The sequence below is a fragment of the Mytilus galloprovincialis genome, chromosome 9 (genome assembly GCF_965363235.1).
Source record: "Mytilus galloprovincialis chromosome 9, xbMytGall1.hap1.1, whole genome shotgun sequence".
Classification (NCBI taxonomy): domain Eukaryota; kingdom Metazoa; phylum Mollusca; class Bivalvia; order Mytilida; family Mytilidae; genus Mytilus; species Mytilus galloprovincialis.
In genome coordinates this window covers 34,660,812-34,732,384 of record NC_134846.1, presented here as the reverse complement: position 1 = coordinate 34,732,384, position 71,573 = coordinate 34,660,812, and the positions used below count along the sequence as shown (strand labels likewise).

The 71,573-nt window shown below is 32.7% G+C and overlaps 3 protein-coding genes across 4 annotated transcripts in view; 1 reads left to right on the top strand and 2 right to left on the bottom strand.

Annotated features, from left to right (window-relative positions):
• Positions 1 to 30,020: 30,020 nt before the first annotated feature.
• On the bottom strand, positions 30,021 to 36,040 carry LOC143044878 (NADH dehydrogenase [ubiquinone] 1 alpha subcomplex subunit 6-like). Its single transcript, XM_076217099.1, has 3 exons — positions 35,852 to 36,040; positions 31,233 to 31,348; positions 30,021 to 30,228 (listed from the first exon to the last, which is right to left on the bottom strand). The coding sequence occupies exons 1-3, from the start codon at positions 35,988 to 35,990 to the stop codon at positions 30,100 to 30,102; spliced, it is 384 nt and encodes a 127-aa protein (XP_076073214.1). The 5' UTR covers positions 35,991 to 36,040; the 3' UTR covers positions 30,021 to 30,099.
• Positions 36,041 to 45,721: 9,681 nt separating this feature from the next.
• Positions 45,722 to 58,423, bottom strand: LOC143044876 (putative RNA-binding protein Luc7-like 1). Of its 2 annotated transcripts, XM_076217098.1 has the most exons (11): positions 58,254 to 58,415; positions 57,228 to 57,299; positions 55,789 to 55,883; positions 54,969 to 55,067; positions 54,213 to 54,323; positions 51,275 to 51,418; positions 49,872 to 50,048; positions 48,594 to 48,772; positions 47,775 to 47,855; positions 46,703 to 46,909; positions 45,722 to 46,107 (listed from the first exon to the last, which is right to left on the bottom strand). In XM_076217098.1, the coding sequence occupies exons 4-11, from the start codon at positions 55,062 to 55,064 to the stop codon at positions 46,080 to 46,082; spliced, it is 1,023 nt and encodes a 340-aa protein (XP_076073213.1). In that variant the 5' UTR covers positions 55,065 to 55,067; positions 55,789 to 55,883; positions 57,228 to 57,299; positions 58,254 to 58,415; the 3' UTR covers positions 45,722 to 46,079. The 2 variants fall into 2 exon arrangements, with proteins under 2 accessions (XP_076073213.1, XP_076073212.1); XM_076217097.1 differs by lacking the exon at positions 57,228 to 57,299 and having other exon boundaries at positions 58,254 to 58,423.
• An 11,938-nt stretch (positions 58,424 to 70,361) lies between these two features.
• The window catches only part of LOC143044880 (fatty acid synthase-like), a 24,834-nt gene continuing 23,622 nt past the window's right edge, over positions 70,362 to 71,573 (top strand). Inside the window, exons 1-2 of the mRNA XM_076217102.1 lie at positions 70,362 to 70,604; positions 70,915 to 71,067. Coding sequence (XP_076073217.1) covers positions 70,379 to 70,604; positions 70,915 to 71,067 — 379 coding nt within the window. The 5' untranslated portion in view covers positions 70,362 to 70,378. The remainder of the gene's footprint in view (positions 70,605 to 70,914; positions 71,068 to 71,573) is intronic.

Below are 71,573 nucleotides of genomic sequence, written 5' to 3'. Positions count from 1 at the left end.
TATATGAATATTTGGACAATGTGTTGTAAATTTTAAAGTGGACCTTTGCAGTTCTTCTAATAGATAAAGAAGATAAAATTTTAATCATTTAATGAAAAATATTACGTCTATTTTAGACAGGACGATTTTTTTTATATTTTAGATAAACATTCATAATCACCAGAGACACTAACGAACAATGTGATAACTATTGACAATTAAATTTCTTTAGAATCATAACATATATACCATATAGATCAGTATAACACAAATGATTCGTCTAATTTGATTGTATTCAATCTGCTTATATCAAAAAGAAAAGGGGAAAAAAGAAGAAAAAAACTTCAGTGAAAAAAAAGCTAGAATGAATGGATCAAGACATATACCTTTAACTCTTAAATATAAAAGTACATGTATAAGAATGGCCACCTGTGCCAAATACAAAGAAAATTTGGCAAATAATGTTTGCAATTATGCAATTATTGATTGTTTTAAGGACAATAAGAAATCTACTGGATACCTAAACCACAGGGCATTATCATGCCAACTCTAGACGCAGTAGATATAAATATTAACCACAACCTAAAGCATTGAAGAAATGATTATGCCACCATTAGACTATACTGAAGCAATATGTATTAATCTATATTGCAATTTAAGAATAACATGACAATAAGTAGTTATCAAAGGTACCAGGATTATAATTTAGTACGCCAGACGCGCGTTTCGTCTACATAAGACTCATCAGTGACGCTCATATCAAAATATTTATAAAGCCAAACAATTACAAAGTTGAAGAGCAATAAGATGTCATCCAACGAGAAAACAAAGGGCATACAAGTGAATCTTTATATTTCTCTGTATTTATTGTAAAAGACACATAGAGGGGCGAATGATACCAAATGCACAGTCAAACTCATAGATCGAAAATAAACTGACAACTCCATTGCCAAAATAGACAAAAAAAATAAATAAAAAGACAAAAAAAAGACAAATGATAGTTCACAAGAAAGTTTTAAAGTTTAAGTAAACTAAAGACTTAACAACCAGAACCCCCCCCCCCCCCCCAAAAAAAAAACAAAAACAAAAAACTGGGGGTGATCTCAAGTGCCCCGGAAGGGTAAGCAGTTCCTGCTCTACATGTGGCACCCGTCGTGTTGCATATGTTTTTACAAATCTGGTACATAGTCTTATTCAGTAGGTCACATTCGTGAAACGTGAAAGGGATTGTAGTAACGACATAAGGAACATATCCCATAGCATCTGTTTAACGGTAATTCCATAACGGTCAATCAACTCGTGGTGGCGTCCGTAAAATTAACGAAGGGATGAATTCAACTTTACCATTTAGAATTCTTGGTTTAATAGCTTCCTTGTGAGCAGCAACCCTCAATCGAGGAAATATTAATAGGAAATACAAGCCCGGGAATATCGTATCAATTGGGAGATATATACTCCGTATGCAAGCGCTGCTGGAATGTTGCTACATGGAAATGGAAAATTTTTACAATTCTGAATCTTAAATCATCTCTTTTGTCGTAAAGTTTTGTTTTCAATCAACCCTCGTTGTAAATTTCTGGATGTAAGTCAAGATATGAGGCAGACTTAACTGTATCTGTAGTACCCTTCATCTCTAGTTCGATGGGATAAATTCGGTAAACATAGTCACAAAATGTTGAATTATTTAGTGTGAGAACATCATATATGTAGCGGAAAGAAAAGTTAAAGGATAATGATAACTTCTTATCTTTCTTCCTTTTATTCCCATTGGAATACCGACAGTCTGTTGAAAAACACGTCCTCCAAATGTAAAAAAATATTTTTCAATTAAGAAATCAAGTATCTTGATAATGCCAGTTTCAGAAATGTGTCAAACAAAAACATAAGTCGAATGAAAAGAGAATATCATGACCAAAAATAAGATTACAAATATTCAAACAAAAGTTTATAATTACGTCACATATACATAACACTCTACAAAATAAGCCAGATGAGGAAGAAATTTCTTGTCTAAAACCACTTATACATTGATCATAAATTATTGATAAATCTGTCAGCATCTAACTAAGTAGCCACACATTGCTTGGATTATATTTCATATTATGACCCAAATCTAGGTTTCCCCTCTATGTATTTTTATCTCCAGTAGTTAGATGATATATTTATAGTCACAAAACAAAAGATTTAGAGAGAATGGTTTCCTGAAAATGAACTTAATTAAGGTAAGAATTTATAATTTTATTCAATTAGAAGTACTTTAAACCTTCAGTTTTTACAAAAATATATATTAATGGGTCTTTATAATGTAAAGATATCTGCAAATACATATACAATGTACATACATTTTGTATGTAATATAAGACATATCTATAAAAAAAACTAGAATACATGTATAATTTCAACTAGAATAAATTCATATCTTTCTTAACTTATTAATACTGTCCCTAAAAGATAGATTTTTACATCTTAAACAATACTTTCACTTTTTAATAGACTAGGAACTTCACAAAAATGATTTTAAATTCATTTAATTCCTCTAACAAATTATTTAAGAATACTTTTTGGTTATGTTTTGTAGAAATATGTCCAAATTTAAAGATTTGTATACCTTTAAAGAAGAAGGAATTGCAGATAATCTACTATATATTGACCAGTTATATAGCTTCATAAAAGAAAGAGTAACCGAAGATGATAAATACAAAATAAATCGACCAAATTTTGTAAGGGAGTTTAAGGGACACAAAGAAGGCATTAAATCCCTGAGTCATGGTAATGCTATTACTATTTCTTCAGCGGTCAGATACATCTTCAACCACTTCGATGACTACCGGATTTGTCAAGAAATTGGACTGCAAATATCAAGTACAGCATTTAATAGCCAGTCAACGGAGCAAACTAAAACACTGTTTTCTTTGTATAAAGCCATATCTGAATTTGACACGAAGCAAATAACTTTAAAACTGAATGAGAGGTTGGAAATAGATGATACAAATTTCTGTATACCATCTATTGAAAATACTTACAGAACCGATTTTTCAGATTTTGAATGGAAAAAAATATGTATTTTCGAAAATTACTACAGTAAATATGTTGCATCTTCTGAAGACCATTATGAAACTGCATTAAAACAGAAATGGGAGACATTTGAATATTTAAAGAAAATTACTTCAATGTCAAGGAACTTTGAAAAACTAAATAAAAGTACCATTAAAGCAAGAACTTTAAGACAAAAGGTATACACACATTCCCAAAACATCTTGATATGGACAAGAAAGAAACATTTTCCTGCTGTCATTGAATCTCAACTGATGAAAAAGTTTGATATCATTAATCCAGACATAACATTTCCACCTGTATGTGTTGACACACCTCAATCTATTGACACAAACTCAGTTATGCTTATTTTTTCGTGTATAGAATCTGAAAAATATGAAGAATACACTAAGATTGCCACAAATTTTCTACAGAATAAGCATCACCTTAATGCTAGTCAAATCATCTTTGTATCACCAGAGACAATTGAAAATTACAGACGTCCAAACAACGGAATTGCAAGATTTCATTTAAGGGACGATTTGCTACAGGGGAAACTTGAAAATGACATCATTCAAGTAATTCAGCCGGCCAGACAGTCCTTTAATGAAAATGAGTCCAATGAATGTGATGCCTGCTTTAATCATTGTGATTTAGTTAAACCACTATCTTTACATAACTTTGAATTGTTGGAAGAATGGTTTCTAGATATACCACTTGATATACAGATTATCCTGGACAAGTTTATAAATAGAGACTCCTTTTACAGCAGTGGCAACAAAAAAGCATTCTTGCTTTCTAAAATGGAAATATTGTATGGAGCCTACGACATACTTCTCAACACTTTTAACAAGAACTATATTGGTATACTCCAACAGGCGAACACTGATGAATTAGCAATGCATTTTCAAAGTATAACAACAGTATTTTCTATCGCTAGTAATACAGGTATCTCTACGAGTTTGGTGACAGCAGAAAAAAAGATAAAGGAAAAGGCAACAGACGACCTGTGTTACTACAATACTTACTTAAAGAAATTTCCCTTTCATTATCAAACAACTACAGGTATAGCAGATCAATTAGTAAACCTAAGAGACTGCCACCTAATACTGATGATGGATAACATAGTTAGGATGACTTTCCGTTCTGATCCTAATCCTGGAGAAAACAGATCAGGACAACTATGCACACTGCCTTTAACATTGCAAGGTTTACCAAAAGACAGTTCAGTTACAGATTCATGGCATACTGCAGACTGTTTAAAAGATCAGAATTGTCAGTGCAAGAAAGACACCAAGCTGCGAAAGGAAGATTTTGATAATGCACTAGTATCCTTAACCAATGAGGAGACAGTTTGTTGGGAAAGATTTCAGAAGCTGTTGACATGGGGAAGTGTACCCTTATGGAAAAAACTAAGAACAAGTAAGTTTGTTAAATAAAAGTACACATATTTTGTAGTTAGTTTTCCAATAATTGACCAAAAAACACACTGAAGTGCACACTCTATTACAGAGCCGCCACAAGACATCCTAGTGGACAGAAATTAAAGAATAAGAATAAATGGTGTTATTTTCAATTACTTTTTAGAGATGCAATTAATACAAAAAAGAAGATGTGGTATGATTGCCAATGAGACAACTATCCACAAAATACCAAAATGACACAAACATTAACAACTATAGGTCACCGTACAGCCTTCAACAATGAGCAAAGCCGAAACCGCATAGTCAGCTATAAAAGGACCCGATAAGACAATGTAAAACAATTCAAACGAGAAAACTAACGGCCTTATTTATGTAAAAAAATGAACACTTATTTGCTTTCTAATTTAGGAAAATTGACTATTTTGAAATAGGTATTCCGTGAAGTTCACTCAAATACTGTTCTCTCACTAAATTCTTATCATCATTATAGCACTTTTTTTTTACATTTTTCAGCAAATCTTGTATCTCTTCAACAAAGTATAGATCATAATTGGACAGAAGAGGACAGTTTATCAGATTTGGTAAGTTTCTATTTAACACTTCTAATAATTATATTAACAAGGTGATAATGTAGGTAGTTATTAAGATATATTTGAAGATAGAAAGACCAATATACAAGAACATTTTTAATTGACAATTATGAAATAAAGTTTAATGGTAATGATGGCAATTACTATGATACATATAGTTTGCACTAAAATTGGTATCGTGCATTATTTCCCCTTTCAACAGGACAAGTTTCAAACATATCAGATTAAACCTAAAAAAAAAATAGTTATATTATATATGATATATCAAGTAAGTTACACCTTTTTAAGCATATTTCTTCTTTTTCAGTCTGACCTTCTATTGAATGTAGATGAATTTGAACAAGAATACACTAATGATGACCTTTCAGAAATAGAGGAAGTACATCAGTTTGAAAAGGAAGAGTATGAGGATAACCTGGATTCTTTGGTCCAAACAGCAAATCTTTTGTATCAAACTTCAGAATTACTGTCTAATGACATTAATATGTCTGGAATTTTTGAATTAGATTTGCAACAGAATGATTTGGAAGACTCATTCAGTCATCTGCATATTGAGTCAGATGACACAGAAACATCCATTCCTACATTGGACAGTACAAGTTGTATATCATCACCAAGTCATTCACAAGCTTCAACTGTTTTAAAAACCTTTGGATTTGAGAAGTACAATGTCCCGCCTCTTCTTTGCAGACATCCACCACCAGCAACTGGAAGAGATGATGACATTCTCAAGCTCAGAGAAATTTTGGATGATGTGTTAATAAAGACTGGACGTATTAACATGTCATATGAAGGAAAGGATAGGATTTTGTTTGGACCAGACAACAAAATTGGGGCAAACCTATTACAGCTTCTCTCTCAAGACAACAAATATCGTCACTTTTTACCTGAATTTCCCCTTCTTCATTTACGCAAGTCAAAAATAAATACACTTTTCAGTGCCTATAAAGATGCTGGTTTATTGCAGCTTCTCATGTACATGTGTGATGATGAAAAGAAGGAATGGACAAAACTTATATCAATGGAACATATTGATGTTGCTACCAGATTTGTTAGACGTTTGTCACTTTCCTTTCATGTAGCATTTTTGTGTCGCTTCCTTCAATGCATTGATGATAAAGATGCTGAGTCTGTCTTGGATATGCTGGAAAGTGGTCAAATATCATCAGAGACTTGGCACAAACAACTTAGTGAATTTATGGACGCTGGGAGTTCAAAAAATTCAACATTTAGATTGCACATGGAAATGATGCAGCATTGTGATGAAGTGGTTGCAGTTTATTTGGCAGAACGTTTAGGAGGATTTGATGGATACAATCTACTTTTAGGTGCCGTAAAGTCATCATTGTTATTTTCGTTTTTAAATGGTGCATCTTCATATGGTCCATTTTGTGTACGACTGCTACTTGAGCATTTTAGTGCAGGTCATTTTCACCAGTGTATGAAGAAAACACTTTATTCAACACCAATTGGAAATACTTCAACCAATTTTGCCAGTGATTCAAAGAGGGAAATGGATCATCAAGATGTTATACGCGGATTTAGATCTGGTTCTACACTTCCCGCTGTAACTAGTAGAATGTCTCTGATAGATTCATTAAATGAAACACACCAAAGAAGAACAATTGACAGAGAGAAAAGTTCTGATAATGGACCCAATGAAACCAATCAATCTGATGTTGAATGGAAATTAACAGAAGTTGATCTAAACCACATCATACCAACAGCCTCATTGATATTACGTAGAGGAGGATTAAACTTAGAAGAAAACACAATGCCTGAAAATGTCTACAATACTAAAAAGTTGTTTCTGCCCCCTGCAATTTTAGATGAAATCACATTTGATGTTGGAAAGTATCTTGTAAAAAGATTTCTCGTAAATAATCAGCTATTGGGGATGAAAACAGATGACATGCCTGACATAAGAAATTTCAAGGGGCCACCAACTCTTTTATCAAAAGCCAAAAGGAGCAAAGGCATTACCTTAAAAAGGACATCAGAAAAAACAACAACAATAACAAAATCTGAAAGAGAACTTAAAGAAGAGGAAAGAAGTAAGACTCTTAAGAAGGAAAACCAAATGGCTGACTTGCTGAGTTCAGAGATGAATATGTGTCAGTCACTAGTAAAACCTGACTGCTCAAAGCCAAAAGTGATGAAGTCTAAAGGTATTCAAGAGGCATTAATTTCAATGCTTGCTGATCTAAAGAGCGAAAAGAAAGATTTGATAACACTTGGTACTAATACAATACCAAATACCATATCAACTTCAATTCAAATGGCAACAGTAGAATTTGCAGGTGTAAAGTTTAAGGCTAAAGTGTCTACAGGAATCCAGTACATCAGATATGTCCAAAATGCTGTTTTAACGAATATAGTACAAAGCTTGCCAAATCTAGAAAGAGTTGTTTTATGCGAAGAAAAATATTCATTCACACCTGACCATTTTAAAGCCGCTACTCATCAACAAAGAAAAGCTAAGGAGAAACTAACAATATCACATCTTAGAGATCCAGATGCTGCCATAAATGCTGCAACTTTCAGGAAAGATGACATTATAACCACAAGAGAAGGGAAAAGTCTGATAAGTAAGTTTTTGGCGGCAAATGCTGTAGACCTGCGAATAGATGCTAATGTTATACTCGACATAGATAGCGAATTGAATCTACAGAGAATACAATGCCATCATGGGGAACATTGTACCTGTGAGTATTACACAACACCAATAAGGTGTATCTTTAAAAAATCACAGCAACAACCAACTGTTCAGGATTTAATCACTGTCTCCCAAAGAAAGGGAGAGGCAGAAATGGCCCAGATAGATTGGCTTCTTGGTGAACAATCGTTATTTACTCCCTCGTTTCACTCCTCCGAAAATAAATTTTGTCTTAACTATATATCGTAGAAGAAATACCAAACACAGTATAGGGTTGTGCGTTCGCTACAAGATCGCCTTTTAATTCAACATGTTCAACATAAATATATACAATAGTCATACATAAATGAATCAATATTTACCATACACAAGTCGAATAGAAACGATAAGGTAACATATAAAAAGGGTGGGAGGGTTGGGAATAGTATACCAAACTAACCTAGTCCTTACTATCTTGTACCGAGCGTCGCATTGGTCAAACACACCTCAAATCTTCCTTATATACCGACTGCCAAAATCGTCCGTGCAGAAAGGAATTAAATGGGTAATACCCCATCTCATTTAAATTTAGAAAGACCTTTATATATATAAAACATGTAGCCGTAAAGAAATGTATAAACTATCTCCCTCCATGTCAGCTTGTAGCATACTAACATCAGGTGATATTGATGCAATTCCGATACATCTTTATTCATTATCCAAGAAGTGGCCACAAGTAAATGGAAGATACAGTCACACTGTTTCTGTGATTTTACAAAAGCCACACAAAAAAATGGACATATATAATCTTACAGACATGATGGAAATCTTAGAAAGTAGTTTTAAAAATGAGGATGATATTGTGAAAAAAGTATCCATCGTCCTTTGTATGGGAGGCAATGATTTTATCCCAAAATTCCATAATATTTCACATAAGAAGATGCTAAGTTTATTTATGTCAAATGAACATTTTCGCCTGAACTTGTTTGAGAAATCTGAGAAAAATATTCACCAACTTAATACAACAGTGTACAAAGATTTTGTCAAAACTTTATTTTCTTCTATGTCTAATATTCAAGATTCTTTTGAAGAAGTAAGACACAACTCAATGTTTTGCAAACAGCGGAAAACCAAAAACCATATGGACACAAACTTACTTCGGAATGCAAAACTGTGGCTGCCCCCTGAATCTTGTTTAGATAGAATGGCAGAGCTGGTTAATTTGCAAATTGAATATTTGGAAACTACTGGAGATTCAATGGCAAAATTGCCAAACTTTTTAGAAAAGGACTGTTTGAAAATGACAGAAACAGGTGAAGTTGAGTACCATTTTGGACCTCTAGACCGGGAAAACATTGAACATTTGTTAGGAAACCATAAAAGACAAATGAAGGAAACACCACAGAAAGGAAAGAGAAAGAAAAAAATGCTTACATCAACGCCATCTAAGGCTAATACTTCATCTAAATAAATGCATATGATGATGACAATTGTTGACTCTATGAAACTGACATTATTAAAATACTATGCTTATTTTTAATGAAGAATTTTTTTTCCAATTTGAAGGACGTGCAAAAATCTAGTGTACATTTTGGACAAAATCATATTTCACAAAAGTAAATGCAACATTCTTGTGTATATTTTAGACGAAACCATTTTTTATCGAAGTTAATGTTTAATTCGTGTGCAAGTTTTATACAAAATATCAGCAGCAAATTCGAACAGATATTAGAAAATAAATAAATTATTTCATTTTCTTTATCATTTTTCTCTTTTTTTTTCTGTGTTTCAGTTTTCACTGAAGTTATTATGTATGTTTGTGTTTTTTATACCTGCACTTAAAGATTCATGTCTTTAGTGTAAAGATTTTCAGCAACTTTTTATCACACATAAATGGTATGTTTGTCAGTAAATATATTTTTGTAAAGCCTTGATGATATTTTCTTGAAAGATATATTTCTATATAATCTTTTTAAAAATGCATATATATAGTTTTCTGTTAAACTGTCTGAAATATACATATTTAATATAGGTTTATATTTCACATTCACTTTTTAGATCTGATTACAACAGTGTATTTAAAATTAGAGATCTTTTACCCCCCCCCTTTTTTTTCTTTTCTTTTCTACGTTAACCTTTGTATTGTAAAGAAAATATCTGATTCAGAGTTAAAATCTATTTTTATCTCTGATCATGTTTCATCGAATGAAGCTGTGTACCTAGCAGCATGGGTTAATATAAATGACATGTTAATTTGAAGTTATGCAGTTAACTGATAAAAATACTGATAAGGTGCCTAGTCAAAACGACAAGGTTTCACTGGCTTATTTTAGAGAGTGATAAGGATTTAGAAGTACGAACCCCATCACAAACCAGGAGTGAACTCAGGCGAAAATTTGAAGTGTTATAAGATCGTTCTCCAGTTAACTCTCCCATGGTTTAATTCCTCATTATTTAGATCCCCCACTTTCTAATTGGGCATATATAGTGATTAGACAGCCTTATCATATGCCTCTCTAGTTGCTTGTTTTTCCACTTTTGTAATCCACATCTAATTGACTATGCTGTTGTGTTCCCTGCCGGAGGAAGGTGGTATCCACTGGGTACTCCAGCTTCCTCCACCAATAAAAACTGACCGTAATAATATAGCCAACGGAGTTCAATGTGATGTTAAAATTAAACATTCAATCATGTAAGGTATAACTGTATCTGAATAAAATGGCATTACTGGTATTGAAAGAAGAATCAGTAAATTCACATGATGTAATTTTGCACCTCCTGTTTTATTTTTTAACCTGAGTGATTTGTGGGTTGTAGTTTAGGATTACGTGGATATGGTCAGATCTGCACACGATAGAACATAGTTTGTATCGGCTTCCATAAACTCTAATTGTGATTTGAGAATCTTTACCATATTATGCCATTATGCACCTTTCATTTTGTTTTTAGATCAACATTAATTTTGGGGTTTCCCTTTAAGCTGGGAAATCATAAGATTTGCAAGTGGCAGTTGAATCACTTTTATGAGACCTGCATGTAATACATGTATCTCTAGTTTGAGGTTCGATTTAGGCGAACTATATTGAAAATATGCAGTTAAAAGATCCAGATAAAACACTTCACAACACAATCATGTATAGAATAAATATACATTGTCACAAAACATAAAAAAAAGTCTTAATTTGTACAACTACTAGATAGAGATAAAATGCAAGACAAGCACTTATATCCTGTTTTAAGCCGATTAATAAAGTATGGCTGTTCTTGTTAAACTACAACTTTAACAACAGTTCTTAATGAACAATTTTGTGTAAAAGCAATTAACTTTAAATTTGAAGTTGATGACGCAAAGATTTTGTGGACCTGTATTTTTTATTGACGTCATTGATACAAATTCGACGTAAACACTGTATCATTGTCACAAAGAAGTCATTACACGGTAAATAAACGGAACAGTAGTATAGCGGTGTTCACAAGTTATGAATCGATTAAGAGAAAACAAATCCGGGTTACAAACTAAAACCGAGGGAAACACATTAAATATAAAGACAATGGAAGAACAAGAACACCGACGTGCAACAAACCAAACACCAAAAAAAAATTAAAATGGAAACGAATTATTTGATAACAACTGTCGTATTCCTAACTTGTACAGGACACCTTTATAAGAAAATATGGGGGGGGGGGGGGGGTGAAGCTGGTTTAATGGCTAGCCAAACATCCCACTTTATGACAAAAAAGTATATTGCTAAAATTACATCACTACTTGACAGCACTAACACATGCAAGAACATTCATCACAGAGAAACGCTTAAACAAATAATATAATAGTAGACATAATATGCAAACCGCAGAACAACAACGAACATATTCCATCAACGACAGACACCACAGAATATCACAAACACTGACGTAAGCGATTAAAAGAAATATACGGCCAATGTAATTGTGGCAGTATAATCTCAAACAAACAGATAAACGTATGACTATTTCTGCTTCTATTGGCACTTATGTAATTAAAATCCAAACTGAAATTGATCCCATTATAATTTTGGAAAAGGGAGCAGGCGTTCATGGCATATAAAAATTGTAAGTCATGTATATTTAAGTCCATATACGATGCATACAGCCAGGATCATACTGCGTCAGAATTATCTCCCCATTACGCCAGTTCATTTTCACAATCGTCGAAATGGAAGCCATTGTAGGGATGACGCGCTACCAATTTTGCTCATGGAAACCGATAAATTTATCCACATTGCACCATTACGATCCTTATATGTCAGTTGTATTTTAAAAGACAAATGTATCAACTAGCTAATGAGCATCATTTAATGATTTTGTCTGCATTGATTCAACTTAAAACTATTGTCTGATCGGTTGTCAGGTGGAATTTTCGAAAATTCATAAACATTTAAAAAAATTCTAATTAAAAATTTCGTAGAAGGGCAGACTACATTTTTTTAGTGTATAAAGACTATAAACCCTAGTTTGTACACACAAAAAATTATATTTTTTCAAAGATATGCATTTTCATCATCCAACTTGAAAGACTGTCGTCAAGTACTTTCAGTAAAAAAATAGCTATTCGAACACACCTTCTCTGTTTTTTGTGACTCATTAGATAGGTATTTCACTTGACCCATATATTTCATCTTTTAGTACTGTTATTTTTTTGTGTTATAAAGTAAATCTGTAGCTTTGATATATTAGAATAATAGAATCTGAAGCGAGACGATGTATTAAATAATTTTGCTTTGTACGATATCAAGACAAAATATTCAACTCAAACACGCCCTAAGATTTAAAGGTGCACTCGATTTTCTCTTTTCGATACAATTATTACCCATTTTGAGGATTTTTTTCTTGAGTTACATAATGGAAGGTCAGACACGAAAATTTTTGAACTAATAGATTGATATGTTATCCGTCCATGGTAATTTTTTCAAAAAAATCGGAGGTTATGCATTTTCTTCATCCAACTTGAAAGATACCCATGTCGTCGACTTGAAATCTAATTGTTCTGCTTAACTATGTACTAGATAAATTGAAAACTTATGCAAATGGCGTTTTTAAAATAAAACACCTCGTAATTGAGAAGAAAATTGTAATTTTCTTTGTTTCTATTAACTTTTAAAATTTTTGTCACTATAGTAAACAATACAGTACACATTTATCGCCTTCTCTAACAAAGAGCTTCGATTCTTTTGTTCTATTTCAACCGGGTTTCCGACTGTATAGTTGTTTTTCCTATGAGTTATTTCTATTGATAATATGCATAATATATATGAAGTGTTCATACAAAATATTAACAGTGTTAAGAGAGAGTCATATCTCTTGCACGTTTAAGACACCCTTGTAGATTTCGAAAAAAGGCAGGCTAATGCCGCTTTTAGTTTGACCGAAGACGACCAATAGCCGAAATGTCTTGCATAATGCTTATTGCTAGAACTAAACCATTTAAGACTGTAATATCGAAAACAATTACTGGATTTCCGAGAGAAAAAGCATGCCTCTGGGCGTGGGATTTTTCTCGCTGTGCTGTTGTTTTCTGCTCTTTGTTCGGGTTGTTGTCTTTTTGACACCTTCCCCATTTTCATTCTCAATTCATTCAAAACAAGCGAACCATTTCAGCATGGGAATTGAAAAAAAAAAAACACCTGTCTTTATGTATACAAGCATAATTTTGTTAGAATGGCTTGTTTTGTGTTTTGCATTGCTGTCTGATTGCGTTATATCAATCTACATAGAATCAGATTTTTTTTTATCTACGGTACTACAGGGTGTAGAAAATTATATTTGTGTGAATAATTTGAATTAAGCATACGTTAAAAATAACGCTTGACATATAATAGTTTGTTGAATACATTAGTCTAAGAGATAATATACAATTTTATATGCTGTAAATTGATCTACATACAATAAGTGTATTTCATCTATGATCATAAATTGTGTAATAAGTTGTAGAAGTTTAAAGCATTTAAATATTCAATGTCAATAAAACCTATTAAAATACAATGGTTATATGAACTACACTAGTATAATAGTTGGAGTAATAATACATTGCATTAAATAAAAACAACAGTAGTATACCGCTGTTCGAAATTCATTAATCGATTGAGAAAAAAAAAAACAAATCCGAGTACTAAATAAAACTGAGGGAAACGCACCAAATATAAGAGAAGAACTACGTCACAACAGAAAAACAACATTGAAATGTAACACACACAGAAACGAATTATAATATAACAATGGCCAGTTTCCTGGCTTGGTACAGGACATTTTAAGAAAAAAAACAATGGTGGGTTGAACCTGGTTTTGTGGCATGCCAAATCTCCCGCTTTTATGGCAATGTTAAATATAACTTTACATGACAGGACTACAATACAATATAGGACAGAAAAACACACGAATAATAGCTAACAAAAGGTACCAGATTTAAAATTTAATACGCCATACGTGCGTTTCGCCCACACAAGACTAACCAGTGATGCTCAGATGGAAAAAAATTTAAAAGAGTACAAAGTTAAAAAGCACAGACGACCAAAATTTCAAAACGTTGCGACCAATACGCCTAGGGTAAGAACATCTTTATTATTTAGAATAATTCATACTTTTGCAAACAGTAAATTTTATAAAATGACTATATAATAGACATACATGATAAAACCGAAGTGGTGACTAACTACAGTCACTACAGAATAAAAACGGATACATTACATGAAACAACCTAAACCAGCAAATGAAAATACACAGCCGAGTTAGTCAAAGCTATCAACGTAGTGACGTCACATTTGAATTTTAAAAAGATTTCCCAAAAATAAGATGGAATTAGGGTAGAATTCAAGATTAGATTTGTAAGACTGATATAATATTTATTAATAACAATGAAAATTATAATACTAATCAATATCAAACTGTGGTAGTAATTAGATAATAAATTGTATTATCTAGCTATGTCGGTTTAATTATCTTTACCAAGCAGACGAATACAACAGAAAAAATAAGATTTACAACTACAAACGTGAAGACATTTAACAAAATCCGATGAGAATAACAAATATAACATCAAAATTAAATACAAGAATGGAGTAATAAGGCATTGCATTAAATATATGAAATGTTAGTGCACACTGTATAATTTATACAACAACCAATGATCAGATTACTAAATAAATGCATATTGTTACCCAACAAAATATATGTCTGACTGTGGTATATGTTTGAAAAATATGTTCTTAGCACTTTTCCTTCAACGATGTACCAATGACTTATTGTACTAGGCATTTAAACTAGAAGATAGCAATGCATTATTTCTGCATACTTTTTTTTAAAGTGCTTGTAAATGTAAGCATATATACCGGTTGATATCGTAAGACAGATGTAACTATTAGATACATCCATAAAAGTGTTAGCTTTTGTTATGTAAAAGCATAAAAATGCAGGATTTACAAAAACATTTACCTACATATTTACAGTACATTGACAATTATAAGTTCCCATGGTATATCCTCTTTATTATGCATTACCTACATTAGTGTATCTATGATATTTTGCCTGCCCTCCTTTTGCGTCATTGGTGAGTATTTGCTTACGTCGTAACTACAATCCCCTTTCCTTTCATGAATGTGACCTACCTAATTAGACTATTTACCGGATTTGTTATCACATAAGCAACACGACGAGTGCCACATGTGGAGCAGGATCTGCTTACCCTTCCGGAGCACCTGAGATCACCCCTAGTGTTGTTTATTCTGTAGTTTTCTATGTTGTGTCATGTGTGCTGTTGTTTGTTTGTCTTTTTCATTTTTAGCAATGGCATTGTCAGTTTGTTTTAGGTTTATGAGTTTGACTGTCCCTTTGTTATCTTTCGTCCCTCTTTTGCAGACGAGACCCGTATCTGGCATACACAATTATAAGCCAGATATCCTTGATAAGTGTTTTAGTCAATGTTATGTTTAACTGTAAAAAATTCTGTTGTTTACAAAAAATATCTGGATTTCCAATAAAATGGTTAATGTACATGTAGCGACAATTTGTGAAGATGTTTAAGTACAGCATACCATTAATCAATCCTCTCTCTAACTGCCTTTATATAAACTTGAACTCAACAAATGGATTTGGAAACAATAGAACTTAAATAAAATTAGTATGAAATTGCAGTATATTGTTGAATACAGTATGTTTATCCTTTAGATTTGTTTTATTAATTGGCTCTGTGGCGCTGTCTTATTGCTTAAAATCAATTTACAATCTTACAATCAGTGTGTTTTATTCATGTTTATACGATGTGCAGAAAATTAAATTTTTGTTGTTTTTTACTTTAGTTAAAAATAACCCTTGAAATACAATAGTAGCATGGTTAAGGGACGACATCAAAAAATCAATGAAGGATAAAAAACTTAATTCAAATAGTTTGGGGATGGTGGTCAAAATAGCTGCAAGTTTTGGTTAAATAAAATCGATTTATATATATATCCTTATTGGTCAATCAATTTTTCACAAATTAAGTTAAGAGGAGGGCAGGGGGGGGGGGGGTTCATGAAAAAACTATATGAATTAAGTTTTTTATCCTACATTTTGATGTCGTCCCTAACTGCACAGGTCTAGATTTTACAAAATAAGAAGTAAAAATCGGCAGTCATGTTTGAAGTTTAACTTACCCAATATGGCCTGTGGAGGGGAACAAGTTCCAGTTACTTGTGGTCTTTGTGAGGGGAACTTTACGGTCAATTGGAAGTGCTTAAACTGTGACATGTTCATGTGTGACACTTGTAAAGAGAGAATGCATGTGAAATTCAAATTTACCAAGGATCACAAAGTTGTTTCTATGCAGGGCTTCATTCAGAAGAAATAAATTTTTCCAATATAAACTGTCATAATCATTTCAAACAAATTTGCTTTATGTTTTGTAAATCGTGTGACTGTTTAGTATGTCCTTCTTGTATCTCTGAAACTCATAATGGCCATGGTTTGGTGGCCATCAGAGAAGGATTTGACATTCAGATTGATAAATTGAAGAAAGGCCAAAAGAATATCAGAACTAATATAGACAATCTGAAGAAAAGAAAAATAAAGGTGGAGGATATTGAAAGAAGTGAACATTCCAAATTGGAAAATACAATGAAGAAATTCAAAACTCAGTATTTTCTACTCAAAAATGAACTTGAAAAGCACACGGATAAATTGAAATCTGAAATAATCGAAAGATGGGAAGATCTTCATGAATCAATAAAAAAAAGAAGAAAATGAAGTATCCATGCTCATTTTAAGTCAAGAATCCAAAAACTCGAAAATTGATGAAATCATTCAATCTAACAATGCTGAAAGAGTATTTGTGAATGGGTTAGGGCTGGTTCAATCTATAAAGGAAACAGTCGTGTCATCTTGCGCGAAGTTTGATTCTATTCCAACATTTCTTCCTGGACAAATTACTTCATGTAACATAGGGTCATTAGAAAATGTTCCTATAAGGGGCGAAATCAAAATTATCAAACAATTTGACACCGAAATATCTGTTTCTTAATGGCATCCTGTTCTGAAAACACATTGTGAATGTACTACAGAAAATTAAACTTAAAAAGGAGGAAAGAGTTTTAAGATAATTTATAAAAAAAGAAATTGAAATCTTAGATATTGCATATACGCCTTCTCATAATCTCCTATTCGTTACTCGAGGACATAGACTGAAGCGAATTTATGGTAAAACAGGTGAAATGACACGTCATAGGTATAAGGTTTAGTTCTATCAAATGTTCATGTAAACTCAGACGGAAAAGTCACTGTTGGTGCGTATAGTGGCGAAACCTGCTATCCAGTTGAAGGACTGTGAGTGGTGATTGTTATGGATAGAAGTGGGAAAAATGAAACTACGTACGAATATGATAAACAAGACAAGCCTATATTTACAAAATGTAAGTAATATTACAAAAACAAAAAATAGTAATATCTGTGTAGTGGACATATTATCAGAAGACGATGCAGCCAGGGCGGTAGTACTAAATGAGAATGGTGACGTTCTGAATACCGTCAGTGGCAATTAAAAAGCCATTTTTAAACCAATTCGTGTATTTTGTTCACAATCTGACTTTAGTGTTGGATCAAGCTTAAACAATGACCTGCTTTTTTTATAGACCATACTGGAAAATTTATTACATGGTGTGACGCAAATAAGGTTGGAATATTCAATTCTTATACTTTTTGTACTGCTGGATCTGGCTATATTTACATAGGATGTACATCCGTGGACAATAGTGGAAATGTAAAATATAGGAAGTGGATATTTTGTGAGTTGGAAACATTTCAGTTCATTTGAAGGTAGTTTAATTTTTTTAATACAAGTTCAGAGATAGTATTCGATTTTGTTGTTTTTGTGAATAAAAATGTTATAAATATTTGTTAATGTATGAATTGTTGAATGGTGGTTTAAATAATAAAGGGACAAAAACTTTACTAAATACAAATGGAATTTGGTCGTTCATCTAAAATGTAGATAAAATATTAACCAGGTAAAATGGTTTTTAAAGAATTTGAGTTAAAGCAAATCGCGGTTTGAAATAAACATTCAGAAACACCAAAAGTCCATAACAGACAATATGTAAAATACTATCATTTGTATGATGAAGCATGATATTTTTACCATATATAGATCATCATAAAGATGTAACCTCTACTTTGATTGGTTGAGAAAATATTTCATTGAAGAAAAAATTGTAAAAATTCAGACATAATACCTTTACATCTTAAATATGTTAGTATAAGAATGAGCACCTGCTCCAAATACAACAAAAAAGAATAATTGGGTGTAAAAATGACAAGATATATATTTGTATAAAGTTTAAACAGCAAAGTTTTAAGAATGAGAAGCCAATACGGTGCCTACCACAGAGAAAAAGAAAAATATGAGTCTACAATCACTATAATACAAGATTAAATAAGATTGGCATAAACGAACACTATAAAAAAAACCAAGGAAGAACTTAAAATAAACACACGAAGGAAAAGCAGATCCTACTCCACTATAATTGTAACAGCCACTATGTTCCGCCAGTTACTTTGTTCCGGCGGAACTTTTCAACTAGTTATTTCGTTCCGATGGAACTTTCCAACTAGTTGTTTTATTCCGAGTCAGTTTCAAATGAGTAATCAGGTGTTTGTGATATTTTATGCTGTTGCAAGCAATTGCTTGATGTTTCTACTATTAAAAGTTATTCATGGGTCGCACTAGATGTTATTATTATCGTAATGATTAAAATAATCTTACCTTGAATTGCATTTTTCATAAGTCTTATCCCTGCCAAGGTGTCCTGTGTGCATGAGCTTGATAACACTCTTTCTTCTTTCTCTGGTGATGACAGTTCTCACAGTCGCTTGTCCCTCCTGGTTGTTGATATACATCAAACTTTTGTTTTTATCAATTTGAAATATCTTTGATCGTTTCCGTATTCTTCTCTTCTCACTTTCAGTTGCAGCTTCTTCATATTTATTCTCCGCTAAGTACAGAACGAGCTTCTTGTACTCTGAAACTTCCATTTCTGTGATTTAACCGACTATAACACTCAGCTTCTATATGCATTTGTTGGTCCAGAAATGTACTCACGTGTGCTGAACCATGAAACCTGTATTCCATTGAAATGGCAGTTTAAATACCAATCATGCATTTTGAACCGTAATCATGTTTATATATACATGATATATAACTAACAGTATTTAGTATCTAAATTTTTTATTGTAATAATATGAAAAAAAATCATATAAAAACAGATATTTATTCACTTTGATTTTTAATGTTCTAACATTGTTCAATCATTTTTAGTTTTGTTATTGCTTGGAACAACAACTATATAAACGGAACTATGTGACTAGTTGATAAGTTCCGTTTGAACTTTTAAGATATTTTGCTATTTCCAATTTGGGCTAATTCGCCGACGAAGGAGGAACTTTGGAGCTATTTGATAAGTTCCGTTAGGCATTTGTGACTAGGTTCTTTTAGTCCGAGTTTGCGTTTCGTTTTTTAAAAGTTCATGGCTGATATGTTCTTCCCTTTTTTTGCAAATTCTATGAATGTAGCTGTCTGACTATTTAATAAGTTATGTTGGTAATTTTGACTTGTTTGTTAGTTCCTTTATAGACTTATTTGACAAAGAGGAACTTTGTGACTAGTTGATAAGTTCCATTTTGTGACTTTGTGACTGTGACGCTTTTACTTTGCATCAATTCTCCAAATAGAACTTTGTGACTGGTTGATAAGTTCCGTTTGAACTTTTGGGCTAGTTTATTAGTTCCGGTTTTGACGAATTTGGCAAAAAGGTACTTTCTAACTAGTTAATATGTTCCGTTGGAACTTTTCAACTAGTCACTGTGTTCTGGTGGAACTTTTAAACCAGAGGAAGAACAAAGTAACTAGTAATTCTCTGAATGTAGCTGTCTGACTATTTAATAAGTTCTGTTTGTAATTTTGTCTTGTTTGTTAGTTCCTTTATAGACTTATTTGACAAAGAGGAACTTTGTGACTAGTTGATAAGTTCCGTTTGAATTTTGTGGCTAGTATCTGTTTTCCACTTTGAAAACTTTCAAAGATAATATGTGACGCTTTTACTTTGCATCAATTCTCCAAATGGAACTTTATGACTGGTTGATAAGTTCCGTTGGAACTTTTGGGCTAGTTTGTTAGTTCCGGTTTTGACGAATTTGGCAAAAAGGTACTTTCTAACTAGTTAATATGTTCCTTTGGAACTTTTCAACTAGTCACTTTGTTCCGATGGAACTTTTAAACCAGAGGAAGAACAAAGTAGCTAGTTGAGAAGTTACTCCGGAACTTTTCGGCTAGTTAGTTCTTTCCGCCCGGAACTTTCCAACGTCGGAACAAAAGAGCATTTACATAATCACATAGTGTTTGGTTCGTGGTAATATTTTCCTCATCATCTTATACCTTGTTGGTGTTATTTTTAAAACAAATAAGAGTTCATTTTTCACTGACCATTTAAATATGAGAGTCTAACCATGATGCTCAATGGACACATATACTTGTCATCAAAGGTAAATTAGAAGACATTACTCGGTCCTCTTCATTATCTGCCATCCTTTGTTGTCTACCAGTTCAATAAATATTCAAATATTTAATATTCGAAAATAACCACATTTAACCAAATGTGGCCTAAAGTGTATTGGTACATGTAATAATATAAAGAAAAGTAACAGTAGTATACCGTTGTTAAAAAGTCATATATATATATAATTATCGATATAAAGAAAATAAATCGGAGTTGCAAACTAAAACCAAGGGAAACACATCAATTATAAAAGGAAAACAAAGGAACAACAGGATCACTAAGTGCAACAAAAACAAACGCAAAAATACATTTCGTTTTTATGTTGTACTGTTACAACACTGCATGCATGTCCCAGGTTAGGAGGAGGGTTGGGATCCCGTTTACATGTTAACTCCACCACATTTTGTATGTATGTGCCTATCCCTAGTCAGGAGCCTGTAATTCATTGGTTGTCGTTTATTGATATATATTTTATTTTCGTTGACATTTCAGTTTTTAACATAAACTAGGCTAGGCTAGTATTTTCGTATGAATTGTTTTACATTTGTAATTTCGAGGTCTTTTATAGCTGAATATGCGGTATGGGCTTTGCTCATTGTCGAAGGCCGTACGATGACCTATTATTTTTAATTTCTGTGTCATTTGGTCTCTTGTTGAATGTTGTCTCATTAGCAATTATATCACATCTTCTTTTTTATAAAGTAACGAATTATTGACAGTTCTTGTCCATTCGTTTTTTATGTGTTTTGTCATTAGATTTTGCCATGTGATTATGGACTTTCCAATTGGATTTTCCTCTGAGCTCAGTATTTTTGTGATTTTACTTTTTTTTTTAACCTGGTTTAATGGATAACCGAACCTACCGCTTTATAACAATGATTTAAAATATCGCTAAAATGACAAAACTACGTCACAGAAATACAGCACAAACACACACATGAACACTCTTCACAGGAAAACGCACATACAAATAATATAATACTCGACACAACATGCAAACCACAAAACAACAACGAACATATTCCATCGACGACATACATCACCACAGGATATCACAAATCAGTGACGCGTTTATGTAACTACCATGCAATCTGTGGACTACAAACGATAGGACATAACAGATTATTCAACCAAAACCCGAAACATAAAAATAAATACATGAATGTTTGTATTACAGTCATATTCGGGAATTTAGTCCACTGAGTGTTGAATTGACCATTTAAGTTTATGATAATCCGCGAAAATTGGTATCCAACGAATATTAATGAATCAACAGCTGATTTGTTTTTCATACTGGAACCTCGTAGCGTTGGCTGGTTCTGATTGGCAAATATCGATTTAATTTTTATTCGATTTCACTTATAAACAAAACTCATGGTTTTGTCCAATACCAATTTCTTGATTTCTTAAAAGAATAAACCACGGAACCACGGATTTGAAGCAGAACTTCATCAGGAACAACCAAAGCCGAATATTTGAGTGTCCAGTTTATCTGGTAAGAACTTAAACATCGGAAGAGTTATATGACCCAAAAAAGCACCAAAAACCCCACCTAAGATCAACTTTGCATTTTGGAGATGAAAACCTTAGTTCCTTCATAATATTGACTTCATTGTTAATTAATTGTTTAAGGGCCAACACTGTCTTGACTTCAGAATGAATCAATAATCGGGGAGACATTATTTTTAAAGGAAGATAGTTACAATGTACCTACCTATGATACCTGATTCATATCATATAAAATGCATTGTCTTATATCTTGAAGAAGAAGAAAAATCTTGTTTCATTGTATTTTATTAAATTTTGAAATTTTGTTCTGCTGATCACTGTTATCGCGTTTTGCGGTAACTTTTCTTTTTTAGATAAAAGCCAAAACCTGCAATTTACCCCATCTTCTATTTTTAGACATGTTTGTTGATATTTAATGAATGGCTATTATCTATTTTGAATTTATTGAACCATAAAACTAATTTTTGACTCTTCACATTGAATAATCCGCGAAGCGGATTATGTAAAATGTGAAGAGTCAAAAATTAGTTTTATAGTTCAATAAAATCAAAATAAATTATTGCCATTCATTATAAATAAATTTCTATCAAAAATAAGGCTCAAAGAACTTTTTATATTAACAAAAACAACGTACACACATGTTGGCGTATGAATACTCAACGTCAGAGTGGGCGTGTCGCCATCAAAATTGACAACATTGAAAATAAAACTAATAATTTTAACCAATCAGAAGACAGTAAATACACCAAATTTATTTATACCTTTTTACATTATCAATGATCCATGTAAATGAGGTCTATGTCAGATAATTCTTACCAGACAGACATGTTCACCTTAAAAATCAATCCATATCCAGTACATAAGAAACACACATTACCATGATTGCTTAATAATTGACCAATAAACCACGAAAATGAGGTCATGGTCAGTTGAAACCTGACAGTTGAACACTCGTTCCACACACCAGATATTTTGACATATTGCATATAGTATCTGAAATACAAACTTAACCCTAGTGATCAGTGATCCATGAAATGAGGTTGAGGTCAGGTGAACTCTGTCTCCAAATGCCAAACATAGTTATACTATAACTTTTTACAAGTAGTCCTTGGACCAGGAAAATGAGTCCAAGGACAACAGACTATGATAGACTAACTTTGTGACACAAGGCATCTGCATTTAAGATACATTCTACCTTTTTAAATATACAGCTTTGTACAAAAAGGGTTATGTCTTGCATTATGCCATTTTCGTTACAGGCAAGAAAAAGTAGTAGTACCAATTTCTTCCTTTGTTTAATTCATAAGAATGGTTGTTTTTAAGACATATTTATATGACCAAACGAATTAGACTATTTACCAGGTTTGTAATAACATGCGCAACATGATGGGTGCCACATGAGAAGCAGAATCTGCTTACCCTTCCTGAGCACCTGAGTACACCCCAGTTTTGGTGGGGTTCGTGTTGCTAAGTCTTTAGTTGTTTTCTATGTTGTGTCTTGTGTACAATTATTAGTCTGTTTGTCTTTTTATTTTTTATCCATGTCGTTTTCAATATATAAAAAAAAGATGTGGTATGTTTGCCAATGTGACAACTCTCAAACTCTCCACAAAGGACCAAAATGACACAGAAAATAACAACTATAGGTCACCGAACGGCTTTCAACAATGAGCAAAGCCCGTACCGCATGGTCAGCTATACAAGGCCCCGAAATGACAATGTAAAACAATTTAAACGAGAAAACTAACAGCCTAATTGTGCAATATACTTTGCTGTTGCACATTGACCCCCCTCCCCCACACACAATTACTTTTTTACCCTCCAATTTTTTTTCTAACCCCACCTACTTTTTAAAAAAAATAAATCTTTGCCTCAAGATATGTAATCTCATTTCAAATTCTAATGAAGTTTTCAACCATAATTACCCATTTTGATACATCATAAAAGTCTTAAAATAGGAAATGACATGCAGTCATGGCTAAAATTAATATATCTTAATCAGCATTTTTAAAATAATAACTTCTAAAAATAAATTGACAACTAATACAAGACAATACAACATTTCTTTAAACATGATTTATATATATAAGCAGTATAAGGGAGTTAGTTCAAACACAACATTGTACTTAAAAGTTATTGTCCATTAAACAGTAAGCCCTTGTTCTCCCACTTATTCCTAAAGGGATTGAGTCATAACCCCCCAAAGCCAATCCTAACCATCCCTTTGTGGTATAGAAACTTGTGGTATAATGTCAGAGAGATATATAAACAGTTCCACAAGGTATTGCCTGGAAACTAGAAATATGCTTATTTGGGCCCCTTTTTGGCCCCTTGTTCCTAAACTGTTGAGACCATAACCTCAAAAATCAATCCCAACCTTTCTTTTGTCATTATAAACTTTGTCATTGAATTTCATTGATTTCTATTTACTTATACTAAAATTATTGTCCAGAAACCAGATATCTTCAGACGATGCTGACAATGATGTGATACCAATATATGACCGCAAATTTTTTAATCATAAAAATTGATTAAACATGTAAAATTTGCAATAAATAATCATCTTAAACAGCAATGTGTACCCACCTTCACATTTTATGTTTAAATTAAGGCAGCAGTAGTATACCTGTGTTCAAAAGTCATAAATTGATTGACAGAAAACAAATCTGGGTTACAAACCAAAACCCAGCGAACACATCAATTAAAGGAGGAAAACAAAGGAACAACAGGAACACTGTAGTGCAAGAAAAACAAATGCCACCAAACAGTGAAACAAACTGTTTGATAACAACTGCCATATTCCTCACTTGGTACAGGAATTTGTAATTTGATGGAAAAACTCTGGTATATTTTTTTAACTCTTCCATGTTCAAATTCTGCTATGTTTTAGCTATATTACCAAATAGACCCCGTCTACCTGGGGAATAAGAGGGGAAGTGGTCATACCTCTTTTGGTGATGGAACATAATTACATTGTATTTTAAGGTCTTTCCAATTGTTCACGCTATCCAAGTGGCTGCATTTGTTGCATGCAAGACACAATTGGTATTAAGAGAAGAATTAGGATTATGATTATATTTTTGCAGCAACTTAAGGGCAGAATTTTGAAGATAATCTATTACTTTGCAAAAAAGGTTACAATGTACCTATCAAAAATATTCATATTTATAGTTGCAAACTACTCGAAGCCAAAAAAAAAAAAAGTTATTGCCAAAAATATTGTATTTTTTTGAATTTTATAAATAATAGCCGCAAAATATTTACACATTGCCCTATGATTTCTGGAAGCATAAAGCGATAAATTGAGCCAACTTGAAACCATAAAGTATACAGAATATTTGTACAATGAACTACACAGTAAGTATAAATAGCGAACCAACATGAAGTTTCCGACATTAGACTATGTGAAGAATGTAACAAAACTTTAACTGTAACACTACAGGGAAATAACTCAGTAAAAATCAGATGAACATTTTAATCACATTCTATTATTCAGGATATATTAAGCTTCTCGATGAACAACGTTAGTGTTTGGCAAATTGCTATTTATCCAATGAAATTCTCGACTAAGTATGTAGTTCAAGTTTCTGAAATTTTTATATTTTTTCCAAAGATCCAGTAAATATGTTGTCAAAATTTTATGAAAATTAAATGAGCCACAGGATATCACAAATCAGTGACGAGTTTTTGTAACTAGCATGCAATCTGTGGACTACAAACGATAGGACATAACAGATTATTCAACCAAAACCCTAACCGAAACATAAAAAAAATAGATGAATGTTGGATGTACAAAATACCCGTCGTATAGCAATGCAAGTTCACACTTTGTATTACAGTCATATTCAGGCAGTGTTGAATTGACCATTTAAGTTTCTGATAATCATCCTGTAAATAGATGTGGATTCATTAATAGTCGTGGGTACCTGTTTTCGAAGTTTGAGGAAAACTTGTATATTCGTGAATAGTTATTTTCGCAGTTTTGGCAAATTCTAAATATAATCCTTTAGAAAATTGGCAAATAGTTGGATATTTAAATTCATGTTTTTCCTGTACCCACGAAATCCACGAAAATTGGTATCCAACGAATAGTAATGAATCAACAGCTGGTTTGTTTTTCATACTTGGAACCTCGTAGCCTTGGCTGGTTCTGATTGGCAAAGATCGATGTAATTTTGATTCGATTTCACTTATAAAAAAAAAAAAAAAAGAATAAATAACGGATTTGAAGCAGAACTTCATCAGGAACAACCAAAGCCGAATATTTGAGAGTCCAGTTTATCTGGTAAGAACTTAAACATCGGAAGAGTTATATGACCAAAAAAGTACCAAAACCCCCACCTAAAATCAACTTTGCATGTTGGAGATGAAAACCTTAGTTCCTTCATAATATTAACTTCATTGTTAATCAATTGTTTAAGGGCCAACACTGTCTAGACTTCAGAATGAATCAATTATCGGGGAGATATTATTTTTAAAGGAAGATAGTTACAATGTACCTACCTATGAAACCTGATTCAGCAGATGTGAACACTGAGAAATGATCAAAGCCATTGGTTGTGTTACATCTTAAAAATCATAATACATAAGAAAATTTGAAGGTACAAACTTGCTCAGAATGTCATAATCTATTTACAAATTTACACCAGATTATCGGATTACACCTGAAGGAGTTATTGCCTTAAAATGATGATCTTTTTGTTTTTTTCGTGTGTGTTTCCCAATTACCTAAAAGACGAAACGCACATCTACCACCCAAAATTGTAAGCCTGTTCACACGTATCTCGACATTCAGGTCCTGCGTTTTTCCTCTAATATGCGTTGAGGTATTGACTTTATACACCTATTAATAAGCTAATTTTGAATAATGAAACATTTAGACATGTTTGTTGATATACCTTTTTACATTATCAATGATCCATGTTAATGAGGTCTTTGTCAGATAATTCTTACCAGACAGACATGTTCACCTTAAAAATCAATCCATATCCAGTATATAAGAAACACACATTACCATGGAAGCTTAATAATTGACCAATAAACCACGAAAATGAGGTCATGATCAGTTGAAACCTGACAGTTGAACACTCGTTCCACACACCAGATATTTTGACATATTGCTTATAGTATCTGAAATACAAACTTAACCCTAGTGATCAGTGATCCATGAAATGAGGTTGAGGTCAGGTGAACTCTGTTTCCATATGCCAAACACAGTTATACTATAACTTTTTGCAAGTAGTCCCTGGACCAGGAAAATGAGTTCCAGGACAACAGACCATGATAGACTAACTTTGTGACACAAGGCATCTGCATTCAAGATACCTTCTACCTTTTTAAATATACAGCTTTGTACAGAAAGCGTTATGTCTTGCATTATACCATTTTCGTTACAGGCAAGAAAAAACTGTAGTACCAATTTCTTCCTTTGTCTAATTCACAAGAATGGTTGTTTTTAAGACATATTTATATGACCAAACGAATTGGACTATTTTCCAGGTTTGTAATAACATGAGCAACACGATGGGTGCCACATGTGGAGCAAGATCTGCTTACCCTTCCTGAGCACCTGAGTACACCCCCAGTTTTGGTGTGGTTCGTGTTGCTAAGTCTTTAAAAATGTCCTGTACCAAGTCAGGAAAATGACCATTGTTATATCATATTTCGTTTGTGTGTGTGTAACATGTGTACGTTGTGTTTCCGTTGTGTCGTTTGTTTTCTCCTATATTTGAGTGTGAATTCACATTAGTGCAAGACGTGTCATGGTACTTTTCCATCCCAAATTTATGTATTTGGTTTTGATGTTATATTGGTCATTCTCATCGGATTTTGTCTAATGCTTAGTCTGTTGCTGTGTGTGTTACATTTTAATGTTGTGTCATTGTTCTCCTCTGATATCTAATGTGTTTCCCTCAGTTTTAGTTTGTTGCCCCGATTTTGTTTTTTGTCCATAGATTTATGAGTTTTGAACAGCGGTATACTACTGTTGCCTTTATTTAGCTGTTTTCTATGGTGTGTCTTGTGTACAATTATTTGTTTGTTTGTCTTTTTATTTTTTATCCATGTCGTTTTCAATATAAAAAAGATGTGGTATGATTGCCAATGTGACAACTCTCCACAAAGGACCAAAAATGACACAGAAACTAACAACTATGGGTCAACGAACGACTTTCAACAATGAGCAAAGCACATACCGCATGGTCAGTTATACAATCCCCCGAAATGACAATGTAAAACAATTTAAACGAGAAAACTAACAGCCTAATTGTGCTATATACTTTGCTGTTGCAAACTGATCCCCCACTCCACCCACAATTGCTTTTTTACCCTCCCCCAATTTTTTTCCAAACCCACCCCCTTTTTAAAAAAATAAATCTTTCTCTCAAGATATGTCATCTCACATAATATACCTTAATCATCTTTAAAATAATAACTTCTAAAAATACATTGACAGCTAATACAAGACAATACAACATTTCTTTAAACATGATTTATATATATATATAAGCAGTATAAGGGAGGTAGTTCAAATACAACATAGTACTTAAAAGTTATTGTCCATTAAACAGTAAGCCCTTGTTCTCCCACTTATTCCTAAAGGGGTTGAGTCATAAACCCCCCCCCCCCCCCCCCCAAAGCCAATCCTAACCATCCCTTTGTGGTTACGGAAACTTGTGGTATAATGTCAGAGAGATATATGCACAGTTCCACAAGGTATTGTCTGGACTCTTGAAACTAGAAATATGCTTATTAAGGCCCTTTTTGGACCCTTATTCCTAAACTGTTGGGACCATAACCCCAAAAATCAATACCAACCTTTCTGTTGGGATTATAAACGTTGTGATTGAATTTCATAGATTTCTATAAAAATTTATTAAACATGTAAAATTTGCAACAAATAATCATCTTCAACAGCAATGTGTACCCTTCTTCACATTTTATGTTTAAATAAAGGCAACAGTAGTATACCTGTGTTCAAAAGTCATAAATTGATTGACAGAAAACAAATCAATTCTTGACTTGGTACAGGAATTTGTACAGGAATTTGTAATTTGATGGAATGTTCAAATTCTGCTAGGTTTTAGCTATATTACCAAATACCCTGTGTAACTGAGGAATAAAAGGGGAAGTGGTTATACCTCTTTTTGTGGTGGAACATTGTATTTATAAGGTCTTTGCAATTGTTCACACTATTACACATTGCCCTATGATTTCTGGAAACACAAAGCGATAAATTGAGCTAACTTGAAACCATAAAGTATACAGAATATTTGTACAATGAACTACAGAGTTAGTATAATTAGCGAACCAACATGAAGTTTCCGACATTAGACTATGTTAAGAATGTAACAAAACTTTAACTGTAACACTACAGGGAAATAACTCAGGAAAAATCAGATGAATTTTTTAATCACATTCTATTATTCAGGAAATATTAAGCTTGTCGATGAACAAAATTAGTGTTTGGCAAATTGCTATTTATCCAATGAAATTCTCGATTAAGTATGTAGTTCTAGTTTCTGAAATTTTTATATTTTTTCAAAGATCCAGTAATTATATTGTCAAAATTTTATGAAAATTAAATGAGCCAAACTAATTTTAGTCTAGGTTTTTGATACCACCTTAAAAGCTTTATTTATTGTCTAGAATTGCTAAACCTTCTTAACAATCCACACACTTTGCAGAAACTACCAATCAATACATTATAAGTTATGATCCTGAATTTTAAGGTTGTTTTAACTGGAGCAACCAATAACAATCTTTGGCAAAGCAAGTTAAAAATAGAAACAAGTCAAAGTAAGCAAACATCTGTATTTTTCTTAACTATATTCATAAAATAATAATATGTATATTTATAAATCCTATTGGAAATCTCATCACTGATGTCCTTCATAAAACTTTGACAAAAAGTCACTAGGTTTAGCATTCCAGGTGTCTTTAAAATACATCATCACATGATTTCTTTGTTTCCATATGTTACTGATCTCTCTCAATTCCATTTGACCCTAAAAAATAATAAAATCCATAATAATATTCAGCCATCTTGGATTGTAATGTAGCCAAAAAAAATCGATCTAGATTTGTTATGATAAGTGCAAATTTTGACGGAGGATTGTTAATCATTTGTAAGAATTTTCATCTAAATGAAGAAGATGTGGTGTTTTATCGTATTTTTATTACTGTTTTTAATAATTTCTAGAAAATATCTTTTGTTTGGTTCAAAATTTTCAACATTGACATGCAAGAGGAGATAACTCAGAATGTAACTTTTATAAAGGAATGTGTTATGAATTTACTGATTTTGTTTTGTAGCAAGAAAACAAGCTACGTTACCCCAATTTACCTAGGAAATCTACACTTCCTTTTGAATTTCTTTTGGTTTATGGAATCTTCCAATTTTTCTTGGTCATTTTAATAAATAAATTAATTTGTGTTAACTATGTATTAGGTTTGTTTGTTCATTTCTTTACCTAATAGCTTGTTCTATCAATAGCACAATTCTAAAAACATACGTTTTTTTAATTTTAAACACAATCATACTTTTTAAAAGATCTATTCCTTGTTCAACAAATTGATCTATTCCTTGTTCAACAAATTGATCTATTCCTTGTTCAACAAATTCTGGTTCATTTGTTCAAGAATAACAGTTAAACTTCAGTAGACATAAGAAGATGTAGTATGCGTGCCAATGAGACAACTATCCATCCAAGTCACAGTTTGTACAAAGACATGGATAAAGAAAATTGTACGAGTTTCAGTCTGTTAATATAAATTTTATATTTGATTCGATGAATGATGAAATGTGTGTATAAATTTTAATCTAAAGATTTAGCAGTTTCTTATAAACTAGGCAAGCAAACTTAACAAACCTTCATTGTGCATGACATTGTTAAATAGCTGTAAAGACTAAAATCATCTGCAAATTCCTGCAAATTTTATGCATTTGTTGAACACATTAAGAGCAAGTAAACATGCTTACTTTTTAGCTCTGAATGTTCCCATGCCTTACCTTAATAACTAGTAAGTCAATTGCTCGTATATCAGAGACATTCTTATTTTTCAAGAACTCCTCCTTGAGTTTATCTCTGCAGTCTTTTTCTGTAAGCAGTAGATCATATTCTTGCACTGAAAAGAAAAACAACTGATTTCATAAAACAATTACATAGATAGTTTTTGCTTCTTATATACCCTGATTGATGTGTACATACAACTAGAGGCTCTCAAGAGCCTGTATCGCTCACCTGATTCTACTTGGGTTTTTGAAATCATATAACAAAATATAAAATTTGGCTAAAAGTGACAACACAACCTCATTTATAAGGAAAGGAACATGTTTAATTTCATTCAAAAGTCCCCCACTGGTGGCCATCTTGGATGACGGATCGGCTACAAAGTAACAACACTTGGTCAGCACCTCATAAGGAACATTCATGCCATGTTTGGTTTTATTCCATTCAGTGGTTCTCTAAAAGAAGTCATTTGTATGCATTTCCCATAGGGTCCTATGTTAAACTAAGTCCCCTACTGGCGGCCAACTTGGATGATAGATCGGCTACAAAGTAACAACACTTGGTCAGCACCTCATAAGGAACATTCATGCAATGTTTGGTTTTATTCCATTCAGTGGTTCTCTAAAAGAAGTCATTTGTATGCATTTCCCATAGGGTCCTATGTTAAACTAAGTCCCCCGCTGGCGGCAATCTTGGATAATGGATCGGCTACAAAGTAACAACACTTGGTCAGCATCCCATAAGGAACATTCATGCTATGTTTGGTTTTATTCCATTCAGTGGTTCTCTAAAAGAAGTCATTTGTATGCATTTCCCATAGGGTCCTATGTTAAACTAAGTCCCCAGCTGGCGGCCATCTTGGATGATGGATCAGCAACAAAGTAACAACACTTGGTCAGCACCTCATAAGGAACATTCATGCCATGTTTGGTTTCATTCCATTCAGTGGTTCTCTAAAAGAAGTCATTTGTATGCATTTCCCATAGGGTCCTATGTTAAACTAAGTCCCCCGCTGGTGGCCATCTTGGATGATGGATCGGCTACAAAGTAACAACACTTGGTCAGCACCCCATAAGGAACATTCATGCCATGTTTGGTTCCATTCCATTCAGTGGTTCTCTAAAAGAAGTCATTTGTATGCATTTCCCATAGGGTCCTATGTTAAACTAAGTCCCCTGCTGGCGGCCATCTTTGATGATGGATCGGCTACAAAGTAACAACACTTGGTCAGCACCACATAAGGAACATTCATGCCATGTTTGGTTTCATTCCATTCAGTGGTTCACTAGAAGAAGTCATTTGTATGCATTTCCAATAGGGTCCTATGTTAAACTAAGTCCCCGCTGGTGGCCATCTTGGATAATGGATCGGCTACAAAGTAACAACACTTGGTCAGCACTCCATAAGGAACATTCATGCTATGTTTGGTTTCATTCCATTTAGTGGTTCTCTAGAAGAAGTCATTTGTATGCATTTCCCATAGGGTCCTATGTTAAACTAAGTCCCCCGCTGGCGGCCATCTTGGATGATGGATCGGCTACAAAGTAACAACACTTGGTCAGCACCCCATAAGGATAATTCATGCTATGTTTGGTTTTATTCCATTCAGTGGTTCTCTAAAAGAAGTCATTTGTATGCATTTCCCATAGGGTCCTATGTTAAACTAAGTCCCCGGCTGGCGGCCATCTTGGATGATGGATCGGCAACAAAGTAACAACACTTGGTCAGCACCTCATAAGGAACATTCATGCCATGTTTGGTTTCATTCCATTCAATGGTTCTCTAAAAGAAGTCATTTGTATGCATTTCCCATAGCGTCCTATGTTAAACTAAGTCCCCCGCTGGCGGCCATCTTGGATGATGGATCGGCTACAAAGTAACAACACTTGGTCAGCACCTCATAAGGAACATTCATGCCATGTTTGGTTCCATTCCATTCAGTGGTTCTCTAGAAGAAGTTCAAAATGTAAATTGTTAACGACGACGACGACGGACGACGGACGCCAAGTGGTGAGAAAAGCTCACTTGGCCCTTCGGGCCAGGTGAGCTAAAAAGGTAGTTTTGCAAGGTTAATTGGTTTCATATTTAAGATTAAAAGAATACTATCTCCCAATAATAACAATTTTTAGTATCTGAATCTGTATCTATTTATAAAGAAATCTGATAACATTCATCTTCGCTAGCCAAAGGTAACGATCAACTCACCTCCTCTCCGCCCTTGGCAGATAAAGCCAACATTTGTGATAACAATGTTGCCCCATTGATTGATTCAAGTCACACCCATTCTGAAAACAAATTATTCTTGAACAATGGTAGCACTTGAACTCTCTTCAGTGCAAGGAGAAAACATGGTAGCGTCTAGAGTCTACAAACTTGGTAAAGCATGAAACAAAAATATCTGTTGCCATTTCAGATATTGCCATTTCATCATTTTTGCAAGAAACTTACACAGGAACCTACCCGGTATATTGGTTGATTAAGAACATTTAAATTGTCACTAAATATCATTTTATGTTTTTGGAGGTAAAAACTTGTTGCACAATCAGCACATGGCAATTGTTTATCTACATTTTCTACATTTACACATGATCATGTTATAGACGCTTTTTGATTGGATGCAGCAAGTTGCGACTGCAACCAATGAAAATCATAACCTCATGAATCTGAATTTCTCTCTTAATCCGCCAAAGGTGGAGAGGAGGGGAGTGGATCGTATCCCTTGGCTAGCAAAGATGGATAACATTGAATAACCTCATCATTTTTATGTCTGTCAATGTAATGCTGTAAGCAGTTTTGATGATAGGAGTGTTTAACAACTACCTTGACTACATAAAGAGGCCTTTTAGGGTCATTGGTTGGAAACAACCTGGCTAACATTTAATTACATGTATATTTTATCCAATGAAATAAAAAGCTTACAAATAATTTTGTCTAAAAATGCAAGAACTAAATTAATTATATTCATATGATATACTGTAGTACTTTTTTCGCCGGTACTTATTTTCTCGCTAATTGTGTATTTCAATCAAGTTTGCCGGTAATTATTTTCGCGATTTTTTCTCGAAAAATAAAAAAAATAAATTTATAGTTATAATTATTGCCTCGACTCATGTGTAAATCTGAACTGTATTTAAAGTAGAATCGTAAATAGCCGTCGGGTAAACTGTATTACATGATGGGTGGTTAGTGCATGTATTTCAGAATGTAAAAGACGACAGTTTGAAAAGAGGTTGGGTTAAGACCGGTATTGCAGGAGTAGCACTCGGTAAATGACAAACTAGTAACTTTAGTTATTTGTAAATAATCTTCATGTGTACATATGTATTTGTTTGTGCTTGTTTTATTTTCATAAAATCTAATTATAATTTCAATTTTGTTTGTTTTCAAGTGATTACAGTAAAGCTTTCAAAAACATTGTCTTGTCACGGAATATAAGTTCCTTCATAATGTAAGTTCCAAAAGGAAAAAATATTCTGGAATATTATTTCCACAGGAAAAAATATTACAGCATACATTGTATGTTCCTAACGGAATAAATAGTATAGAATATTTGTTCCAACAGGAATAGGTATTCTGACATTGTTTATAACAAAGGTTCCAGTGGAACTTCTGTTAGGCGGAACAAATATAGTTGACAGTCTGCTTCTATACACACATGTTTGTAAATCAATCGATAACAACAACAATAGAAAGTCATATAGTTCAAGGTCATCTGGAGTCGTTATTGTTTCTTTGATCTTTCATTTGTTTTTACTTGTCACCTGTTGATATTAATCTGGTTTGTTTATTAATCAAATTAACAGGGTTGTAAACATGTCATGTCATCGATGTAAGGTCAAGTTTACATGCATAGATGAACAGTAAGTTTTCAGTTAAAAAGTTGGATTTGCATGTATTTATTTTTCGCGATAATAAACAAACCGTGAAATTCCTGAAAATAAATACACCGCAAAAATAAGTACAATTACAGTCATTGACAGTATATGAATACATCTTATCGATATTCCCTCTTGACCTGAGAATCTGTCCAGCATGAACTTTTGATGTCATACAACAATCACTTTTCCATTGTGGCGTCATACATGTATAAAATTTTACTGGAACTTTTGTGATGTCCAGTTATGGTGGACAAATAGCGATAAGGTGTAGAGCTCAAGCGGGACAGATCCTCAGGTCAGCTGGGAATAGCGATAAGGTGGGTCTCATTGGGGTCTAAGCATGACCCGGGATTGTCGATTTTTTGTAAGCGTGACACGTGAAAGTCAAATTATTGTGTCGTGAAAACGGGAAATGAGGCATTGCAGGACCTGGGAAATGACAAAAAAATGAGAATTGCTTATGCTTATGTACATAGTGTAAGTGGGATATGGGAATCTGACAAAACAGTAAGCGGGATCCGGGATCGGAACCCCCCAATGAGACCCCCACTAAGGTGTATAGGGGTTGTGGCGGAGTTATTTTGAAGGCGACCCTTCCCTTCACCTGGGACAGTAGACAGAAGTTATTGGTTAATATACATATATATGAATATATAATAGTAATAATTTGTAGATATCTTCTATGGAACTATCCTAGTTTGTAGTACCAGTTCTTATTTACCAAAGCGACCAAAGCGTACCTGAATACGGGATTTGCCTGTACCATTGTTTGTAGAGATTAAGTACACGGCGTTTTGCGTCTGCTTTGTCAACCGATAATATTGGTTTGGCTCTTTTCAGCCCCTGGCTTATTGTTTGAGTGGCAACCTTAGATGCCATGACCTCCGCAGGGTTGACTTTTCTCGGAAGAGTTATCTGCCAGTGGACACTCTATTAGTCAAACCTGCAACGGACAACAACATATTTCCGAGTAACTAAGCTACGAACTTAGTCTGTGGATTATTTTTTCATGAGCATTTTATTCTTCTTTACTTGGTATTAAAAGTTCTTATTTTTATTCAGTCTTACTTATTTATTTCTTGCCAGGTACATGTTTATATGAATACACGAAAATCTACTGTAATAATGACCTGTAAATTGCAGATAAAATAAGTAATTACCTCCCCTTGTAAGACACACTAATAGGTTCATCATTGGTAAAATAGTTAATTATATTTAAAGATACACATAAAATCGTATACACATTAATTATCTTACTTTATTTTATAATTTTTAACACAAACTAAACCTTAAAAAGTATAATTTTTGAAGTACTTTGTTTGTTTAGATACTGATTTCTTTGCATTCTAAATTTAAAGCTAGTCTGTCAATCAAACCGTTCTTCTTCAGCAATACGAACTCTCACAAAAACCGAGAGTATTATTTAGATTTTATTCCTTCGAAGTAGAAGGGATTTCATACTAATCATAATAAGAGAAGAGTCTCCCGTTTAAGTACCTTATACTCAGAATACATTATACCCAAAAGGCAAATTTACAGCACGTGAATGATACTGATTTTAACACCTGATTAATGTATCTGTTCCAGACCATATGAGTATTTGGACCGTACGCGTACGGTCCGGACCGTATACGTATACTCGTACGGTCCGACCATACGCGTACGGTCGGACCGTATGAGTATACGCGTACGGTCCAGCTGATCATACGTTTTGGGATCATATGGGTTAAATTTAAACAAACATTTATCAAAATCTTTATTTTTAGTTATACAAATTGTTATTATTACAAAATAGATGGCCGATGATAAAGTGAATAAGCGAACAATTGAAATTAAATATTTGCTTAATTGTATATCCGTGAATTCTATTTTGTTACTCTGGCCGAAGGTGAGACTTGCTTCTAATAAGAACGTCGTATTTTTTACATTTACATGTTTTGTTAATGCATGTTCCTTTGCGTATGCATTTCTTTTGTAAAGTTCATAAATATTCTAAAACAATTGTCCTCCCACATTATGTTTACTTCCGATAACTTCAATTTCAATGAGCATACTGAGCTGCAATCAATGAATTACCGGCCTGCAAAATACCGGAGATTAACAGATTAAATAAGCGTGATCTTTTTAAATAGTTAAAATATTAAGTTTTTATGTCAAATGCTGTTGAACTTTTTATATTAATTGGAGATATAAGTCATGTTGATCTGTTATATACATTTGTATCTAATAAGCTTGACCAACTTTATAATGTCAGTCAGACCGTACGCGTACGGTCCGACCGTATGCGTATTTTGTAAAAGTACGCATACGGTCCAGACCGTACGCGTACGGTCCAAATACTCATACGGTCTGGAACATATCCACACATCACTTCAACTTGATTTCTTGTAGCCTTTACATTATACTGTGTGACTGTCAACCATTATTTTTACCTCATTTACGATGTACTTTCAAGATTTATAATATATTTCCAAAAAAGGCAATTATAAAAAATCTTATAATATTGTTGTCCGACTATTGATGAGCGACTATGATGGGATAAAACCCACCCACACAGCAGTTCTATTTTTATCATTTGGGATGTCAGGATAAAAATAGAACTGCTGTGTGGGTGGGTTTTATCCCATCATGTCGCTCATCAATAGTCAGGCAACAATAAGATTTTTTATAATTGCCTTTTTTGGAAATATATTATAAATCTTGAAGTGTACAGTTGCCGCAAAAACGGCGAAGGTTGGTTTTTGCCAAAGCGTTAAAGTCGTTTGTTGAGATGAATGTAGATGAATAAAAGCAGAGACATGTGTATATATGTCTCTGATAAAAGTTACATATATTCTACACAGGATGTCTCATTCGCACTATCCCTTTCTATGTCCAGTGGACCGTGAATATGCACAGTAAAATAACATATTCTCTATGTTTCCAGTGCCGGCAACAAATCGCGGTTGGTCCACTTCCTAAATACAAGATCACCTTTTAAAGATTGAACATATGTGAATAGGTCGGGAAAACTATTAGAAATATATATTAGGTCAATAAAGTTCCCATAACTTGGTCTGTCATCTTTCTTCGTGTTCCCTGTTGTGTTTTATCACAATCTAATTAAAAACCGATCTCTCATCGCTCCTGTTTCTGATATGTCGCGTGGGACATATCAGAAACAGGAGCGATGAGAGATCGGTTTTAATTAGATTGGTTTTATCAGAGACATATATTATATGTCTCTGGTTTTATCAACCAATTTTCTCTCTTTTGTCACTTTGGTATTCCACTTTTATATTACACACCAAACGAAACCCAAATAATTAGGGAAAATGTAACATTTTTACCTACGCAATATATGAAAAGACATGTATTTTTGAAATCTAAGTTATATAAAAAGGGTGGGGTAACAGAATCAATTAAGTATTGAAGTGGCCGCACGATCAACAAATTCACTTTTTTGCTGGTGCCAGCAAAATAGCCATGACAAGGCCGTAGCGCATGTTCATTTAAAGTGAGGCAATTCGCCGAGCGGAGCGAGGCGAAAATTTTTTGAGCCTTTTTTTAGGGGGGTTCGGGTGCCTGAAACGGGAGAAGCTAGCTCATTTCAACATTACTATTTATAATAAAAAAAAAAATATATATATATATATAACAGAAATGCGTTATTTTTATTAGCTAGCTAGCCTAGTATAAGTAAATATTAAAATTAATCTCTGTTGGTCAACCAAAACTTTCCGATTGTCCTGTGACCTGTACTATCGAAAAGCTTCAACACTAGTTCTTATGTACAAACATGTATATATTTATGTCCAGCAGCAAGTTATAAGCTTCTAGAAGACGAGAACATGTTGTAAGCATTCTCTGTAAACATTCCGCTGGAAGACATGTCAACCTACCTGGACACATTGTTCTACCAATTTTTAAGTCATTGGTTTGACCTACCAGGGTTCGAACCCACGACCTACCGCACTAGAATCAACGGCACACGCTAGCATACAACCAGACAATGCTGACCATAATCAGAAAAAGAAACACAAAACAAATATTTCCAAACAATACCAAAAATATATTTCATACTTTTATTAAAGATAAATAAAAATCATGAATTGCCTTATACATCAAAGACTTCCATAGAAAAGGCGCTTCATGATTTTGTTTAAATTTTAAATTATGAATAATTATTATTTTTGGTCAATGAATTATTTTATCGATTAGCATTTGTTGTTCAGTGAGTTGATAGTGTAAACATTGGTAGCAATAGCGTTATCGATTCAAAAATAAACCAAGCGGAAAGTAATAAGCCAACATACTTATAGGGGGTGTTTTAAAATACTCATGAGTTACCTTTTTCATCTTTTTTTCTCTTTAAAGAAACTGTCTTCAACCAGTTTTGTAACGACATTAAGATTTGTTTCAATTTTTTTATTTTTATTTGTATTTGGAACACTTACTTTTTTACCGTCACCACTATGGTAAAAGCTGCAATCGCTGCTGCAGACTGGACACTGTATGTAGTGTGCCGGTAGATAATTTGAAACTGGAAACTCGCATATTGATAATGTAAAATACATAATTAAAAAAAAAGACACTTCGAAAGTTTGGTCGTCGTTTCAAAAGTGAGGCATTTGCCTCATTTGCCTCCATTACGCTACGGCCCTGCATGATTTCTATAGAATCAAGGCAGCAACCATTTGATTTACCTGGGGGGGGGGGGGGGGGGGGGGGGGGGGGGGGGCTATGGTTTTTTTTTCTTGACAAATTTTTTTTTTTCGCCTGCGGTGAAAAACAATCTATTTTTTTCGCGACAAGTCGAAAACAATTTTTTTCTTTCAATTTTAGCCTTACATATAGTGGCAGCTGAGGGTGAAACAAACAATTTTTTTTTCTCAGAATCAAAAACAAATTATTTTTTTCTCCAAAAACTGGAAACAAACTTTTTTTTCCAAAAAAAACCATAACCCCCCCAGAAAATCAAATGGTTGCTGCCCAAGATATTTTAAGCAGAGCCGGCAAAATAGTCACTGCCATGTATGCCTAACTTAATATTTTACGGTCGTGGAGGATGACACCCTTATTAGATGTAGAACATAAGGAACCCCCTCCTCACTATGGTTTAAACAAATCGTGGATGTGGGATACAGTGGGGAAGGGCGGGAGTAAGAAATGGGAATGCAAGATAAACAAGCGAGATTCACGAAAAAAAAAGAGAAGAGGATAGGTGTGGAGGAGCAGCATTTGTAAAATGAGCATCATCATAGACACTAGGGTGGTTTTCCAAGATGCAGGAAAATATTATAACTGGGTGAACAATGAAGTCTTGCTTTTATGAACCAAGGAACATGATGATGGAAAAAAGGAGCACAGTAGGTTCCTGTAGAAATTTCAAGTGTAATTTTCATGATAGAAAGTTGGACTTGCTAGTTTTAAGGATGTTTGCTACTTTTTGTCAAATATTCAGACTTCTCTATTTTTATCAATGTAGTACCAATATATTACTAATACTATTTTATATATTGATCTAATCATGCAATATAAGGTTTATCAACAAACTGTGGCTAAAGGACCGCTAACTTGTTTAACCCAGCCACATTCTGTATGTGCTCCTCCGAGGTGAGCCTGTAAAACTATGGTTGGCATTTGTTGTGTTAGATCATGTTTTTCATTTAGAGCATACAATCTGGTCGTTTATAGTTTGCTCATTTAAATTGTTTCACATTGGATATTAGGGGCCATTTCATAGTTCCTATGCAGTATAGTATTTGATCATTGTTAAAGGCGGTATGCCAACTTTTATGTTATTTGGTCTCTGGTGGAAGAGTCTCAGTGATTTCCTACCACATCTTATTATTTTCATTATTAAATCTAGCTGCTTAATATGATGTCTTGCCCCAACCGTTCAGGGTTCAACCTCTGCGGTCGTATAAAGCTGCACCCTGCTGAGCATCTGGTTTCCATCGTCATTTGAGGTGTACTGATTTGATACTTTAGCTAGGGAGGATATGCTGTGGTCACTTATTTTCGTGGGTACCAATTTTCGTGGATTGATTAAAACTTGTATATTGTGGATATTTAATTTCGTTGTTTTGGCAAAATCTGCATTCATTCCTTTTAAAAATTGTATATTTGTGGATATTTAATTTCGTTGTTTTTGCAAAATCTGCGTACATTCCTTTTGAAAATTTGTATATTCGTGGATATTTAATTTCGTTGATTTGGCAAAATCTGCATACATTCCTTTCGAAAATTTGTATATTCGTGGATATTTAATTTTGTTGTTTTGGCAAAATCTGCATACATTCCTTTTGAAAATTTGTATATTCGTGGATATTTAATTTCGTTGTTTTGGCAAAATCTGGATACATTCCTTTTGAAAATTTGTATATTCGTGGATATTTAATTTCGTTGTTTTGGCAAAATCTGCATACATTCCTTTTGAAAATTTGTATATTCGTGGATATTTAATTTCGTTGTTTTGGCAAAATCTGGATACATTCCTTTTGAAAATTTGTATATTCGTGGATTAAAATTTCGTTGTTTTGGCAAAATCTGCATACATTCCTTTTGAAAATTTGTATATTCGTGGATATTTAATTTCGTTGGTTTGGCAAAATCTGCATACATTCCTTTTGAAAATTTGTATATTCGTGGATATTTAATTTCGTTGTTTTGGCAAAATCTGCATACATTCCTTTTGAAAATTTGTATATTCGTGGATATTTAATTTCGTTGTTTTGGCAAAATCTGCATACATTCCTTTTGAAAATTTGTATATTCGTGGATATTTAATTTCGTTGTTTTGGCAAAATCTGCATACATTCCTTTTGAAAAATTTTTGTATATTCGTGGATTAAAATTTCGTTGTTTTGGCAAAATCTGGATACATTCCTTTTGAAAATTTTTATATTCGTGGATTAAAATTTCATTGTTTTGGCAAAATCTGCATACATTCCTTTTGAAAATTTGTATTTCGTGGAACATTTAAATTCGTGGTTTTTCTGTACCCATGAAATCCACGAAAATTGGTATCAAACGAATATTAATGAATCCATATTCATATATCACTATCTATAAGTTAAAATTTCAGCTTCCATCGAATAACTTGAGTTTCTTTTGATCAATACATTGGTTTCTATTTAAAAGTTCTGGTTTGTGATAAGTACCAATCTGATGAATCAACCCATTTATCACCTTTGTTTACAGATATTGTTGTAATGTTTAACCCTGCGATATTCTTTCTAAGGTTGCGCCCACCTTGAACCACGAACCAGTCATCCAGTGTTTGTTTGTTGCTTTTTGCCATGTTGGTTTTTCCATCATTGCAATATTATACTATAATTCATGTCGTTAGTTTTCTTTATTTTAATGTTTCACTATAGATTTTGTTCATGGTTGAAGGAAGTTTTTTTCCAAATTTATTTCCGTGAATATTGGAATATTGTGCATTAAATACAGTTAGAAACCACAAGGCTACATCACTTATTTTGCTGAAAATATAGTGCAACACAAATTCTCTTGATTTCATTTTACCTGCCTCCCTGAAGGCTGTCGCATGTCTATTAACTCTGTTCAAAGGAAAATTTCAAAGATTTCTTGGCATCTTTGAAAGGGAAATGATTTGCAACTTTATACTGTTAATTTTAAGTATTTTTTACATCATTCATGTACAAACTTTCTGTTTGAAAAAGAGTTCAATAAAATTTATTTCACTCAACGTACAAGGAAAATTTTGAGATATGTACATTCACATAGTATGTCCTTTATCTAAAAAGGTTTCATGAAATTCTGTTGTGTGGTTTGAGAGGAGTTGCGTAACAAGAAACAGGACTGACAAACTGACTGAAGGGCGGACAGACAGACGGGTCAAAAACATTATACCCTCCGCAACTTCATTGCGTGGGTTGTAATTATAACCCTGGTACCTTTGATAACTATATCCAAACACTGAAGTGACATCTTTTGTAGAAATGCACATCTGGTGCAGACAAAGTTGGTTCTGTTAATGTTATTGATATATCAAACAAGAAACAATTTAAAATGGTTTATTCATATCATGTATACCAAATCTTGCAAGTTAAAAGTATGCAGTAACATTCAGATCATTTGAACAACAGTCACTTCAGTAAATAAAAACTTCAAAATGTTTTTTAAGGGATTCAAGTTTTGGAAATAACATTATTAATCACCATAAAAAAAACCACATTAATTACTACATACAAATATAAAATCAATTTCTATAATCAAATATGAACATGAAAAATATAACTGAAACAAATTTCTGTCTAATTTTCTAAAGTTAGGTGTCCATTTCTGAAGGTCAACCTGTAATGCAAGTTATTCACATTTCAAGACTATTCATAATAAAATGGAATTCATTTAACTGCAGATGAGCTTCATATATAAAAAAAAATTATGAAGAGAAATGAGCATAATTATTGAATAACAAATAAAAAACCAGATGCTCCACAGGGCGCAGCTTTATACAACCGCAGAGTTCGAACCCTGAACAGTTGGTGCAAGTATGGACACAACATTCAAGCGTGATACAGCTCTGAATTTGGATTGTGATTAAATATTAAATATTTGACACAACATAGGTTTCTGACACAGAATGAATGTGGTCTAAGAACTTAAACTTAAAAATTTTAAATTGGACATTTACCAAGTATGGTCCAATATCCAAAAGTTCAATTTTGGACCCTTTAAACCTCAATGTGGACCAATTTGATAACCGGGCCCAAATATCAAATATCTAAATACATGGTTAGATTCAGCATATATCAAAGAATCCCATATATTCCATTTTTGTTCAAATCAAACAAAGTTTAATTTTGGACCCCGATTTGGACCAACTTGAAAACTGGGCTCATAATCAAAAATCTAAGTGTTTAGATTCAGCATATCAAAGAACCCCAAGAAGTCAATTTTTGTTAAAATCAAACTAAGTTTAATTTTGGACCCTTTGGACCTTAGTGTAGACCAATTTGAAATTGGGATCAAAAATTAAGAATCTACATACACAGTTAGATTCTGGATATCAAAGAACCCCAATTATTCAATTTTTGATGAAATCAAACAAAGTTTAATTTTAGACCCTTTGGCCCTAATTCCTAATTGTTTGGACAAAAACTCCCAAAATCAATCCCAACCTTCCTTTTGTGTTCATAAACCTTGTATTTAAATTTCATAGATTTCTAATTACTTAAACTAAAGTTATAGTGCGGAAACCAATGTGTCTTCGGACGACGACGACGCCAACATCATACCAATATACGACCGCAAAATTTAATTTCTTTAACGACATGTCAGAAGTTTTCTTAAAAGTCCTTTTAAGGTTCAGGGGTTCAAATTAACATTTGGTACTGGAAGGTCCAGGACCTTTGACACTCAAAACTGAAAGGTCCACAACCTAAATTGCAGGTCCTACTTTTACTTGAAATATTTTATAACACAGTAAGATACAAAATTATTGTGCCTTTGGTGTTAGGTTATCTTGTTACATTGTCAGTGTCACTGTTGTATAATATGTTCAATAAACTAATAAATATAATTGTCTTGTATATTATGAATTCATATTATCTTTATTTTTTTTTATTTGGTAGGGTGTCACTGTTGGTAGGTGTGTTGTAACCAAGATTAGTAATTAATTACTAATTATATCATTACCTCAGGGCTCACACTACTTCAACTCGATTTTAAAAGTCCACTAGAGCTTGTTACTTTGTTACATTGTATCATATCTAGTTGCACTATTTTTGATAATAAGGTACGAAACTTCCAGCTATTTACAGGCCCCTAAAAATTGAGGAGAAATTACCCCTTGGAATTGCAGTAATTTGTTTACACTTTAAAAACATCTGCATGTCATATCCACATGTATTAATGATAAAAGAAAAATGCTGTCACATTGTATTGGATGTTGACATGGAAATTTGTCAACTAAAAAACTTATTAAGTAATTTTGAGTTTTAACCTAAAATATTTTCTGGTCTTTCTTTCTTTTCCATATATCTTTTGGTTTTCAATTCTAGTGATTATATTTCATAATCTTAGATGTATTTTGTCACAACTTCAAGCCCGACATTATTTTTTTTATTGTATTTGATCGGCAAACCCGGAATTACCCTTATCCGTCCCGGAAACTGATCCGGTATTGTAATTATCTTCATTTCCGGTTTATATATGGCATCCATTGTTTTTCTATGTTGATGTTGTCAGTCAGATACGATTTCACTCGGATTTACAAATTACTTTTTAACGATTTTCGGTATAAAATTAGCGGTTGGATAAAATGAATATTGCTGTCATGAATAATAAAGATGAGAATTTATTTTGAGATCGTTTATTTGGAAATTTTGATAAAAAGGTCTGCAAAGTTATTTTTTATTTTCTTTCAAATCGAAGGTCCGTCGGGCGTAGCTAGTAACCAAAACGAAGGTCCGCTTGCAAAAGTGGAAGGTCGCGGACCTCGGACCACCGCTAATTTGAACCCCTGAGGTTATTCATAAAAGATTGAAAAATCAATTTCAATTTTCTATTTCGCATATCGTTTGACCATACCAAATACTGGCAACTCAGATTGATTCTGACAGTTCACAATAACATCAGTTCTGTTTATAAAAACAATGTTTACAAACAATTTTTAAGGATCTGAAATACATTTGGCATTGTATTTAGTAACACATGTTTGTAAACCTTTGTTTCATCTATATAAAGTTCCTAAATGCAGTAAGTTGCTGCACTTTTACAGTATTTTCGAATAATTTGTGAGATCTGTCATAATTTTCTCACTCATAATATGCAACTCAAGGTCAACAACATTACAAACTAAGGACAAATTCATTAAATTATCTCTAATGGTATTAAAGATACATTAAAACAAGAGTTAAGAATGATATGAGTTTTTTTTTCCAAATCAACAATCACATGATAATGTCAACATAGCACATGATCAGGTTAAAAATGTCAATGAAGTGTCTAATGTTTCTATTCACCACTTGACTTTTCTTCCACTCTGAAAAAGATAGAAAGAAATGTTATTAATAACTGTTTAACTTTCAGTCACAAAATTTCTTCCACTCAGAAATAGATAGAAAGAAATGTTTTCAATGACTGTTTTTTATATTATACCAAAGTCAGTCATTGCCTTAGCTGAAAAGTTTATATTCATACGTCCAAAATGTAAAAACTTGAACAAGTCTATGTACATCTTTAACAATGGAAAACATTGTAGGCTAAAATAAGTTATTTTTTTTTTTTCATCTTGTATAACTGATCATTTTTCTGGTTTACAATTTCTATCTTCTATAGTTGTAGCCACAATAATAATGAATTTCCAGTATATATATACTTTCTTGGAGGAGGTTTTATTGTTTTGGTTTTTGTGTGTGCATATTTAGGAATAGGGTATTGGTCTCACTAATACGTCTTTTTGATGAGTTAATTCAAAACAAGTCTAGAATCAAGGCGATTCAAAAATTTAATCATATACTGTGAAACCTTTTTATTTGCAAACCACCATTAGTTCACAGTTAAAAGCTTAATGAAAATAATTCAATTCACAGTATAACTATGAATCTAGTGAATGTCTTTTTTATTTCTACACCTACCCTTCAACAGGCAGGGGTGGCGCTGCTGCTGCTGGCGGTACTGGAGAGTGTGAACCATTCCTAGCTTCCTCTTTAACACTTTTATTTCTAGACCCTGATCTACTTCTTGATCTCTTAGATCTTTTGCGTTTGTGAGATCTTGACCGTGACCTTCTAGATCTACTTCTTGACCTACTACGAGATCTGCGAGACCTTGACCTGGATCGCCTGTAGAAGAAAAAACACATACATATTTAACTTTTGTTCCCTGCATCAATTTATTGTAATGCAAATATAAAAAGAAGATGTGGTACCATTGCCAATAAGACAAACTCTTCACAAGAGACAAAATGACACAGAAAGTAACCATAACATGATCATCAGATCATCATAAAATAAACCAACTTCAAATTAGTTGCACAAAAATTAAATTGGATTGAAAACGTTGATTTATCTGAAATATATTTGCAGCTATTTTCTCCATGTGTTTTCATAATTAAAAGTTGTTATCTGCAATTTTTAGGCAAAAAGGCGAAAATGCACTGTTCAAATGTAACTATATTTTCTATTATGAAATCGTTTCATTTTATTTACATTGATGCATAGATTTTTCCATAATGACATTTTGTAAACTGTTTATTCAGGAAAACATTATGTAACAATATGTAAATGTCTATCAAAACAATAAATATTCATGTAACTCTTATGACACAGTTATGCTGCATGGATAATTTGTTATATGTGATTTTTTTTCTGTTTCCTTTAATTTGATTTTGAGTTGGGTCTTTTTTATTCACCTTTAGAGCTAGCCCTGTGACCACAACTATCAATTTCCATACATCAATAAAACTATTATTCTATGCTTATACACCTTACAAATACTTCTAAGTTTTGAGCAAAACTATCTTATATTTCGGGGCCTTTTATAGCTGACTATGCAGTATGGGCTTTGCTCATTGTTGAAGGCCGTATGGTGACCTATAGTTGTTAATTTCTGTGCCATTTTGGTCTCTTGTGGAGAGTTGTCTCATTGGCAATCATACCACATCTTCTTTTTTTATAATTAAAGCTCAAATCAATATTGAAGACAAACCTATGCTTCTTCCTGCGTCTTTCCCTTGACCTAGATCTGGATGAATGTCTTGACTTCTTCTTCCTTGACCGTGATCTAGACCTATAACAAATTTTCAATATATAAATCTAAAATATATTTTATAAACCAAAAAGTTTGTCAAGTTTAAATTAATAGATCAAAATTAAATTTTTCTTTTTGAAAGGCAGACGTCTAATTTACATGTTAGTTTTAGTTTTGATTTTTCTGTGTTTGAATTATCAGATATTTCGGTACTTGTTACTTGTACATGTAAACTATAGACACATGCAAATTTTTTTTTTGAAAACTTCTAATTAGTCTACCTACATATCATTATGTCAAATAACTCACCCCAAAACAATTATTACCTATGTAAAACTCTTGTAACAAAAAAGATACCAAAACAAAACTTCCTGTTTAAATTTTTATACACACAGCTCACTCTGGATAAATTTTGAATCTTATTAAATGTTATAAAGGTTTTTTTTGATATCTAAAATCCTGAATGTTATAAAATTTGCTATATACTGTGGATTCATTTATTTTCATGGGTATCAATTTGTGGATTGAGGAAAACTTGCATTTTTGTGGTTTTGCCGATTTCTGTCTACAAAGCCGATAGAAAATTTGTAATTTGATTAACATTTGAATTTGTGGTTTACCTGTACCCACGAAATCTATGGAAAATGGTATCCAACGAATAATAATGAATCTTCAGTACATGTTTTCATAAATTTTTCATTATAACTGATATTGTAAATACAATTTAAATTTTTGAAAACATTTCCTTAGACATACTAAAATAGCAATAACGCTCACCTTCTATCTCTACTTCTTGATCTCCTGCGTCTGTCTCGACTATCACCACGAGAACGACTTCTACTCCGACTTGGATTTTTTTCCCGTTTTTCATCTTCCTCTTTTTCTCTCTCTTCACGTTTTAATTTCTGTTCTTCTCTTTCCTTTTCTCTCTGTGCTCTTCTGTCTGCCACACTTTTCTATAAATATAAATGATAGTTAAAAACTTTTCTTTTGAAACAATATTCATAAAAGAATTTCTATATTTTAAAGATGACACATTTTTGTTTTCAGTCCTCTTGCGATTTTTTCCCCAATTTTGAGTGAAAGAATATAATATTAGATTTTTGGTAGAAATGTCACTGTCCATGTTTTAGCATTGGAAACTACAAGAATCACTCAGATAAAAATTAAAGATTAGAAATTAGCAAGTGAACACATCCAGGTCCTGTAGAAAAATCTTTCCTCATTTATCATATTAAAGCTGTTTTCAAAATATTGCAGAAAAGGTAATTGTGTCAGACATGGACTATGACAAAGCAAGACTACAGAACTGGTAGACTGATGGTTGGTTGCCCTCTGTACTCTGGCAGATATTTTGTTAATGTTGAGAACAAATCACAAAGTGATACCCATGTGTCAATGTGTAAAAAATTCTTTTATTTCTACAGCTAATATTTTCAAATGTAAACGTAGCATTTCCCCCTCTCCAAATAATTAATTACATACACAAATACATATAGGTGTGCATCAATGTGAAAAGCATACACATGTATGTAGCTAACAGGAAGTAGGTAAGTGAAAGATCTGAAAATGTGTTACAAAACATAGCACACCTATATGAAATTCGTAACCTAGTAGCAAGAAGCACTGATTATTAATTGTGGAGAAAAAGACATGACAAAAAAGTGTAACCAACATAGTATAACCATATACCTACTTCCTTAGGTGCAAGGTATATTTATTTACAGTTACTGTGTATTCATTTATTTTCGTGGGTACCAATTTTCGTGGATTGTGGAAAATTTGCCTTTTCGTGGATATGTTATTTTGTGGTTTTGCCAAAAGTCTGCATACGACCTGATAGAATATTTGTACTTCGGTGAACACTTAAATTCGTAGTTTACCTGTACTAACAAAAACCACGAAAATTGGTATCTAACAAATAATAATGAATCCACTGAAGTTAAATTTGTTAAGCATTTGAATTTAATTTTCTTGTAAAAATAAAAATAAAAATTATAGAACAGACAGTGTTTTTTTTTTTAAAGTATTGAAAATAACATGCTGTTTATTTACCTTTAAATCCTCTAATTTATCTCTAATGGTTATGAACCCTAAATGTAGTTTCCCCCCAAAATGATCAGCTAAACGTCTGTCGTTGTCATGGATACCAAGGTAAGCTGAGCATACTTCACAGACCCGTAATTTCTGCTGTTGGTAACTTGAAGCAGGCATAGAATTTCTAAATTCAGTCTGAAAAAAGTAATAAATCAAATAAACTATTTAAACAAAAAGAGGATACCTTCTTTTATAACACTATACTTTGAACAGAGAAACTGAATTGTATAAAAGTTTTTATTGGGAGTAGAGCTTAAATATTTAATTGAATGATGCATGATTTTAAAGAGAGAACTTCAAGTACCCATATGTTTCTATACAAAAAAGCTCCAACAATTATTATTATATTAAGTTGTAAATCATTTAACCAAACTAACTTACGCTTCAAAGACAAGAAAAGATAAATAACTCTTCTCAATTTCATTCCAATTAATCACTGACATTCAACAGACATATAAGCCAAAATATATATGTAGGACTCTAAAGTGTGATGGTCACGCTAAAGTAAGATGTTCATTGAATATATATTGAAAAGTACCACCTACAAATAGGAAGGTACCGATCAACATGAAAGATAATGAAACCCCTGATTGTTTCTAAATTTAAAAGACCAACCACGTAATAATTAATAAAAAAAAGTCATTTAGGTGTCATAAAATACTGTATGTCCTGTTAAATGAATTTTTCAACAATTCAGGCACATTGATATTGTGATAATTTGTGTAGCTTGCCGTACACACAGTCTATCAATACTATGAACACCCCCCTTGCCGTCGTCACATAAGTTACAAATACCTCTATTTTATCGACGTTAATTTTCAATAAAATTGACATTATTTTAATGGGACCTTAAGTAGACTGCAAAGTAAACAATGATTTTAAGTATCTGTTCGATTCGAATATAGAAGCAGGATACAGGAAACAGGATACCTCTGGGTATACTTTTTTGTATCTATATAGAAATGTTGTCAAAGGACTGCGCAAGACACAAGTCCTTCTTCTAGCACCCGAAAATAAACACATTTGTTTTATCCCACTAAGCCCGGTTAGGTTTGAAATTAAGTCAAGCACATTCCGGTTTAAAAGTTGTTTATCAAATATTTGTGATGTATCTTCCGGCATGTACATAATTTTTTGGTTTGTATAAACAACTGTTAACGTCATAATCAAACTACGTTTATACATCTATACTTGCGCGAACCATCAGACTTTAACGTATGTAAGCATCGCACTTTAGCGTGATCATCGTACTTTAGCGTCCCCATCGCACTTTAGAGTCCTACATATATGAAACATGAATTCATATTTTTGGAACATTCCAAGTCACCAAACATTCCTCATTTTTTTTTTTTAAAACTAACCTCTGCAAGAGCTTTCTTTCTTTTTAAATCTTCCACTTGGTCCATATAATTCATTGATTCCTCTACTTCGCCATCCTGTCCTAATCCTTCTGCCTTGGCCAGTAAGGTTCCCATCGATTCTCCTAATTGGTGGATAATTTCAGCCTGAAATTATAGTTTAACATCTCATTAAATTGAAACAGTTCTGCTATATAACTTAACATATTTGTTAATAGAATTTTATTATCACCAGCATTTCATATATTAGAAATTTGCAAACTAAAAATAGCACACATAATTTATTTTTGATTTTAGGCTTAAAGTTGAATGTAGCTAACTTACTTTTTCTTTTGCAAAGCAACTGAAGACAAATGCTGTGCTAGTTATTAAACTTACAAGTACAAACAATGTAAAAGAGCTGTTTTATGTATTCCACAACACCTTCTGCTATTCTGTCAAATGGTTTGTGTTTATGTATGTATTGTATGTATTATTGATGTTGTGATGTAATCAAATGTGTACCAATAGTTTATATAGACTTTTGTTTTTTGTACATTTATTGTTCATCAATAAGGCTGTTAGCTTTCTCATTAAAATTGTTTTGCATTGTCATTTCGGGGCCTTTTATAGCGGACTATGAGGTATGGGCTTTGTTCATTGTTGAAGGCAGTACAGTGACCTATAGTTGTTTAATTCTGTGTCATTTTGGTCTCTTGTGGAGAGTTGTCTCATTGGCAATCATACCACATCTTCTTTTTCATATTTTGTAATAGATATATAGTTTACATAACAATTTATGAAGGACAATTATTGCAGACATGAACCAACAACAACCACTGAACTACAGGCTCCTGACTTGGGTCAGGTACAAAAAGAATGGGGCCAGGTTAAACATGTTTGTGAGGATTCAACCTGGACCTAACCTGGGACAGTGGTTTAACAGAACATAACAAACTAAAAATCAGTAGCAATTGGCTGAACTCAAAATATTGGAACATGGCACAAAACAACTAACATAAAATCAACTGAAAGAAAGCACCAATATAAGAGTACTCACAGTTCCTGAATGCTAGTTCAAAACCAAAATATCATGTTTTCCCAGATTAAAGTACCAATCAGTACACGATTTATCGTGTGTACTGGTCTATTTTGAATATTATGACAACAAAAACATTTTTCAAACAAATGTTAGAAGGTCTTGATTTTCTGTTCTTCCAGTACCTTCAGTTTCATTCAGATTCTCACAATAAATGGGTTTTGACAATATCTGCAGGGGTTAAAATTAACATTTGTTAATGGAAGGTCCAGGACCTTTGACACTCCAACCTAAATTCCAGGTCCGCCTTTTACTTAAAATATTTCATTACTCAGTAAGATACAAAATTAATGTACTTTTGGTTTAAGGTAAGCTTGTTTCATTGTCAGTGTCACTGTTGTATAACATGTTAAATAATAAATGTAATTTTCTTGTATATTATGAATATATGTCTAATTTTCGTTTTAGTTGCAAAAATTGTCTGTGGGTTTTGCCTTATTTTTGCAAGTTTTAGACCTCTGAACTCCCTTAATAAGACACAGAAGAGAGAGTCCACCCCTCCAGAAAACACAGTTTTATCCAATTCAGTTTTCCAAGTTATTGGAGCTCAAAATGCAAGTTAAACATAACAATAGATAGTCACGTTGAGGGAACATTGATCAGATCAGGGGTGGAAGGTCACAGACCTTGGACCACCACTAATTTGAACCCCTGATTCTGCCCAGGCTGGGCATATATATACCCAGCCATTAACTTTATAAATGTTTATTCAGTTTTCATTGGAAGGACCCAATGTAGACTAGTACAGATCATTGATTTTGGTTTTCATAGTTTGTTTATATGTTGTACTTTTACGCCACTGTCTAAGGTTAAGGAGAGGATTTCGGACCCTCTTTCACCTGTTCATGCTGTAAGTGTCTGTCCTATATATTTTTCAGCAGTTGTTGTTTGTTGCTGTACACCTTATTTGTTATTCATTCTTTAGATTGTACATAAATAAGGCAGTTAGGTTTTCTTGTTTGAATTGTTTTACATTTGTTTATGAACCTTTTTATAGCTATCTATGTCTTAGATGCATGATTTTTTTTTTAGTTGTTAGTTGCTTTGAACTAGCTGTCAGATAACTGTGAGTACTCTCAGATCTGTTCCTAGTGTTTTTTTGTTGTTCGGATGTACAAGTACCTGGCCACGTCCACTTGTATTTTTGTCCATCTGATGAGTTAAGCCTTTTTCAACTGATTTTTATAGTTCGTTCTTATGTTGTACTGTTATACCATTATCCCAGGTTAGGGGAGGGTTGGGATCCCACTAACATGTTTAACCCCGCCAAATTATGTATGTACATGTATGTACCTGTCCCAAGTCAGGAGCCTGTAATTCAGTGGTTGTCGTTTGTTTATGTTACATATTTGTTTTTCGTAAAATTTTTTATATAAATAATGCTGTTAGTATTCTCGTATGAATTGTTTTACATTGTCATTTCGGGGCCTTTTAAAGCTGACTATGCAGTATGGGCTTTGCTTATTGTTGAAGGCCGTACAGTAACCTATAGTTGTTAATTTTTGTGTCATTTTGGTCTCTTGTGCAGTCTTCACGCTGAACTGCTAAATCTACAGGCCCGCAGCTCAATTTTAGAAAATTTTTAGTTAAGATTCTGTTGGCCTGTAGGTCTGATTTTTACAGGCCCGAGAGCAATTTTACCAGCTTGGGCTGCCACTCCGTGTGAAGACTGCTTGTGGACGGTTGTCTCATTGGCAATCATACCACATCTTCTTTTTTATATATATGTGTCATGTATTTTACTCATTGTTGAAGGCTGTATGGGTATTGTAAACTATAGTTGTTAATTTTTATGTCATTTTATCTCTTGTTGATAGTTACCTCATTAACAATCATACCTGATCTTCTTAGTATTTATCTTACCTTTGTGTTAGCTTCTTCACTGAGTTCTTCCTGTGTTTCTTTCAATCTTCTTTTGGCTAATTCTGTTTTTCTGTCACAATCTGCAATGAAACTCTGGAGATGTTCCATAGCCTGTAAAAAGACGAAAACAAAATATGCTATTGTAACAACACTAAACAGTTGAAAGGAATATAATTATGTCTTCAAGTTTTTAAATATTTATCATTATCAAAATCTGTTTTGACCATGCTGGTCCATAGCATTTCTATTGTGAAATACCTCCAGTTGGTTGGTCCTTTGATTGTTTTTTGTGGGCAAAACCTTTGAACCACCACTTTTCCAGAACAGCCAACAGCCAAAATCTTTATGTAATTTATCATATGATAATGAGTATGCTAAAATTCACCTAGAAAGTTTTTTATTGACTGCATGCTGACCTCTAGATGTTTTTTGGTTGATGTCTTAGGGTTGTTAACCCTTCACCTCCTGTTATGCATATCCATGATAAACATCTTCATAAACCATTCTGACTTTCACTTTCAAAGACAGTTACTTTTCTCATTTCAATAGTTTTACATTTGTCATTTCTGGGTCTTTTACAGCTTACTTTGTGGTTAAGGTTTTGCCCATTGTTGAAGACATTACAGTGACCTATAGGTGACTTCTATTTCATTTTGTCCATGGAGAGTAATCTCCTTGACAATCATACCACATCTTCTTATTTTTATAACACATCCCTTTTGTGAGATAGGTGATTACTCATGCGATCATACTTACATCAATATCATAGTAATAATCTTTTCCTCTTGAGGCTTGGTCGTAATCAGCCCTGAGTGCTAAGTCGTGGATCTTTGGACATTCACCCAAGTCCATTCTCTGTAAACAGAATAACAGTTATTCACAAATCAAACAACATCTTAATTTTTAACCTTTTATCTAATTTTCCTTCCATGATTTATATATATGAAAGATGTATTGTGATGAAGTGTTGTAATAGAGTAATTTTATGTATTCTCATCTGGTTCTTCAACTTCAAAGTTCAATGTTAAATTTAAACTAATTGCTTTATACCGAAATGTCTGTTCTAAAGATGTCTTCTTTTATCAGAAACATGGCAAATGGTCTTGTAATTGATAACAACTTTTTAAAGCTATATTGTGTAAAGATAGTTTGCTTAGACTAACTGTTTTGAAACTTAGAATATCACAATGGGTTTGTCTTGATTTAAGCATGTCTGTATGTATTTCATCTTTATAATATACTGTGTTGATTTACAAAAACATATGTGTTGTACTAAACAATATATAAATAATATCTCAAAGATGTCTACATGTACTTTGGTTCCTGTGATATCTGCACCTCTTTAGTAATTAATCCAATCAGTATTTACCAACTAACCACACATTTACTTGCTCTTTTAATAGGGAAAATAGGGATGATACATTTATCAATTGTCAAAAACCAATTGAAAAAAACCCATTGTAAACATGTATTTCCAAATTAAAAAAAATCTAGCTAAGAAAACCCTATCAAACTTTATTTGGGATGTACGTACCAATTTCCATGTCATGTTTTCCCATTATATACAATCACTTACCGTGCTAGAAAGAATATCGTGTGGGCAGCAGCTTAGCAGGAAACTCTTACATACCCGAGGATCGTCAAACTTCACTTTGTATCTGGATCGATCTCCTAGAAATTATATTATTCGACAAACATGTTAGAAACTTAAATAATTCAACAAATTTTACACCTTGATATTTTGCCCATTTTATAATCAGTTCGCATAATGACTGAATGATTTTTTTTGTATTTTACTAATTACAAAAATCTTTGTAAAGGAATCAAATCTGTGTTTTCCAAATTGACTGGTTTTCAAAAAAGAGGTGCCATTATGTACATTAAGTGTACACATTCTTTTTACATTTCAGAATCCAAAATACTACTTTCTCATGCCAAAAAAATGTCATTATGCCAACTGTTATACATTATTATGATAATTAAGCATTACAAGTTGCAAACTATTAATTCCAATGATTTTTTTGTTACTAAATTTTTCAGAATTATTTAATAAAGAAAACAATTTAGAATATCATAGCTTGCGACATGTACTATCATCTATATTTCTGTCAAAAGATTTGGCTTTTAAAAATACACACAACATATCTGCTCTTGCAATTAAAACTTGAAAATAATTGATATGTTAACATTTAAAAACATTTATGAAACCATACAAGTACTCACAGTTTTACTGGTGACATCCAATATCCTTGTTCTCAATTTAAAAAACTTATTCATATATTGTACAAAGGATTTGTGCGTATTTTACAATACCACATAAGAATAAGTAAACTATACATTTAAACAAAGTAATTAAATTTTCAAAGTAGCAGGCTTAGTCTTTCCTTATGATTCTATAATTTAAATTTGTACTATATTTCAAATTATTCCTTTTTGACAAATTTATGAACACAGAAATTTTTCAAAATCAAGTTTAAGAAACAAAGGGTTTAACTCTGACCTATTATAATTTTTACTGATCCCAAAACGTGTTTTATCACTGGTAATCTTGACACATTAACATAAACCAAATCTTTTGACAGTATTTCAAAAATTAGATTGTTTGTACTTTACATATTATACACACTGCGATCCTTTTATCATCTGTCAGTGGCATGCTTTTTTCTTAGTTTACACCTTTTCCTCTCACCTGCAACAGTAAAGATTCCTCAAAGCTGCCAACATGCTCATTAATTAAGTGTAGAAATTATCAAATACATTTCAGTATGCAATATTGGCTTAATAAAAGTTAAAGTTTATGTATTAAACAGTATAAAGTTACCTGTCATAAATTTACCCTAAATTTACCTGTTAATAAATTTACCTTTCTAACATTACCTGCTAACATATTTTACCTTTTGATAAATTGACTTGATTTATGCTATTTATGAGAATGAAAATTTATTAATACATGAAATAGACAAAGTTACAATAGAAATAGTACTCTGCAATGAAAGCTATTTAATTTCAACTCACGGCTTGGACTTCATCACCTTAAAACCCTTGGCAAATTTGACTGCAATACACCTGACCATATGAAAGGGGTCCCTTGAAAAATAGGGATGCAAATTATTAAAACCCATGAATTTATTGTATTTCAATGTGTAACTGTTTGCATAAAATATTAATGTCATACCATTTAAATATTTGAAATACATGCAAATATTTGGAACAAAATATATTTTCTTCAAACATGTAAAATGAGAACAAATGCAATATTTGATAACTTTAATTAATTATGACTGTTTTATCTCAAACTACAAGATAAATTGCAGTCTGAAAATTTCTTACTTTAACTTATCACACAATTAAAAAATATATTTATGTTAGATACATTTGTAAATACATATTTCAGCGTGCTTTTAAAGTAATAAAAAATATGTATAAAACAGTTACACATTAAAAAAATCCTGAAAACAAATGTTACTGTAAAGCAGACAACTAAAGCATTTGAATAAAAACATATACCAAACCACTCATAGAAATGTATACAACTGTACATATATAAAGTGAGAGGTACACACTACATTTTAATTCATTATCATAGTTAGACCGACTTTAATAATATTTCATATTTGATTCATCTGACAGCCAAATTTATAATATATTATAATCATAAGTATTAATTAAATTTCTTTACTTCAAATACATGTTGAAATTTAATTTCTCATCATTACTATCCCGAAATATTAAACTGTGACAAAGATAACAATAAAAGTCAATTCACAATATACAAATTTCTCAAACGAGTTTTAGTTATCTCCCCTTATTAAAGAGGTCAAGGACGCCAAAACAAGATTTTTGCAAACACAAGTTCATAAACGAAAACAGTGCAACAAATTCTTGTTTTCTTTAAATTCTTAAATTGAACATTTTGTTTCCGACAACCATGATATGAACATTTAGAAAATAAATTTTAATGGCTTGGGACAGAAGGCTTTTCAAATCCTGTTTGCTTCCTGGTTTTCATGCACGAATTTGTCCTTAGAGTCTTCAACATACCATCTCTTGCTGTGCCCATCAGCTCATCCAACATCGCCCTCATTTGTTCTTGGGCAGACATTGTGCTGTCTATTTAATTTTTGTCTACAATAAACGTCTAAGCAAATTATATTTCAACAACTAAACATTCATGGCGTCAACACGTATGGTACGTAGGCGGATAGAGCGCCACCTATCGAGGACTGTTTAGAAGAAGTCGTTCTGATACCGGTATTGTACCCTAAATTCTGGATAAAAAGTATGATTATTTTGAGAATATATCGATTTACGTCTATAATTTTTGTGTATATTAATGATCTTGTTATTTTTCATTTTCATTTTGTTATGTTGTGTCACAAACTATAAATATGTAGTTGTATGGCAATAAAGATTTGAATTGAATTGAATTATTCCTGACTGTCAGGTAAATTATCTTTATAAGGTATATTGTAAATTCATGTCTCAATAGATTGAAAAACCAAAACACCAACAGTCCGATGATAAGTACTATATATAATACCAGAGACATATAATACATGTATTAGATGTCTCTGATCAAACTCATAAATATATTTGAAAATCTCATAAATTTAATTTTCAGTGACTCTTCAACATTACTGTATGAAATAAGAAACTGATGTAGTGGTATGCTTGCAAATACGAACCGATGGTGCGACTGTTGACAGATCTGAATTTTAATCAGGTTGAGGGGTCAACGTGCGGCCTTAGAAAATGAGCAAAACCTTTATCACATGACAAATTTACAACAATTCAAACAATATACTAAAAGGCGTATCAATTCGACAATTTCAATTCTTTAACCATGCATTCAACAGGCATCGAATACACGTGATTTTTGTTAACATTCGTGTCCAGTTTTAGACCAAATTTTATCTAGAGGATTCAGATTCTCCGAATTTTCGATATTAGACGACTTTTCAACAGACTCGCATTGGAAAATGATTCCATCAACTCCAATGCATGACTTCTTTTGTAAAGCCGCTATAGTTTGGAAAAAAAATGACAGTCCACTGACATCAAACTTTCAGACTTTCATTGTTCTATACAACGCCGGACTTTTCCATTCTTTTTTTTTTGTCTTATAAATCTCGAAAACCGTAATAGATAGACAAAAACATTAAACCACGAAAACAAAGAGTACCGAGACAAGATCTACAAATAAGTCTGACAACATGATCAAGATCTGCAACGACAACTTACTGTGAAGTTATTGCCAATAAATGAAGATTTTCCAACTTTTTTGAATTGTTGCCTATTATCTTGAAAATTATAACAGATATAGATAAGTCCTTTAAATGGTATAAATTGTTCAGCAAGCAATGATTTACAAATGAGACAACATGACAAAAATCGGAAGTCGACTCCTTATTTAAGTTTTTGCACTTAAATAAACGATTTTTCGGTTTTTCTACATATTTGCTTCTGACATGAGAAAAAATTGAAACAATTTAAAAAACTAATCGCCTAATTCATATAACAAAACAATTTACGAAAAACAAATATGACAGACAAGGACCAACAACAACCACTGAACTACTTTTCCACTGATTTTTATATTTGGTTCTTAAGCTTTTTATGTTACACCACTGTCTCAGATAAAGATGAGGGTTTTTCGCAAACAAACTAGTTCAACCCCGTCACGTCCTGCATGTTTGTGCTTGCCCAAACTCAGGGGCGCGCATCTATCGTTTGTTGTTGCTGTATTTCATATTTGTTTTTCAGTCACTGTTTTGTAAATAAATCAGGCCATTAGTTTTTTCCTTTGAATTGTTTTATATTTGTAATTCGGGGCCTTTTATAGCTAACTATGCGGCATGGGTTTCGCTCATTATTGAAGGCTGTAAGGGTAAACGTCTGTGTCTGTTGGTCCCTGGTGGAGAGTGCTCATTGGCAATCATGCCAAATTTTCTTATTTTTATGTATACATTATATGCTGTTACAATTGTTTTAACATTCGTAATATATAAACTTTGCTCATTATTGAATGCCGTACGTTGTTTGGTCTCTCGTGGAGAGTTGTCTCATTGACAACGATGCCTCATCTTTTTCTTTTTATATTTGGAACATTTATCGCATGGTGAATAAAACAATTACAGAAGTGACCTTTGACCAATAATAACCTTGTTCGAAACACGGAACCTAAGACATAAGCTAGGTCATGTATCCTCTGGACATAACCTTGGGAAGACTGACCAGTAGTTTTGAGTTATATACAAGTATAGCAAAAGGGACCTTTGAAAAGATACATGTATCCTGCGGACCAATAACAACCTTGTTCAAAACACGGAACCTAAAACGTAAGCTAGTTTATGTACCCTATGGACATTTAATAAACTTGGACAGACTGACCAGGAGTTTGTAAATATATATTAGGTCTAGCAAAAAGAGAAAGAGGGTCTTGCCCTAGTGGACAGGCAAAAGGAATCTATTCATCACCAGAATTCATACTCATAAAGACTGAAAATATACTCAATGATTGCTTGTGTGGCGTGTGACAATTTGTAAACTTTTGAACAATTGAACATTCGAACTTTTGAAACATTCTTAATTGCATGTTTACGTATGATAAATAAGTATTAATTTTAATCGAAATCTACTCCGTTATATTCAACCCTGAAAGAAAGTTTCAATGTCAATTTTCACCATTTCGTTTTGCAGATAGATAGAAACTTTAAATAGCAAAAGTGATAGCAGGATAAATCTACAATTAAAGAACCTTAGTGAGCACGCTCACATACCCCACGTCCCCACATTGTCATTGGAGAATTAAATAAGTATAAGAAAAAAAAAATTGTATAAGAAAAAATATTGAATAATAATTTCCTGTCAATATACATAGTATGTCCTTATTATCTACAAAATTTCATGAAATTCTGTTGTGTGTTTTCAGAGGAGTTGAGATGACAAACTGTTGCAGAAGTACTTTGAAGCAAATAAGTTCAAAGGGCATAACTCCTAGAAAAAAAATTGAACCGTAATTTCCTGTTGATATGCACATCTACATAGTATGTCCTTATTATCTACAAAGTTTCATGAAATTCTGTTGTGTGGTTTGAGAGGAGTTGCGATGACAAACTGTTGCAGTAGTACATTAAAGTAAATAAGTTCAAAGGGGCGTAACTCCTAGAAAAAAAATTGAATCGCAATTTCCCGTCGATATGCACAACTACATAGTATGTCCTTATTATCTGAAAAGGTTTCGTGAAATTCTGTTGTGTGGTTTGAGAGGAGTTGCGATGACAAACTGTTGCAGTAATATATTAAAGTAAATAAGTTCAAAGGGGCGTATCTCCTAGAAAAAAAATTGAATCGCAATTTCCCGTCGATATGCACAACTACATAGTATGTCCTTATTATCTGAAAAGGTTTCGTGAAATTCTGTTGTGTGGTTTGAGAGGAGTTGCGATGACAAACTGTTGCAGTAGTACATTAAAGTAAATAAGTTCAAAGGGGCATAACTCCTAGAAAAAAAATTGAATCGCAATTTCCCGTCGATATGCACAACTACATAGTATGTCCTTATTATCTGAAAAGGTTTCGTGAAATTCTGTTGTGTGGTTTGAGAGGAGTTGCGATGACAAACTGTTGCAGTAGTACATTAAAGTAAATAAGTTCAAAGGGGCGTAACTCCTAGAACAAAAATTGAATCGCAATTTCCCGTCGATATGCACAACTACATAGTATGTCCTTATTATCTGAAAAGGTTTCGTGAAATTCTGTTGTGTGGTTTGAGAGGAGTTGCGATGACAAACTGTTGCAGTAGTACATTAAAGTAAATAAGTTCAAAGGGGCGTAACTCCTAGAAAAAAAAATTGAATCGCAATTTCCCGTCGATATGCACAACTACATAGTATGTCCTTATTATCTGAAAAGGTTTCGTGAAATTCTGTTGTGTGGTTTGAGAGGAGTTGCGATGACAAGAAACAGGACTGACGGACGGACGGACGGACGGGTCAAAAACATTATACCCTCCGCAACTTCGTTGCGTGGGGTATAAATATACTTTACAATGACTGATAATTGTCAGTTTAAAACTTTTTTATAGAGACATTTCTGTTTCATGATAATTTTGACTGGAAAAAAGCCATTATTGAAGATGCAGGTGCGCGACACAGGCTCTTTAGATTCCCTAGTTTTAAATATTTGTTACTTGAATTTTTTTTTCGTGTTTCCTGTCTGTTTGCATCAAATTATTAACGCTGTCATTGAAAAGAATTTTAGTTTCCAATGAACGAATATGGATAGCCTATGCAAGAAGGTTCTAAGTTTCCTCACTTTTTTTTAAATGTTATGCCGTTTTTTTCTCTTTTGTTTATCTGTTTAGCCAATTGTGCTCTTTTCTTAACACTTTAGACACCAATTATTCTCCTTTCGTAACACTTTTAACACCCAGGCCACAATTAAAAATATTTTGGTTTGCCCAAACCCTACCCAAAGGTTGAGACAGTGGATAGGTAGGTAGGCATTTTCAAAAAAAAAGAAATTGAAGTATCGGGTGTTTATTAGTCTTCATGCCTATCTGATTAAAAAAAATCTTCAAATCAGGACAATAAAAGAATTTGAGTAGGCAGCTTTTTTCTGGGTAGGTAGGGTTTGGGCAAACAAACCTATAATTTTTTTTATGGCCACATTATTTCAGTCTTTATTCTATATTTTTTGCCCATCTTTTTTTTAGTCCCCGATTCTACACCTTTGGCCCTTTGCTCTCTATTCTGTTAACCCTTTCCAGACCCTTATAATGCACATTGCTATAGCAATCATGCAAATCTTGATGCCAACGTTATTAATTTCAAAATACTGACTCGGTTGGTATACTGGACCGTCCTAGTAAACAATACTTCGTGGTGCCAACGTTAATAATTGGATATTACAATCTGTAATGTTTTAAAATTTAATGCTATTATGAACCAAAAACAGAAATCTAAACTTCGAAAATTGTGCCAATTTATTAGAATTATAAATGACAAACTGGATTCTCTCTGATGTTAACCTGTCGGCTATACTGATGATACCGTTGTAATATAACTCATATTTAATGCTTCCTCAACAAATGTACAATGCAATGTAATATGTTAATTGCTGTTTTTTTCTGTATACCTTTGTTCAACTTAGGTGATAACAGAATAAAAAAAAAAATATGATACAATATACAACTTAAAACTACAACTTCAAGTTCAAGTTCTTTATTGTGAACTCTCAGACACATACTAGTATAATGTTACATGCATGAGGGATTCAGTACATATACTCAAATGGAGACATGTAGAAAAGAAACACACACATGCATCAAATTCAAGTTTCAATGAATGATTACCAACAAATATCCACTTGCAGTATGCATGCATCATGTTGTTTAACCTTGTGTTTGACTAATAAGATTTTAACTTGAACTTAAAGTGCACTATACTATATTTAGAAAAAAGTTATTTATTTTTCTATTGATACATACATGTATGCAAATGTACTTGACCTTGGTATAGTAAAACTGGTAGTGTAGACTTTATGCTTTTGAATTAATAAAGTTGCATAAGGGAAAAAAAGGGGATCATATGGATGATGTTAATTTCCGTTATATTACATGTTTGGCGTGAACAATAAAGTGGGAGAGAGATAGAGAGTAATACAAAACGTTTCAAGCATAGTCGTAGGGGGTGACAATTTGAATTATGTGGGTTCAAGTTGGAAATTTATGTCCTGGCCCAAGTCAGGATGAACAGAAATATTCTGCACAAGAAAATCTAAAGAAAAAATGTGTTTAAAAGAGAAAAGATTATTGTAAAATAAATAAACCACTATATAAAAGTGTTTTTTCGTATCGTAAAAGCAACATACACAGTCAGATTTCTAACAAGTTACTCAAAATATATAATCATGTCTATTTAAAGTATAGCTAGGTCGGTTATACTATAAAGTTCTTATGTACCTTTTAAAAGAATTTCACAGTATCAATAGAGTGGCCTAAATTTGGACAAGGCTTAAATGATAAACCCAACTGACCTTTCAATTTTGAAAGATAAATATCTATATTACAAGATTGATATACCAAAGAAAATCTTATACCGACAACATATTCAACATTTAAACTCTATTTCATATCGTCTATCTGCAGTCGGAAACCCGGTTGAAATAGAACAAAAGAATCGAAGCTCTTTGTTAGAGAAGGCGATAAATGTGTACTGTATTGTTTACTATAGTGACAAAAATTTTAAAAGTTAATAGAAACAAACAAAATTACAATTTTCTTCTCAATTACGAGGTGTTTTATTTTAAAAACACCATTTGCATAAGTTTTCAATTTATCTAGTACATAGTTAAGCAGAACAATTAGATTTCAAGTCGACGACATGGGTATCTTTCATGCATAACCTCCGATTTTTTTGAAAAAATTACCACGGACGGAAAACATATCAATCTATTAGTTCAAAAATTTCGTGTCTGCCCTTCCATTATGTGACTCAAGAAAAAATTCCAAAAAAATGGATAACAATTGTATCAGTTAGAGAAAATCGAGTGCACCTTTTTATTTTAGGGCGTGTTTGATTTGAATATTTTGTCTTGATATCGTACAAAGTAAGATTATTTCATACATCGTCTCGCTTCAGATTCTATTATTTTTATATATCAAAGCTACAGATTGACTTTATAAAACAAAAAATAACAGTACTAAAAGATGAAATATATGGGTCAAGTGAAATACCTATCTAATGAGTCACAAAAACAGAGAAGGTGTGTTCGAATAGCTATTTGTTTTACTGAAAGTACTTGACGACAGTCTTTCAAGTTGGATGATGAAAATGCATATCTTTGAAAAAATATGATTTTTTGTGTGTAAAAACTAGGGTTTATAGTCTTTATACACTAAAAAAATCTAGTTTGCCCTTCCACGAAATTTTTAATCAGATTTTTTTTAAATGTTTATGAATTTTCGAAAATTCCACCTGACAAGCGATCAGACAATAGTTTTAAGTTGAATCAATGCAGACAAGATCATTAACTGATGCTCATTAGCTAGTTGATACATTTGTCTTTTAAAATACAACTGAAATATAAGGATCGTAATGGTGCAATGTGGATAAATTTATCGGTTTCCATGAGCAAAATTGGTAGCGCGTCATCCCTACAATGGCTTCCATTTCTACGATTGTGAAAATGATCTTGCGTAATGGGAAGATAATTCTGACGAAGTAGAATCCTGACTGTCTGTACGAACGGTGCATTAGGTCACCAAAGACGGATCAAAATCTGCTATGTATACATGATTGCAAAATTCATCATAGAGGGCCCTCATGGGGGGGTCCTAGTAATCACATAATCACAATTTTTTTGCCAATATAATCACATAATCATTAAATATTTGCTTATCTTTAGTAATCAAATAATCATAAACTAAAAATACAGTCCTAGGTAATCAAATAATCATGAAATATTTGGCTTAATAATCAAATAATCATTAAAAAAACGGCCAAGTAATCACATAATCAAAAACCCCATGAGGGCCCTCATCATATGATGCATGGTATGGATGGTGTCCTTCAATTCTAAAATAAAACTGAGAATGGATCTATATTCTTTCACTCTTTATCTTTTAAAATAATTACTATTCTGCAATTATTACTCGATAGATATATAGAAGATGTGGTATGAGTGCCAATGAGACAACTCTCCATCCAAGTCACAATTTATAAAAGTAAACCAATATAGGTCAAAGTACGGTCTTCAACACAGAGCCTTGGCTCAACCCGCACAGCAAACTACAAAGGGCTCCAAAAATTACTAGTGTTAAACATTCCAAACGGAAAAACTAATGTTCTTATCTATATAAGAAACGAGAAACTGTATTCTGTGGCATTTTTCTCTTCTGAAATCAAAAAATTCTCATCCAATTCTTTAATTTTTACAGTTATTCATTTATTTAAGCACCACATTTTTCTCTATTCTTTATATTTTTTCTCTAGTTAATCTGTATTCTAAAACCATATTCACATCCGTTTATATTGCAAACAAAGGTTTATTTTCTTTTAAGTAACAAAAATCGGTGTAGTTTTGTTTTTTGTAGGGGGAGGATACATAGTTTATATCTTACGTCATTTCGCCGTGGGAGACAATCCAGTTTTAGCAGTTATTTGGTATGAGCGGAGTTCTGCTTGTCCTGGTAGATGCGATCTTTATAGACACAATCTTTGGGAATATGTTGTTGTGGCTTTAAGATCTGATGAGTTAAACCTATTTCAACTGATTTTTATAGTTTATTTCAAGTTATGTTTTGCAGTTACACTGTCCCAAATAAACGGGGTGTGAGGGCTCATAAACATGTTTAACACCACCACAGTATGTGTCTGTCCAAATTCAGAAGCCATAAGCAGTACAGTTCAGTGGTTGTCGTTGGTTCATGTTTGTCCTATGTGTTTATCGTAAATAATTTTTACATAAATTAGGCCGTTAGTTTTCTCAATTGAATTGTTTCATTTTTTTTTTTTTTTATGGCAGAGCCTTTCAAATCCAGCTATATATGCGGTGTTGTTTTTCCTCACTTTGGAGGACGTACGGTTGCCTAAGATATAATTGCTTACATCCACTTTATTTGAACTTTCGGGTGAATAGTTGTCTCATTGGCAATCATACTACATCTTCCAATCTTTATATTAAAGAAAAATTGTCTTAAATTCAATTCAGTGATTTTTGTTTGCATTCATACCCATTAAAATACATTACGTGTACATTGGTATAGGGTTACATTTCATTGACAAACTGAAAACTAAATTAATAACGCAATATTCACCAATTTATCACCTTTTGCGAGCCTCGATTATATTTATGCAAGGCTTATTATATGTCGCGGAAGAATTATTTTTTCGCTTTGGTAGGCCAGTAGCCACTGGAAAATAAGGGGGGGGGGGGGGTCTGCCGCCCCTAAAGACGAACGGTTCGCTTTGGTAGGCCAGTTACCATTGGAAAATAAGTGGGGGTCTACCGCCCCCATAGATGAACGTTTATAGTAAAATTCTTGTAAAAAAAGTTTTATAAAAAATATTTGTAAGCATATGCTCAAACCGCTACACAGGTGCTACGCCACTTTATGTTAGACACATTTATAACCTGCATGCATTTTGGTTAAAATAATAATTTTCGTTCTTTTTTGAACAAGGCTTTTTATTATCTGTTGTTACACTACTAAGCATATAGTCCCTTCCATCACTTGTACATATTTTTGGGACAGACGAAGTTTTTTTGCTGCTTTTAGCTTCTTAAGAGCTTTTTTTTCCTGGTACCGCAAAATAGCATTTTTTTCCAATTTTGCCGCTCTTGAATTTTTTATGTACTAAATGAAATAAATGTTATATTGCAACTTAGGGAGCTACCATTTGATTTTTATGGGGGGGGGGGGGGGGGGGGGGCTAGGATGAAAAATGTTGTACTGCAGTTTTTTTTAACTGTAATCTCTGTCCTGCCTTTTTATTTTTCACTCTGTTCGGTCCTGCTTTTTTTTTTTTTTTTTAGTTTATCCTGACTTTTTTTTACCTAAATTGTCGTCCTGACTTTTTTTTTTGCAAGTGTCTCATCCTGCCTTTTTTTTCACTCAAAACTCCTGTCCTGCCTATTTTTTTTCAAATTTCATCCTAGACCCCCCCCCCCCCCCCCATAAAAATCAAATGGTAGCTCCCTTATGACGTTCGAAAATGGAAGATGCTTCAATTTTGTTCTACTCGTATGAAGAGATTTATAATTTAAAGATATGCATGCTTTGCTTAAAACACATTTTCTAAACCGGCGGCTTTCTTAATTATTAATATTTTTTCTGTTGGTAATCATTAAACTGATAGTATCATACCGACAAAATAGCAAAACTCTATACATAATTCACTAGCGGTAACTGCTAGAGTGGGGTGCTCATTTTCGCCATAACTTTCCATGTTTTATGCACTTTATGTTCAGGTCTTTATGTTTTTGAAGTAAACTGATATTTCTATATGAAGATAACATCAAAAACAAAATATTCTTAGCTTGAAAATCTGTTCCCTTTAAAAAAATTCATCTGAAAAATTAGATTAAAAACTCCAGCTTTAAAAAAATATTTATCTAATCAATTTCATTATAGATGAATAGCAGACATTTCAAAGGTTTTTTTTTTTTTTTTTTAAAGAACCGAAATTTAGGTCAGTCAGTCAAAGAATTACTAAGAAAAAGTTCTTTGAAATCTTGTTTTTCATTCAGGATATTAATTGGCCGAAAATTGTTGTCAGTTTTTCGGTCCCTTGCGATAAGTGTCGAATAAAATTTTGTCGAAGTTTAAAAAATAATCATATTTGTTATAAAACTATTATTTATACAGGCATATTTCTTCAGCCAACTTTTGAAGTTATACACATCAAAATCATAAAACGGCGAAAATTTGTCCCGGGCGAATATGTGCACCCACTCTTCATTTTTTTTCTGTTGGTAATCATTAAACTGTGAATTAATTGATACCGATAGACAGAATAGCAAAACTCTATATAATTCACAGTGACACTAGATTCTACCAGCGGAAACTGCTAAGTATGCTATTTTTCCAGAGCCGGAAAAAAAGCTATTGAGACGGCAAAAAAAAAGCTATTTTGGCGGCTATATACTGCCTCTTTTATATTAATCATGTGTTAATCATTGTATGAAATATTGTAAATGTCCATATAGATATTAGATGTAATTTACACAGTTATTAAAACGTTAAAAGCATGGTTTAACTTGTATTAGATATTCACGTGAATTTTGTTTACTTTCGTGAATGTCCTTTTAAATTTAATTGATAATCGAGTATTTCAAACAAACTCTGACGATCCCATGCGGTTTGTTAAAAATCAGTAATTTTATGCTTTGTTTATGTCGTGGCGCGTTTGTGGTAAACGTGATTTGATTGGACAATAACATATGGCGCTATCAAAGCACACGTGGATTGGTCGAGGTTTTACCCTGACCGTCGGATGACTTCTTGAAAATTGTTTGTCAATAAAACTTCTAATATTTATATGTTTGAATCATTATTTTACATGCAACTGAGAGGTAAGTAACACAAAATTGTAATATACCTCATTAAAAGAACTGACACTTTATAGAATATTGCACAAATAGGGGGATGCGTCATCCGCAGTCTATTCCGTGTTACATTAAATATATAGCTAACACTCAGGTAGGCCAAGGAAAACATTTTTTTTTAGTTTTTCAATTTCCTAAAAAGGTGTTAGTTTTCATTCTGTTCATTCTGTTCATCTAATTCCTCTTTTAAGGGGCTACACATTGTCTTATTCTGTATATGATGTTATGTTAATTTACCGTATTTGATTTTTTATTTTACCAAAGAAAATGGGGGGGGGGGGGGGGGGGGGGGGGATGTAATCATGGATGCATTTTCATAAATCCGTCTTAAATATCCATGTTATATTTTTTCCTCCTTACTTTGTCTATTTCCAAAAGATCCCACTTCTTTTTACCCTGTATCTATCTTTATATGCACAATCCCCCTCCCCCAAATATCCTGCATCCCAGGTGCGGATTCCAGATTTTGTCCTATTTCTGATATTTTTTAAAAATTAATTTGTTGTTTTTTTACTATGAATGTGCCACCCATTTATAAAAAATAAGATATCAGCATGAAAGTGTTATCATTGAAAATATAAATGAGTATAATTACCTTCGACTTTGTTACATTTTTTGTAAATTATAGAATATCTATTATTATTTATAAACTATTACTACTTTATATGATTATTATAGTCTAGAACAGCTGCAGAATTGTAATATTAAAATAACAGCAAATACTTTCATTGGCAGATCAAGTGGTGTATGAGATGTTAGCACCCCCAACCCCCTTCTTTTAATTTTATTTATTTTTCTTCATTGTATTATCATTTTTAATTGTGTGAAAGTTTTATTGTTTTATAGGGTTGGAACATACCCTTTTTACAATGAATGGATCTGACCCTGCAAATATTTTGACATATTGATCAGTATAACTTAAAAAAAAATTCTTAAGAGTCGCTGACTATTTTAGTTACAAAAAATAATGCATGATATCTGAAAGAGTTATTTTAAAAAAGTACTTGAATAATTTTTTTTTACTTTCTTTTCTCTAAGGAAACTGCTAAAAAGCAATGCCTGCCAGAGTTCCAGATGATGCCCCTCATATTGGGGAGGAAGAGAATACAAATTTTGCAACCTTCATCCCCGACATATCTCACCAGGAAACCACAACAGATGATGTTGTTATTAGTGGTATTTCTTGTCGACTTCCAGAATCAGACAATATTGAAGAATTTAGACAACATTTGATAAACAAAGATGATATGGTTACAGATGATGAAAGGAGATGGCCAAAAGGTATTTTAAAATTGTTAAGTGAAGATCTTAATTCTTAACAACAGAAGGCCACCAATGGGTCTTCAATGTAGCGAGTAACTCCTTCAGCTGGCCCCTAAACAAATATGTATACTAGTTCAGTGATAATGGACGTCATACTAAACTCCGAATTATACACAAGAAACTGAAATTTAAAATCATACAAGACTAACAAAGGCCAGAGGCTCCTGACTTGGGACAGGCGCCAATTTGTGGCAGGGTTGAACAAGATTTTTTGTAGTTCATTTGTACATGTAAGCAATGTAAATATTTATTTTTCACTATCTTTTAGGATTGTATGGTTTACCTCCAAGAAATGGAAAGTTGAAAGATATTACAAAATTTGATGCAGCCTTCTTTGGTGTCCATCCAAAACAGGCCAACAGTATGGACCCCCAGCTGAGGTTATTGCTTGAAGTTACTTATGAATCCATAATAGACGCAGGTAACTAATTGATGTTTGCCATTTACTTTTCTAGGACAAACTTAATTAACATTTTAATATACTGTAGATTCAGAAATTATTGCAAGGTTTTTGAAATATTTTATATGAATTAAACAGGATTTTTCTCAAAATCATAAATATTAAAATGGCATTTAAGTCTAAAATGACAAAATTGCAATAATAAATGCATGCATTAATTTCTGATTTTACAGTAGCTTTTTAATAGCTCACATTACAAAGAGTATTGACTTTTGCACACTCTTGAATTACAAACAGACCTGGTGAAATTTTAAACTAGTTTCATAATTGTAAATAAGAGCTGATTGCAACAAAACAAAAGTATTGACCTTTTCATATTCCTATTCATTTTTCATAAAATAAAAAATAAATATGCTAAAATTTTGACATGTACTGAATTAATGATCTATAGTTGTGAATCTGTACCGAAAACTATATGGAAATGATATTTGTTTATCTGACCCATTTCTTACATTCTAAAGAAAGTT

Coding starts and splice junctions, on each gene's coding strand:
- LOC143044878 (XM_076217099.1), bottom strand. CDS start 35,990: ATGGCATCTAAGGTTGCCACTCAAACAATAAGCCAGGGGCTGAAAAGA. Junction 31,349..35,851: donor CAGGCAAATCCCGTATTCAG/GTACGCTTTGGT, acceptor TTTTCTTTTCAG/TGCAAGAATATGATCTACTG. Junction 30,229..31,232: donor TTGACTTACTAGTTATTAAG/GTAAGGCATGGG, acceptor ATTATTTTTTAG/GGTCAAATGGAATTGAGAGA.
- LOC143044876 (XM_076217097.1), bottom strand. CDS start 58,314: ATGTCTGCCCAAGAACAAATGAGGGCGATGTTGGATGAGCTGATGGGC. Junction 50,049..51,274: donor GAAAGAAAGCTCTTGCAGAG/GTTAGTTTTAAA, acceptor TACTTTTTTCAG/ACTGAATTTAGAAATTCTAT. Junction 47,856..48,593: donor TCAAGAAGTAGAGATAGAAG/GTGAGCGTTATT, acceptor AATTTGTTATAG/GTCTAGATCACGGTCAAGGA.